At 40.3% G+C, this 70,337-nt stretch overlaps 6 protein-coding genes across 11 annotated transcripts in view; 4 read left to right on the forward strand and 2 right to left on the reverse strand.

Annotated features, from left to right (window-relative positions):
* The window catches only part of grhl1 (grainyhead-like transcription factor 1), a 14,203-nt gene extending 3,460 nt beyond the window's left edge, over positions 1-10,743 (forward strand). For 2 of the 4 annotated variants that reach the window (XM_034858278.1, XM_034858280.1), the window contains exons 4-16: positions 341-474; positions 564-799; positions 1,330-1,415; positions 1,739-1,892; positions 1,996-2,107; positions 2,548-2,642; positions 5,085-5,328; positions 5,952-6,079; positions 7,330-7,358; positions 7,577-7,659; positions 9,189-9,274; positions 9,651-9,715; positions 10,403-10,743. In XM_034858278.1, the coding sequence (XP_034714169.1) occupies positions 341-474; positions 564-799; positions 1,330-1,415; positions 1,739-1,892; positions 1,996-2,107; positions 2,548-2,642; positions 5,085-5,328; positions 5,952-6,079; positions 7,330-7,358; positions 7,577-7,659; positions 9,189-9,274; positions 9,651-9,715; positions 10,403-10,517 (1,567 nt within the window). In that variant the 3' untranslated portion in view covers positions 10,518-10,743. The remainder of the gene's footprint in view (positions 1-340; positions 475-563; positions 800-1,329; positions 1,416-1,738; positions 1,893-1,995; positions 2,108-2,547; positions 2,643-5,084; positions 5,329-5,951; positions 6,080-7,329; positions 7,359-7,576; positions 7,660-9,188; positions 9,275-9,650; positions 9,716-10,402) is intronic. The other 2 variants (XM_034858279.1, XM_034858281.1) reach the window with 2 other exon arrangements.
* An 11,640-nt stretch (positions 10,744-22,383) lies between these two features.
* On the forward strand, positions 22,384-26,010 carry klf11b (Kruppel-like factor 11b). The gene is made up of 4 exons (XM_034858282.1): positions 22,384-22,600; positions 23,415-23,693; positions 24,234-25,197; positions 25,441-26,010. Exons 1-4 carry the CDS (start codon positions 22,562-22,564, stop codon positions 25,740-25,742), a joined length of 1,584 nt encoding a protein of 527 aa, XP_034714173.1. The 5' UTR covers positions 22,384-22,561; the 3' UTR covers positions 25,743-26,010.
* Positions 26,011-27,869: 1,859 nt separating this feature from the next.
* On the forward strand, positions 27,870-30,569 carry dnaaf2 (dynein axonemal assembly factor 2). Its single transcript, XM_034858549.1, has 2 exons — positions 27,870-29,825; positions 29,909-30,569. Exons 1-2 carry the CDS (start codon positions 28,128-28,130, stop codon positions 30,314-30,316), a joined length of 2,106 nt encoding a protein of 701 aa, XP_034714440.1. The 5' UTR covers positions 27,870-28,127; the 3' UTR covers positions 30,317-30,569.
* A 73-nt stretch (positions 30,570-30,642) lies between these two features.
* lrr1 (leucine rich repeat protein 1) lies at positions 30,643-34,749 on the reverse strand. The gene is made up of 5 exons (XM_034858550.1): positions 34,124-34,749; positions 33,032-33,130; positions 32,071-32,323; positions 31,223-31,688; positions 30,643-31,133 (listed from the first exon to the last, which is right to left on the reverse strand). Exons 1-5 carry the CDS (start codon positions 34,304-34,306, stop codon positions 30,878-30,880), a joined length of 1,257 nt encoding a protein of 418 aa, XP_034714441.1. The 5' UTR covers positions 34,307-34,749; the 3' UTR covers positions 30,643-30,877.
* A 1,978-nt stretch (positions 34,750-36,727) lies between these two features.
* LOC117936044 (transmembrane protein 151B) lies at positions 36,728-41,872 on the reverse strand. The gene is made up of 2 exons (XM_034858815.1): positions 41,373-41,872; positions 36,728-39,255 (listed from the first exon to the last, which is right to left on the reverse strand). Exons 1-2 carry the CDS (start codon positions 41,490-41,492, stop codon positions 37,624-37,626), a joined length of 1,752 nt encoding a protein of 583 aa, XP_034714706.1. The 5' UTR covers positions 41,493-41,872; the 3' UTR covers positions 36,728-37,623.
* A 9-nt stretch (positions 41,873-41,881) lies between these two features.
* On the forward strand, positions 41,882-58,381 carry rpap1 (RNA polymerase II associated protein 1). 3 transcript variants are annotated; one of them, XM_034858737.1, is made up of 27 exons: positions 41,882-42,118; positions 42,702-42,889; positions 43,085-43,233; positions 44,540-44,632; positions 44,840-45,026; positions 45,154-45,318; positions 45,818-46,048; positions 47,951-48,066; positions 48,167-48,265; positions 48,840-48,941; positions 49,023-49,190; positions 49,449-49,628; positions 49,753-49,887; positions 50,000-50,170; positions 50,643-50,800; positions 50,998-51,168; positions 51,263-51,458; positions 52,385-52,494; positions 52,597-52,792; positions 53,018-53,164; positions 53,355-53,497; positions 53,755-54,187; positions 54,420-54,538; positions 54,631-54,862; positions 55,041-55,217; positions 55,808-55,864; positions 57,554-58,380. In XM_034858737.1, the coding sequence occupies exons 2-27, from the start codon at positions 42,706-42,708 to the stop codon at positions 57,701-57,703; spliced, it is 4,269 nt and encodes a 1,422-aa protein (XP_034714628.1). In that variant the 5' UTR covers positions 41,882-42,118; positions 42,702-42,705; the 3' UTR covers positions 57,704-58,380. The 3 variants fall into 3 exon arrangements, with proteins under 3 accessions (XP_034714628.1, XP_034714630.1, XP_034714631.1); XM_034858739.1 differs by having other exon boundaries at positions 42,086-42,169; XM_034858740.1 differs by lacking the exon at positions 41,882-42,118 and adding an exon at positions 42,377-42,395 and having other exon boundaries at positions 57,554-58,381.
* Positions 58,382-70,337: the final 11,956 nt, after the last annotated feature.

A 70,337-nucleotide genomic window follows, 5' to 3' on the forward strand; every position in this document is an offset into this window, starting at 1 on the left:
AATTACTTTTAAATAGTTGTCTAAGGGTAATCAATCAATCAATTTATTAACTAATTGGTTGCACAGCTGTAAAAACCAAACAAAATAAAACATAAAAACATAAACACTAATCACATGAACACAATTACAAAACAGAAAAAAGCACCAAGAACAGGTTAAAATATGTTTAAAAAACACATAATTTTGATGGTATGTAGTTAATATAGGTGTTGAAAGGATATGAGCGCTCATGTCAGGGTATATGAAAGAGTTAATGTTAGTTTTGGTTAATGGGATTCACAACATGCTGGATAACATTTTAAATCCTCTAGTACATGTGCGCTGTTTTGATTTGATGCAGACACCAGCTCCAGTCTGGACACACCATGGCCCCTCATCAGGACGGTGGGATGGAGAGCAGGATCCAGGTCCTTAAGGGACCCTTTAATTTTCTTCAGCTGTCCCAGGACAAGAGGTCCCAGTTTCCCTCCCCAGGTCTGTTCACATTCTTTTAAAATAAAAACACACAAGCAGCTTAAAAACAGAAATCTTGATCGTCAGTTTGTCGATTTCCTTCTACTTAGACACGACCGTCACTGTGTCCATTGCTGCCATGCCAAACTACCCGTCCGTCAAGACAGAGATGCCCACACACGGCTTCTCAGTGACCGTGCCAAACAACTGTGCCGAAACTGATGGCCATGTGAGTGTCTTTGAACGCCAGCTGACCCACAACTCGGTCCAGTTCAGCCCCAACACCCAGTCACGCACGCCCCCCGACTCCACCTTCTCTGAGAGTTACAAGGATGGTTCCCAGGAGGTGTGTGTTTCGATCCCCCTTTCTTAACCCTACTAATGCTCACCCTCTTCTCTTTGCTCCCCTCTCCACTCTCAGATCTCTCCCATCACACAATAGGATATTCACCTGATCCCATGGAGCCAGCGGTGGGCTCAGCCTTCCCTGGTTTTATTTGAACATGCCCAAATAGCGGCCCAGTGTGTTATTATGCCATTGTCTCACCAACACAATAAAGTGCTGTACTTTTCTCCTACAATAGCCAAAGCCCTTTCTCTCTCCTCTTTTTCCATTTAACCTGGAGGGGAACTACCTTAGAAAAACCCAACAAAACCCCTGTAAAGGAGGGGATGAGGGTGGGTTAGCAGCAAGACAGAACTAAAATAAATGGGAATGAAGAGGAAGAACAGATTTATAAGAACTAAATTAAAGTATTCTTCTGGTGAATTATAAGAAGAGGATTCTAAAATAAATCATTTCAGCAAAGTAGCTGTTTAATATTCTTTTTAGCTGAGCCTTACTTTACACTCTTTATCTGTTTTCTTTGTGCGCAGCAGGTGTTTTCCTTCCCAGGGGATCTTCAGTTACGTATGGCCTCAATGTCGCCTCGGGACTACAATCACTTTAACACCGTGCAGGGGTAAGTTGTGCTGCCGCCGGCCCACCGTCCGACTTCCACCGCCATTCAGCTTTTTGACACAAGACAGCAGAATGACCTCATTCATCACAGTCACAGGGGAGACACCAGACTCCCCTGCGTGTAAAATACAAGAGTCTGCACACACAGGCTTTATCTGGCCCAACACACATACTTTGTGTTTTACCAGCAGCGGCTTAAAGAAGCGTGCACCATGCTGAATGCTATTCATTCTTTTTCTCCAGTTTTACAAAAACTAAATGCCCTTTCTCCATATGTTATTCTTGATGGTTACTTAATTCTGCTGCTTTTTCACTGTATTTTAGGAACAACTTTGAGTACACTCTTGAGGCGTCCAAGTCTCTACGTCAGAAGACAGGTGACGGGACAATGACGTACCTCAACAAGGGCCAGTTTTACCCGATCACCCTCAGAGAGGTTGACAACAAAGGCATGCAGCAGCCCATCACCAAAGTCAGGGTAAGAAAGAACGGAAACAATTAACAACATAGGATTTCTGACATTAATCACATACTAAATTCTCATTATAACATAGTAAGTTGTCATTGTGTATGCGTTGCAGAGTGTAGTGATGGTGGTGTTTGGAGAGGAGAAGTGCAGAGATGATCAACTGAAGCACTGGAAGTACTGGCACTCTAGACAGCACACTGCCAAACAGAGGTGTCTGGACATTGGTAAGAGACACTTTTTTTATGTAAGGTGTTAATCACAAATAGAAAAATATGTACTCTATGGTAGAACAAGAGTGCTGCAACAAAGGCTCAAATTAAAAAGAGTCAAATAAAGTCAAGTGTAACGTCTGAAACACTGCTGGTGCACAGATGGTAGTGATTTTAATGATCCAATCATTCATTCCTGGTTTTCATTGAGCAGGCTGATTAATCCTCCTGTGTCTGGACACATGTTAAGTGTCTGGTTGAAAGAGCAGCTTAGCAGTAGCTGACAGAAAAAGGCGTGTTGCTAGGGATTTATTCTGCCGTCTTTTAAAACCTCAGTGTATATTACCGTAACTTAGTGAACAAAGTTTTTAATACACTTTTACACTAGCCTGGTTGGTTCAACTGTATATCTCAATCTGCTACTTAATTAGTAAACGCTTGTTTTATTGTCACAGCTGACTACAAGGAGAGCTTCAACACCATTGGCAACATTGAGGAGATTTCCTATAATGCCATTTCCTTCACCTGGGATACCAATGAGGAGGCCAAAGTAAGACAATAAATCTGACATACGCACACTGCTTCACAGATATACAACTGAGTGACACCATCTTCCAATCCTCAGGCTGCTTCTGAAGAAGGACAGGTTTGGTTTAAGGGGTTTCCACATACGTCATTGTCTTGAACTCTTAATATGAATCTTGAACCTTTGACAACAACACAACCTTAAGCCAAATAGACAACTCTTCCTTTTTTAAGTTTTTTTTAAGAACCGGTATTAAGGTTTGAGGTGTTGTCACCCTTTGTTGGTGATAGTCAGCGGCTTTGTACATGTGATCCTCCAAAACAGTTGTTAAAAGATAATTTGGGCCCCAAATAGAAGAGTGAAGATGCTTTCATGTGTTTTCACTCCTCTCATGTATTAAGTCTTGTTGCGTAGAGACATGGAGGTGTGTAGTGTGAGTTTTCTTGACTGGTCCAACCTGCTTGTCACCCCTATTGTGATGCTGTGTGTTAAGGTATTTCTGCACACCAGACAGAAGTAACAAAGAGTGCAGGAATGAGGAAACTCAGCAGGGGAGGTTGAGGAGCAATCAGACAGTTAACAAATAAAATCCTTTTCAACGAGTGGGAGAGGTGACAGAAAGGAGGAGCTCCTGTCCTCTCTTCCACTCTTGGATTGTGTGGTTTGTTGTTGACCATCCTGTCAAACTGCTCTGCCACTGATCCACTGCCAGTCTGAGATGGAGGACATATGACAAGCTAACAGACGAAAAAGACAACGTGGCGCCATGGCTGATCTCCAGCGTCTTGCTCTCTGTAGGCTACACTTATCCTAAAAAAATACACATGCACAAACCATTCTGTCACGCAAGCAAGCATGCGCGCACACACACACACACACACACACACACACACACACACACCAGGATGTGGGTCTAACTGCCATATGACTCGAGGCCTGTGTCCATAGGATGTTCTTCGTGTGTGTATTCTGTGTGTGAGAGCCCGGGTGTGTATGTGTGGCTTGCCCCTGAGGTGATTGCTCTGCAGTATATATATATTACTTGTTATGTGGTGTATTTGCAAAAGGCAGCTTCTCTCTTATGTTTACCTGCTCTGGGGGCAGTTTGCTGATGTTACCACAAAAAAAACATATTTTAATGACAATCATTTCTTTTATGCTCTAACAAAGTATAATTTAAGTTGCCAGAAACAACCAATACAAGACAAAGTAACACAGGTGCTTCAAAAAATGTACAAATCATTATTGATAATCACTCCTAATATTATCATAGAACACTTCAAGGGTATAGAAAATAATGTTATACTATTTTTACAGACAAATACAGCAGATACATGTAAGAAATAAAACTACAATACAGTATGTGATTTTAATCCAACTCGAAAGTCATGAATTAGATCATGACATCAGACCTTTCAACTGGTTTCCTCAGCTTGTCTCTACACAATATATACATAGAGGTAAGTTACTATACATAAACATGTTAGTGTATTCACTGATAAATAGACTGACTCCCAAGGATTTTACTTTCTTAAAGGTCCAATGGTATGAATATTTCACTATATGAGTTTTTTTTTTCCATTAATGTGCGTTCAACCAGCCTGCCTATGGTCCCCCAGTGGCTAGAAATGGCGATAGGTGTAAACCAAGCCCTGGGTATCCTGCTCTGCCTTTGTGAAAATGAAAGCTCAGATGGGCCGATCTGGAATCTTGCCCATTATGATGTCATAAGGGGAAGGTTACCTCCCCTTTCTCTGCTTTGCCCACCCAGAGAATTTGGCCCGCCCATGAGAAAGAGACATCACGACTTTCAAATGAGTAAAGTGGCAGTTGGTCAAGGCCACCCCCCACGGCCTCCACAGAAATGGTATTAGGGGACCACTAAGGTCTATATAAAAACATCCAAAGAGTACCACGTCATGGGACCTTTAATTCAATGCTCAAATACCTTCACAAAAAATCCCTTTTAATAATATACACTGTGTGTGTGTATGTATATATATATATATATATATATATATATATATATATATATATATATATATATATATCTATATATATATATATATATATCTGTGTTATCTGCTGCTTACCCCTTGGTTCTTCTTTGTCAGGTGCTGCCAAACCCTATTTTTTGATAGTGTGTTTTGTTGACACAGTGATAACCTGTTTTCAATACAAGCACTAGCAGGAGGACAAGGGAAAAGAAAGAAAAAAATATGAGCCTGTTATTACAAGAGTCAACCAAAAGAGGGCAACACAGAACATTGAATGTAGTCTGAGGACCTAACTGCAGAAAGGCCTTCAGTATTTCACACATGAAATGGAATGATAATAATTGTAATGATAAAATAATTAAAGTAGAAACCTTCTTTATGATGATGCTTGCTGGATGTTTTTAAGTTTAATTTCTCCAACTTTGCATTTCTCACAAAACACACATGTTCCTCTTTCCTCCCTCCACAGATCTTCATCTCCGTCAACTGTCTGAGCACCGACTTTTCTTCCCAGAAGGGCGTGAAGGGTCTTCCTCTGAACTTGCAGATCGACACCTACAGCTACAACAACCGCAGCAACAAGCCCATCCACCGCGCCTACTGCCAGATCAAAGTCTTCTGTGACAAGGGAGCCGAGAGGAAGATCCGAGACGAGGAAAGGAAGCAGTCCCGCCGGAAAGGGAAGGTCGCCGAGCTCAACCCCAGCCTGGCCTGTAAGTCACTCAGTAGTACTCTACCTTGCAAAAGCGGGGGACTGAAACCGCTGTTATTTGATCTACATTCTTTTCCTACCTAATCCCAGAGTTTAAGTGTATTCATGTCTAGTATAGTTGTACAATCTTTTACATTTCTTAACAGATGAAAACATCCACACACTGCCTCTTTCTTACCTCAAATCACCTATTTCAAAGTTATAAGATGATCTTTCTTTGTATTTAAGCTGCGCCAATCCAAATTTTTACGTGAACAATGGGTCAATGAACCCAAGGGACAGGCCTATAACACAACTCTGCAGTTCTTCTCAGCTCCAGAGAGCTTGTTTCAGCTCATTGTTTTGGTTTCACTGGCTGCAGCTTACTGGAATGTTGAACCAGAAACACAACTCTAAATAAATGCCAATGTTGCTTTGTGTTATCTGGATGTGTAAATGGACATTTCCTTTGCGTACACATTGTAAAAACCTCATAAGGTATCAGCTTGTTGTTTGGCACACCAAGCGGCCATAACAATATAATATTGCAGGTTTAAAGCCTTTGAAGATGTCCTTCTGCATTAATAGAGCGATTGATGCCTAATGATAACCTAAATTGCTCCCTGTTGTGTATTTTCCTCTCAGTTGTGGATGCCAAAATTCCTGTCCTTCAGAAACGCAACGATGTGACCATCTTCAAAATGATGACCGACCACGAGACCCAGCCTGTCCTTTTCATACCTGACATTCACTTCTCTACCTTCCAGCGCCATGTAAGTGCCAGGCACAGACACCTAGCATGGATTAACATGTAATTTCTTTGACATCAACATTTGGTTTTGCTGCATTTATGTAAGATTTATTGCATCTTAGATTGTCCATGAAGAGTTTGTTTTTATGCTTCTACCCACTCATAAGCCAGCAGGTTGAGGTGACCTGCTTGCTAGTTGGCAAGAACAGTGAGTTCTGGTTTAGAGCTCTGATAGGAGTCCTAAATACCAGTGGCTGTATTTCAAACTGCTTACACACAGGATGAATCATTTACCAGTGATTCAAAACAAACCGGGAGTTTCAGAAGATACTACCTGTACTGCCAACTTAATGTGTTTGGATGCTCAGAGGAAATGGTGATGGAGAGAGGACTGCGGTTTGGTGAATGATGTGTAGATGCTATATGTGGCACTCTTTAAGCATGTGTGCAGTTGTCAGGTTTTTATCTTTTCAGTGACTGGACTTTGTACTTTGCTTCTTCTTCTTCTTCTCGAACATGTCACATGACACTTAAAGTGAGGTGTGGGAATGTACACCCGGCCAGAACACATTTATTTTTTGGCTCAGTTCCTGCCCTTTTCATGTTATGTTTTTTTACAATGAGCTGCTTTATTTAAAGTGAAATAAATTGGAATACTTTTGGCCTATGAGTGCCCACTGCTGGTCAGATCATGAGCAACCCCAGCTAAGTAAAGGTTAAAAAAGTAATCCCACTGTCCCTTTATCTCACTCTCACTAAGTTTACATTGCTACCAGCAAAGCTGAGGGAGGGACAGGAAGTTGTTGTTGTTTTTGTTGTTGTTGTTGCCAATGACATTTAACCTGACTGAACTGCTATCAGTTTCTGATAAACTCAGGGTTTACTGGGTTCCCTCTCAGAATAGAATTCTATAAACAGTAAAGCCTTCAATCAATACAGCCAGAGAGCTAACAAAACAGCAGTTTCTAAGATTTAAAAAAAGAAAACAACACATTTTGATTTACCTTATCCAATAAAATTGTAATAAAATTTGTAATGCAGCACATACAAAGTAGGACATTTTAAACATGCATTGCAGACTATATATTCAAATTATGTTTAACTTAATCTTAATGTCTTTTATTGCCATGAATATTGGATACCTTATTCTCAGACCTTATCATCTATAGCTGATAGTATTAGCAAATTAAAGAATGCTCTGATAGATTTTGGGGACCTTTTTTTTGTTATCTTCCATATGAGTTTATTTCTCTTTTTCTGTTTCCTCTGCAGCCTTACCAGACAGAAGAGGGAGAAGAGAGGTGAGTTCACTGAGGCCCTAATTTCATACTTTCTTTTTTTCACACTTGCTTTTTAAGTTGTTTTGTACCCAGACAACCTTTGGCAACCTCCCAGTAAAAGGCATACAGAGACACATGTGTTGTGCCCTGGGCTTTGTGTGCATACATATGAGTTTATTAGCCTGTTAGCGGGTTGTTAAGGGAATTTAAGCACTGATTTGTGTGTGTTTCCACTGCAGCTCGGGCATGAAGCGGTTACCCTTCAGCGAGGATGAGTTCGGTTCACCCCCAAACAAAATGGCAAGAGAAGAACCAAAGAAAGGTTGTGTGTGTGTGTGTGTGTGTGTGTATGTGTGTGTGTGTGTGCGTGTGTGTGTGTTTGTGTGTTTGTGTTTGTGTGTGCTTTGCTGTAGTGTAATGATCAAGGTGTTCATGCTCTTCTCAGGAGCAAATCATTGTGTTAAAGTGTATGTGGTGTTTGCTGGGGTTGGTCTGCCCCAACACCACCACCACCACACACAAACATACAAACACACACACATACACTCTGGGCCATATGATGATTTTCTTTTTTAATTTGCACACGTGTCTGATGCTTGCACTGGCCAAACAAAATACCACTGATAACTATTTTCTGAACTATTGTCAAACTATAAGTCTATGCCCTTTACAATATATCTAAGGCATAGAGCAAGCATTTTTTCAATACTAAAACATTTAAATAAAGGCTTTGGGATTTTTTATATCTATAAGAGGAAGGTTTTGGGCTTCACCTTGATCATTTAAAACCTGTTTCACACAGACTTTGCCTGAATACACCTGCATATATTAAAGCTTCCCTAAGGCCGACTAGATCTTCCAAAATACATTTTTGCTTCAGGATTTAAGTCTGGAAACGTAAACCATCAACAGAGAACTAATTGAGCTGATCAGATGTAAACCAAACCAATCAATAACTACAGTGAGGTTTCAAGGGCTCACCAGATGCTCCTGTTGCACTAAATAATGTATTTTTTCTCCCCTGTTTTTTTTGTGAAATACTGCATCATGCCAGTAAATGTTCTTCAAATGAACAATCTCCAAACCCTTATTCACTCTTTGGAGGTCTTTAAACTGCTCACAACTCATGTCACACTATACCAGCCATTAACATGTTATAAGAGGGGACAAGTAGACTTTTGAAGTAATTGTTGATGATTGAGCGAAAAGCATGTTCCGTGTCACCTTAAATTGATTTTAAATCAAATTAAATTCAGTCAATGGTTTAGGTGAAGTTTTTATAATGTTTCCACGACAGCCGTTATGTTTTTGTTTTTACAGTTGTTAAATTGGCAGTGGTGCGATGGTTTAAAAGGGAGTGTGCTGCCAATCTATGTTAAAAATCTCTTTCTCGAACAAAGTTATTCATGGCAGCTCCAGACCACAATGAACTGTGGTCATGTAGCATTTATGAAACAGCACCATATAGTCACTCACCCAACGCTTTCAGGCCCAGTGCCACTTCTTTATTTATATGGATGAGGGCCCATGTAGTCTTGCAGGGGGGTATTTACTTCAAATGGCCTGCAAAGTTATACAGTACATCTTAAAATGTACTAATGGATTAATGATACTGTATTTGTGCATGTGCTTTAGCTTTGATACTACAAATTGTAGACAGGGATGCAGTAATGCCACAAATCCTCAAACCCACATAAATTAACCAAACCAGCAGTCAAACTGTTCAGACTGACGCAGTGATTTTTGTTTAAAGCCAGATTTGGGGTTTGTTTTTGAATCCAAACTATGAACATACAGTATGTGCATTGCTTTGACGCCTTCTTGTGTCTTCTTTCTCTTTTCACCACACAGTACTGCTGTACGTGCGCAGGGAGACGGAAGAGGTATTTGATGCCCTCATGCTGAAGAATCCCACGCTGAAAGGCCTGGTGGAAGCTGTAAGTTGCCCTCAGTTCATTATACTGGTGCTGACTCGTATTCCATTTTCATGTACTTTTGTTTCCTATTGGTGGGCTCTGGCCATGCACTTGAAACCCAGGAGAGAGGAAGGTTAAATAAGCTGTGACAGGACACCCACACAGGAATAATGTTGGGAAGAAAAAATACATGGAGTGGATTGATAAAAGCGAGAGAGAGAGATCGAGGCAGTTAAAAATATGTACAGTAATTATGGCAAACCAACAGTAGAGTTGATTAACAGGTAAACCAGGTATCTGTGATGGATTAGACAATTTTTTTGCATATATGATCTTTGTTTAAGCTTTTACGGTTCTTGCAATATTTTAACATGGATTTGTGTTTGTTTTCAACCAGATTTCAGAAAAGTATGAATTACCTTTGGATAAGGTTGAAAAGGTCTATAAGAAGTGCAAGAAAGGGTGAGTATGAGTCTACAACACTGCACTACACTACGTATGAAACTTTATGTAGGACCAAATCTGACATTAATGAATAACCATATAAATACATTCATACATGCTTTTCCAAGGGGCTCTGTGATATTTGTCTATTTATGTCACATCCCTGTTGCAGGGAGGACAAACACAAAAGACCTCACTTACACTAAACAAAATTGACATCTGCCTAATATATTATTTTAAATGTGTTCCTAATTGAAATTTATTAGGTAAATTTGTGAGTACAGGAACATATCCTTACAGGCTTGACTAACATCCCCATAATTGGGATGTTGAAGGTAAATGTTGAAGGTGATAAGCAAACCTTTAGCTGTAGCCAGCAGCGGGTTGACTTAGCTTAGCACAAAAACTGGAAACAGGCTCTGTTCAAAGGTAACTACCGGCTGCTGGCTGTAGCTACCCAAAATGTCAAAACATTGCTTTAAAAATAGAAGATAAATTAGTAATTGTACAAGTATTTTACACACACCTATATGTATACAGTAGATTGTCAGCTTCTTCTTCTGTGCATTCATTAATTTATTATTACCAAATAAGTCAGGATATTAGTCTTTGATTTGATTTTGGATATATGTGTATATAGACACACACACACACACACACATGCACGCGAATAAGTCACTAACACCCATATCCGTCCTATAATAGGATCCTAGTCCACATGGATGACAACATCATCAAACATTACTCCAACGAAGACACCTTCCAGATCACCATGGAGGAGATGGGTGGCATGTTCAAACTCACCCTCACTGAAATCTGATTGGACAGGATGAGGTGACCAGAGAGATGGAGGACAAATGAAATGGAGCCGTCAGTAGAAGTGGTTTACACATCTAGCTATGCCGTGATTATGGACTTCATCTGAAACTTTAATCATGTTGTCTCTGAGCTATATTAATGTCAAGCAGATTTAAAAAGTCCCACAAGAGGTATTTAAAAAACAAAAAGCCTTAGCTCTTAATAGACCTCGATGTTGATTAGATATGTAAGTTATACATTTTTGATTCATTAATTAACATATTACACCTTTTTATGCATACAAATCAACAAGTGACAACATTTGATTGATTTGACACTTTCTTTTTGTATTCAGTAAGTTGCAGCTCAGATAATAGTGCCTACTTTTGAACATGATTGTGCAGAGCATTTGTGGTGCTGCTATACCTCATGCTATGCAAGCAGCAGTGTTTCTTTTAATGTAGAGAAACCGCTCATCTTTTTCTTCCTAAAGCCATAGCACTGATGATTACAGTCTGTAAAGTTGGGTAGTTAGCAGACAAAGACAGACAGCAAATTGTTGATGGAGCCCCAGTGGTTCAGTGTATTAATACTAAACAACATGGCAGTATTTAGTGTGTAAAACTATCTTTAACCATCATACAATTAGGGTAGAATATTGTAAATGTGTGTGTTTTTAACATAGGATACATGTTGTTTTTAAATGAATGACTTTATGTCAGATCAATTTAAATAATGGCCTCTTTGAAAGTATTAATTAGTCACTAAATATATTGATAATAATGCTAAAAAACAGCTACCCTTTCCCTGTACAGTAGTTTTCTGAATGTTGATGACAAAGTTCAATGAATGTCTACTAGTCTACGCAGGCTGTTCTGGAAGTGCAATAAGATATTTAGGCTTAGAAAAATTCAGAAAATTAATTTCCTCTATTGCCATAACTACAGTATATAATACATATTAACTGTTAAACCAGCTTTTTTTTTTATGGAAATATTGTTGTATATATCCACTGAAAAAAATGGATCTTTATGATCCCTCATGTTGTATTTCAGTACTTATTGTGTATATATTTATTAAGAGCTGGATGTGGGTCATTGTTGTTGTTTTTTTTGCATATATATCCAAATTTCTATTATTCCTATTAATATAATGTTTTTTTTTCCTTTTTATATGAAGTTATTCTAAAATAACATGTCAAGGGAAGACAACATGTTTTTAATTGTTGTTTTTTATGTAAAGGATTTGATGTACAAAGTGCCCAATAAAGGCTATCCAGTGGCTTCAGTTTTTGTATTCTGAGAATTTTTTTTTCTCTTATTGTGTTTGACTTATTATTTTCCTTTGCAAACATGGCCTGCATAATACAAACTGCCCATCTTACAACAGATTTGTAATCTATGGAAATGGAATGGTTTAATTAATGAATTAATCAATTAATAGTAGGTCTGTGGCTGATGTGATATTAACTGTGCCTGTGCGAGTGTTTTCTGTCTGTCCATAGGAACAGATGTCTGTGCTCAGGAAACAGGCATGACAGGACAGCCTGGTTCAAAAAAGCTGCTCTGTCGGAAACTTGGCCACAAATTCTTGCATAAAGTAGGTTATTATTTCATATTTTAGCCACACCAGTGGTACGGCAACTTGGGGCAGTCAGCCAGTCCACCAGACTGAAATATTTCCAATATATTAGGATGAATCCCAATGTGTCTGGTGATCCCCTGACTTTTCCTCTAGCTCCACCATAAGCTTGATATTTGCGGTTTGAGTGAAGTGTCCTGACAACTATTGGATGGTTGGTCACGAAATTTGAAACAGACTTTAATGTTCCACTTGTTATTGTCAATCCCTTAAAGGCAGGGTTGGTGTTGCTGTAAAGCTAGCAAGATTTGAAAGAAACCTCTCCTCTGGGCTCCATCTAACCCCTCCCCCTGATCTCAGGGCTCCAACCTACACACACGTGTGCAAGCACCGCTGCGTTACTGATTCAGAGCACAGCAGAGAAAGGACCACAATTTTACTTCATGTCTCTTTCACCAGTAAGCAAACACCTAATAACATACAGAATGTTTAAATCAAAGATGAATACTGCTAGGAAGGCTGGGTCAATGCGCATTAAGCTCAGGCTCGCACACAGTAGGAGTAGACTACGCGCAGCGGGTCAAGGAGGCATTTCATTGGTTCTTTCCAGGCAGACCGCAAGGCAGTGATTGGTGGGCGTTTTTTTACAGGATTACAGCAGCTAGAGATGGTGGATCTTTTTCAGAGCCCATGAGTTATTTATTGCTGTCAAGTGAAGACCATTCCAAACAATATATTAAAAAGTGCCTATTGGAAACCGTTATAAACTTATTTAACTTTTCATTTCTGTGTCTCAGATTCTCCTTTTTTTCTTGCATGATTTCCTTTTTAAGGCATTTTAATAATCACTCTTAGAGGGAGCCGGACATCTAAGATTTTTGTCGCCAACAACTGCTTCTATGTATTTCTTATCTATATGACAACTTGAAACATGTAACATGGTAAACTATCATGGTAACGAATATATTTCATATAATTGTCAGATCATGGACTTATCATGCTATCTATGTAGCACATGACACTCTTTGAAGGTTCAGGTGTGCAGTTACAAAATGGCCTAAAGACTCATGAGTTAAAATTTAACCAACCATCCGCCAACATACTGCCCCATTCCCCTTTTGTGCAAGGTCATGTGCATTGTAAACCCAGATTTAGTTGTAAGCGAACTTTTCATTGGGCACTACTCATTCTTTCATGTTTTCTTAAAAATCGTATTCACCACTAAATCACATTAGTTGTTTGTTCTAATCAGCCAAAGCATGCAGTGCACGCATCATGTAAAGCAGAGATAACGAAGGATGTTAAGTGTATGGGAGGGGCGCGGCCATTTGAACTGTTATGCTCTGAAGTGATGCAAGTCTTTTGAACGGTTTCTGTCCTAGTTAAAGTCTGGTTTAATAATGTGCTGTTAATGTTTTGGGTGTGAATTTATGTTACCTGGGTTTTAGTTTTATATGGTTGACTTAGTGTTAGAAACTTGAAACGGCATGTGTATACAGTTTATATTCTGTTATGAAACTAATGTATCAAATACACGTAGCCTAATTTCACATATGTTGAACATTGTGTTATTACAACTTGACCTGTTGTGTTTCACCTTAAAAACCTTCTAATAAATGTCCAGTAAAGTCAATTAATTCGGGATCACAGTGTGGTCTGTTTCTCTTTTACTGTCCCTCTCACTCTCTACTAAGATATCCTCATTTTAACTCACAGTTAGTGTCAGGATGCAGCTCCTGTCCTCTGTATAGATGACTCTGAGCAAGGTCAGGAAATTGGCCGGGCTCACAACTAGGAAATATGATATGACATGATCTCTTTGTTTGCCTTGTGCCTTGAGTGTTGGTATCAAACGCAGAGGGCTGTGTGTTTCTTCATATAATATCCAATTTCCTCAATTTTTGTTTTCCCTGCATGCCATAAGACTACAAAACCCTTGAGTGTGTCAGGGTTGCACAAATGCTTTGCACTTGGGCTAAGGAATGGAATAACTATTAACAGAAGCAGTATTTTATTCAGTTTGCCTTGTATCTCTAAGAGAATTTATGAAATCTGAAAGCATGTATGTGATTAATACTTGCGTAAGATTTGATTCTATTATGTACATGTTTATGATAGTTTTGGAAATACATGAATTACTTTTCAAACTGCATTTCTATCTTGCTACCTATTTGAAAAGGTAACCATGTAACAATTTCTGTCTATATTTTAGAACCAACTAGCAAGACTCCATTGAGTCTCAATATGTTTTTGGGCAACCTCTTTTACAATAAAATAATATAATCTGATGTTATAACACTGCGCTTTGAGATTTTTTTTTTGTTATTTGGTGATACATTTGCATTTCTGTGGGTGGAGCTATTTCCTTTTACAGTTGATGTCTTAATTTTTCTGCAGGAAAAAAACAATACTATTATAATTCATCTTTTTTATACTATGTGATTAACTGTTGTCTGATGTCACATAGCTGGAGTTGAGATGCAAAGTATAAATGTACACACATCCAAACACACAGCATAATTGCCATGGAATATCACTTAGAGTCAGACAAAGTTGTCATTCAAATGTTGTTTTCATGAGTATAGGTGTTTTTGCACTCCTGATGGTGTTACATAATATCCAGGCTTACTCTGACTAACCACAGATGGTAACTGAGCCACAGTATATTCAGTCAAAACGGACTTTCCTAAAGTGGGATGCTCCACCATTTTGGGTTCTGCCCTCATGAATTACACTCTTTAATGACAGTATATTGTACTTTGGCAGACCAGACCACAAGTGACCTACTTTGATGCTGTTCAAACAACCCAAGTAAAGCTATAGCCACAGGTCTTATTTTGCACAGAGAAAAGCAAACATAGTCCTTCTTCAGCACTATAATCCCAATAAAGTGACCTTTGAGCTTTGTCCTGTTCCATATTTGGTATCAGCCTGGAGTCTTGATAAACGTGATTAAAGCTCCTTCCATGTTCATATTGAAACACCAGCTTCTTTTACCGAACTAAGCCTATACTCAAACAAGATATTAACCCCCCAAAAATATGGTTTAATGTTGACAGGAGGTTTGGAGAATTAAGAATCTTACACTTTCTCATGGAATCATCTTCTCTATTGATTTTATTTCCAATTACACCAATAGCCAGTTCAAATATTATATACCTGGGGGAAATATATTTATATCTGCATTGTCCCCGCTGTTTTAATCATTATGCACCCATGTTTCTTGTGTTTTTTGATAGAACCACTCTTCACATTAAAAAATCCCTCCTGCTGTAGAGTTATTTAATCGCCATCTGTGGACTTGGTGATGTAACAGGAAATGTATTTTCATTGTGCCTACTGAAAATAGCTATGATCATTTCAAACTAGCACTTAAAATAGAGACACACCTACCCACACACACTGTTAAACCATGACCTTTTGTTTGTTCTTCCAGGGCACTTGCACTATTTTGAATATAGTGAAAAGTTAAATGAATGGAGCAGAGACCATTTATTATCTAATCAGTTTATGCATTATATTGAACTGAGCAATTGTGAAAACACAGAACAAGAGGTTCAGAAAATAGCTTAATTTCTCATGTTATTCAACCTCTTGCCATCAGCAGCTCCACACACACATGCACGCACGTGTGTGCACGCACACATGCACACATACAGGTGGTATGCTGTTGAATCCTACAAAGTCCATTTGCAGTACCACATCGACAAATGAGAGAAACTATAATAGTTCTCTGTGTGAATGCTCTGTGTGGGTTTAAATACTGCATGTCATTTTAATATTATTCTTGGGGAAAGACTGTAATCTCTATAATCAATGCTTCTTTATCTTAGTATATGAGAAGGCTTTAAATGTCCTTTAAATCAAGCACCAAACCTATCCAAACCATTACTGTACTAATCCTTTCCATCTCAATAGAGCAAAATGTACAGTACTGGATGTGGCAGACCTGGAAACCTAATCTCAAATCTCCCCCTTTTCCACTGCCCCTGCTTCTTTAAACACAGTGAAGCATGTTTTATTCACCTTGAAAGAAACAATTTAATAGATTCCCCATCACACCTTCCATCTCACATGACTTGATGTAGGTCAGATGAGGTGATGAGGTCACCCGTTCCAAATGGGTACACTTTCCTAACGGCCACCCACTCTGACAATGGCAGCAATGAAGGGCACCAATCTTAGCCTGTTCCGAACAGGCATGCCCAGAAAAGGCACTGCACTACAGACAGTTATACATGAATATAAACACAGACGGAGATTCCTTCCTTTGATAGTTAGATGACCCACTAAGTGCGAAGTAGATTGGGTGAACGGTTCTCGAGATATTCAAATGAAAGACAGCCAGACGGACATACTCACAGAAAGAGATTCCTTCTTCCATAGATATAGATTATTGTCTTTTTATGTATACAGAGTAGGATGTGTGGTTCCCTGTATGAGATTGGTTCCATTGTTGAGGCCATCCCACCTGCGAGCGAGGGCCCTTCAGGGAGTGTTTGAACTATACCATGGCTTTTGACTCTTGTTGCAAAGAAACATTCATAACTGCAAGCATGTAACCTACCTTCATTATATCAGCACATCTGATATAAAAGAATCAGTTAATGACCACATAACATTTCTACACAGGTATTAAAACCAAACATCACAGAATGATACAAAACGGCCAGCTAACTTGTACCATATACTCTACAGAGAAAGTGAGGTTTTTTGAAATTGCACCACGGCTATCTTTTATTTAAGTGAATTAGTGGTGACTAGTGAATCCCCCTCATGCATAAATCATACAATGATAATAGCCTAATTATACGCATGATCCATGAAAATGAAGATACAGGAAAAATAGATGAGAATTGTGGCAAAAATGCCCCCCCCAAAATCCCTCATAATGTTTTTAAGGGAACATACGTCTCATTAAGCTGGCTTTCCCATAGTTTGCTTCCTGTCTTTAGTAGCAGCTCCGAACAGCACCCAAATGCCCTTTTTTGTAGTTTGCCTCTTTATTTGAGGTTTTAAATTCTTTGTGCATAAATAACTTTCAATCATGTTTTAAGTTGCTTCCACTTCCACTAGTGAGTTGAGGCTTAACACAGCTCAAAAAAACAAAATAAGCTTTACAACACATTATGTGATCTTTTTTCTGATAGAATTAACTAGAAGAAGTGAAGAGCATTTGTCACGGCTGAACCAAAAGCTCAGGCTTCCAGTCTCCATATGTGCATAAGAGCAATGTATTGTCTTGTGAAATAAAGGTAGAAAAGTATTCATATTAAATCACTAAAAAGGCCTGAGTCCTTTGCAGTCTTAAATGGACAACAGTTCAATATAATACTGTAGGTCACTGAAAAGAGATGATGAATAGTACAGTGTGTGCTTTTTTCACAGCATTGTATGGCGCGCCATCACAGAAAAATAACATTTTCCCCACAGCCAGACAACCAGACAGACAATTATTCAAAGTGTATTATTTAATAATATCCAAGCCTCCATCATTAGGCACCACACATGCTCAGACAGTCTCCAGGGGAGCTCTTCCAGGGAGCCCTCAACCCTGCCTGCTGTTCCTCATGTTGCCAGGACAACAGAAAGCGAGCTAGCAGCATATGAGCCAGTGTCTCATAGCAACAGATTGGTTTAGAATTGCATTCCGACCAATCAGGAGCCAGGTGTTTGCAGAGGAATCCCTGTTGTTGTTCCATTTTTATGTGTAGGAGGAGGGAAGGTGGGGCCACATGTGTAGTGTGGTACACAAAGCATCTTTCAATGCACACACACACACACACACACACACACGCACGCATGCACACACACACACACACACACACACACACACACATGTACAAATGCACAGCAACAACTGATCATGACATATTTTTAAATCAATTTCACACATCTAGTACTAAGTTCACTGTGTACATAAAATTTGATTAGAAACAGGAAATGAAAGCGTTTATCACACCTCTGCCAGACATTTTAGAGTTAGACACTGACATTGTGGGCTTTTTGTTGGGCTTCAAAGTTTCATTTTTAAGTACTATCAAAGTAGTGAGACAGAATTTCAACCAGATTCACATAAACAACGAAAAACCGGGGACGGAAACTACGCCAACGTTGTTTATGTAAACCTATACTAACTACCAGAGGCCATCAAATTTACACATTGAAGTAATTAAAATTGGGTAATTAAAAGGGGCGGCTGTGGCTCAGTGGTAGAGCGGTTGCCTGCCAATCGGAAGGTTGGTAGTTCGATCCCCGCCCCTGCAGCCATTGTTGAAGTGTCCTTGGGCAAGACACTGAACCCCGAGTTGCCCCCGTTGCTGCGCATCGGAGTGTGAATGTGTGTGAATGTTTATCTGATGAGCAGGTGGCACCTTGTACGGCAGCCCCGGCCACAGTGTGTGAATGGTGAATGTTTCCTGTAGATGTAAAAGCGCTTTGAGCAGTTGTTAAGACTGGAAAAGCGCTATATAAATACAGCACATTTACATTTAATTAAAGATGGAATTTTCATTTAAGTATTCTTTCAAAATGCACCATGCACTTTACTCCTGCAGTCATGAGTTCCTCACAAACAGAATCCATTATTTGACTGCATAAATAAAACATTGAATGCCAAATTGCATTCTGACATACAGAAATCAGTAAAGTAAACATCATTCCATCTATTCATGAAGAGCACTTGCTTGAGTTGATGAACACATACACTCAACATGCTTTGGCTTGTCATTTAGTACATCTTTTGCATAACATGTATTTTTTTGTTATGTGCTTTTCCATCACATTTTTCATTCATGGTAGAGTAAGAGTTTTCTTATTCTTTTCCAGTAGTGCCAAGTAATTGCATTCACCTAAAATTCAAAAAAGTGGGCCTAAATAAAGATAAGAAAGGATGATCCTTTCTAGAGGGTTCCTACACTGCCGGCTGTGTCCTTTCACCTAGATGCCAGCTTGGAGTGATGGTGGGGAGGAGCAGTTGACTGGCAAGTGTTTTCCAAGTTCAACTGAGCTCACAAATGTTATGCATAAGCTCAAAAAGCATGTGTATAACATTGGCATTCGCTTCTGTGACTTAAATACAGACATCCAACCTTGTAAATGTATACCAAAAAGTGCAATTCAGAGGCATAAGAGCCAAATACTACTTCAAAATAATAATAAATAAACAAACAAGAATGACAAGAGAGCAGTGAACGGATTTCACAACTCAAAAGTATTACTCTTTTTGTAGCACTAAGGTATTCCTTTGGTTCTCTCCTGTTTTCTGTCCTAACAAAACAATTAAATAATAAATCTGACAATGCAATAAATACAAGCTTTCAGTGAAATCATGTATTCCAGTGAATATAAGAGATGATTTTGGGTCATTTAACCATAGGGAATAATCATATAAGTTAGTTTTGTGATCTTTTTGCAATACTGAAAAAAAGAAATTGTAGAGTGTAGCTTTAAGTATTAGTAATATGCAACATTAAAACAGAGATAAACAGTCCCAGCAATGTATTTCCACCTTGAGAGCTCTCTTATTGCTTAACATTATAAAAACACAGGCATTTGCAGTCCTTAATGTGAGTTTAAATTATTCACAATTATTGGGAAATTGTGTGGTCTTCCATGAATTGTTATTGAAGTGAAAACTTTTCTTTTTTTAAATCTGAATTTTTGAACTCAAGGCCCAATATTTTTCCACTCAGCAATCTGAAGGACATTTTCAAAATAATACCACTTTGTAATTAACAACATTATAATACGTCATGTGTTTATTATCGTCAAACATGTAATGGAAGTCTATCAAATATGACAACATTTTACATTTAGAGTGGATGTACTTCATGTGGAAGTACGATCTTGTCTTGCCTGTCAGAGCTGAGGGGCTGTTAGTGATATATAGCCCCTGGGTGATATATTTAACCCTGCTGGGGCAACTCCCCCCTTTTGGAGCTCGCTCCTGGAGTTTCTGAGTTGGGAGAGTTGGCAGGACAGGGGAGGTGTGCATGTGGAGGCCCAGATAGTAACCTTTCCTCCAGATTCCCTGACTAAGTTGAAACCGTTTGGCCCACTTATATCACAAACAGGCTGCTGTGCTGAGGCCGGGCTGCCTGTAATACGGGCGTGCTAACTTGTTTTCTTTGAAACTCCTCCCTCTTTCCCTCTCTTCTCTGCTGGCACTGCAGCTACACTGCCACAGCTCCAAGCCCTCACTGCCCCCTGGGTTCATGCCTATGTGAGTCACTGAGGCCCGGCCAGGCGCTGCTAAGGCCAGGGCAACCCACCTGCTGCACCCTCTTCTGCTGCAGGCAAGCTGCAAACAAACACCAACAACAATCACAAAAAGTCTGAAAGTGTTGTCATATTTTTTTATATATACATAAGCAGAAAAGATCAGGGTCTTGTTCTCATGACATTGACACTGGCCCTACTATTGTTCTTACAAAGCATCTTGGTTATGTTAAATTAGTAATATTTCCAAATTCTCATTGGAGCCTTCATGGCTTCCAGAAGCTCACTAGGACTTCTGACACATTTTTTCTTTGTCTATATGCAGTTGGTGATATAACAGCATATGTAGGTCAAGACCGATTTGAATTCTCTTAAGTGTACTTGTGGGATTGATCTCATAGATATTGTCAGAGAACAGGCCAAAGGAAAAACAGCCCAAGATTTGTTTTAAGTTTTAAGAATATATAGTATCAGGAGAACAAAGAACAATGTACTTTTCTCTGCACCCAGAAAAAAAAAGGTTATCAGTGTAGCGCATCTGTAGACTTGAAAGCCTATGAAAATGAATTAGTCTGCAAATTTAACAATAGTAATATAAATACTTATGTGTTTATAATGGGGCATTGAGGTCAGCTCCACCCCAAAATTCCTAAGCTTAAATGCACCAACAGACAAAAAAGTGTCAATGCCATGACCAAGAGAGGGCTACACCGTTACATTGTTGCCTAATGTATGTATCATTTATTAAGTTTAATTAGTGGCTTATCTTGGGTCATCTGGTTTACTCTGAAACCACAACAATATTGATACAGCTAACTTTGAAGGCATAATGATAAATTATTACACTGTTACCACGTGGTTAAGGTCTACATCAATAATATAGATAACACAAAGCATTTAATTTACTTTGTAGCTTAGTGACTATGTGTCGTGATATGAAATGTTAAGGTGATGACAATTAAGCACTTGATTATCTTTTTTTTCTGTGAGGAAGCTGCACTAACAGCTCCAAAAAACAAGACAGAAACCCGCGTTTCATCTGGACACTGGTGTTGCATTCATGTGTTGTGAGAAAAGTGGTACAAATGCCTTTCTCCTGGGCCCTTCGGTTTCAAGAGTTGAAAAATTAAGGTTTCTTTGGATCGACCTTTTCCATTGACAACAAGAATTTAGATCATGTCAACGGGAATATGGTAATTTCTAATAGCCTAAAACATAGTAGGCGTAAGTGTTTATAACCTGTATCAACATAGCCTGATTAATGCTTCCTGCAAAGTCGTTTTGCAAGGTTAAACTCTAAACTCTAAACTCACATCTTCAAAAGCTGTTTAGAATTATTAATGTATTGAAGTCAAAGGGCAAAACTTTGTCCTTTGACTTCAGCTAGACGTGAACCTTAAATATTCTTTCTTTTATTTAAAAAAATTAAGAAAAAAAAATGCAGTGCAACCATTAGGCTACACACTTACATATAAATCCATATAAGCAGACCACCTATGTAAAACTAAGCAACTTTTAAGTAAATTATTTTCACTTAATTCCCTTAGTTTTTATAGAACATTCTATGCAAACATACAGTGACAATACAGTAAATCATTTTGTGATTTTGCCATATGAATAGAAAAAGACATTTGGTTGAGATTATTTGTCACTTGTGATGATGTGTACTAGTCCTGGCACTTTAGCTTTAATTGCAATTTATCTTTATGAAAATATATTAATTATATCCCTACAATAAATAAGTATGTATATAAAAATAATTTTCTATTTCGGATGATTCATTATAGGATGTTGCATCGAGCCGTCGGGTCGTTTCCAGCAGGTTATTCCCATATCCCTTGAACGCAGCATAGACTCGATCGACCTTTTCCCTACTTAAGCGGATGGCAGTTCATCGGGTTTACACTGACACTGCTGACTCTTAAGGCCACGCCCACCAACGGCCACGCACCCCATTTCCTCCAACCGTCCAGCTAGCACGCACTGTTCACGCGCTCTCTGCTCTTCCATTGGCTGACGCTCCGCACACACTCAATTGTGATTGGCCAAGTGTTGCCACCCGCCAGTGCGTGTTGAGAGTTTTGTTTTTCTTTTTTTCTCCTTCCCATGTTTTACACACACAGCTGAGAGAAAAGGGGAGCCAGTCAGAGAAAAAGACGACCTCAACCCAACCCCAGTACAGGCAGCAGCACTGGCAACCGCCGTCTCTTTGTTCTGTACTGGCTTTGACAACAAAAAAGTGATATTAAGACATTTTATTCCTCAATGCCAGCGCGAAAATTTACAGAGATGGACTCAAACGGGGTAAGTTAAGGCATTTTTTAAACTCTAACTTTAGCTTAGGCGCGACATTTATTTTGCTGTCCAGTAACATTCACTTATTTACGTAAACTAAAGCTAAGTCATCAGCTAAATTCCACATTTCTGTACAATTTTGTTAATTATATATTGTCACGTCCAAGTGGTACCAAATTAACCATGTTAAATTACAACGTAAACATCTGTTTTCATCACACATTAATTTAGCAATTTTGATTGTCATTCTTTAAAGACTAATAACCTACTGTACGTAATCTAAAATGGGATTTAAATAATTACGGAAGCCTGCCAGTGTTGACAAATTGTTTAATCTAGTTGAGTTTTGTGGAGGATCAGTAATATGTTGTTGTTGTTTTTTGTTTTTACTGTAAAAATGTATAGGTAGGCTATAACGTAATAAGCCTACTTCCTGATGCAAACCGCTTTATGGGGATTTCGCAGGGCTCATGTCGGCAGCACGTCACTGTTTGGTCTAGCCTATATTCGGCGATGGGAGGTGTCCTGGTTCTTAGCCAAAGGCAGTGCGTGCTGGGCAGGAGTGTAGTCCCCAAGACCCCTCCCAGTTTGGCTAGGAATTTAGATTGGGGAACAGTGATGAGCAGATAACTGGAAATAGATTGTTTTTTCTAACATTCTGTTCAATAGAATAGAAACCTTCCCTTTGTTTACATGTATGCCATGATCAGATCAGTATCAAAGTGGAATCAACAAAGCAAACTATGCAGGTTAAAGAACCCAGAGGGCCCAATGATGTGTCAATACTATTTTTATCTGAAGATTTATTTATTATTCCTTTCAGACGGAGTATATGGACCATTGTGCGTCCAATTCAAAGAGAAGGAGGCATGACAGTGAACAGTCTTACCCAAGGGGAACCTGTGGCCTGGAGTACACCGACCTGGAGGCAGCTGAAGCACTGGTGTGTATGAGTTCTTGGGGCCAGGGCCACTTCCTCGGCACCAGCCGGCCAAACCCCTGCAAGCCCAGACCCCTCACCCCCGCTTCGGATTCCTGTGACTCCCTCATGCCATCGGAACTTCAAGAGCCCCCAAAGGACTTTGTGTCCCTCTCCTCCCTGGTAAGTGACTTATCCTGCTGTACTGGTGTCAACCAAATGGCTAATATGTAAGTCAGTTTAGCAACTTCAGGGTCTACCCCCTCTTAATAAAAGCTGGCACTGAAATTACACAGAGCTGTGTGAACCCACAGCTTACTTAATTTGATTAGATGGACTTAATAGATCACTGATGTTTAATTAGTAAACATTCCTGATAGTCAAGGTTGGCATTAAATCCCATGACCTTTTTGATGTGAATGTGTAAAGATAACTGTGGGACCATGGTTTATGACATGAGAGTAGGGCAGGTGACAGGTGCTACAGGGAGAAAAGTCATGATACTGGTAGGTGGTTTAACCTTCAGACACAGTTGCTCCTCGTAGAGGCAGGGTCATAAAAATCCCAGTTTATAGCTCTTAATAGCTCAGAGTGAGTCATGTGTGTACCTGCTTGACACCTGTGTGGCATATCTGTGAAAACACTTTTTTCTGTACAACCAGAGAAACACACACTTATTACAATAGCATTGGGGTTAATTCTTCTCTCCCCTTCTCTTTCCAGTGTATGACTCCCCCTCACAGCCCCAGCTTTGTTGAGGCATTCAGCACTGCACTCCAGTCAAGCTCTAGTCTGGCTGTGTCCTCACAACACTGTGGGTCCTGGCTCCATCAACCTGTCCTGGCACCCATTGCTGAAAAGACCACCTCCCTCCCCCCTCCGCCACAGCCCTGCAGAGCCATGGCGACCAGCGTCATCCGACACACCGCAGACAACACCCCCTGCCAACACCGCATTCCAGTGGCCCCCAATCCAAAGAATACTAGAGACACAGTAACGGCTGCAACGGTCTGCCAGCAGCAGCAATGCATTACAAAGACTGAGCAGATAACCACACCCCCATCTCCTCCCGCTCCTCTCACACCCACATTATCTGCCTCTAGAACCGAGCAGAATGCCAGTCCCTCAAATTCATGTTTGAACAGTGTCTCCACCCCCACTCCTGTCAATATTCAACTGCAAAACAGCCCAGCCACTCCCTCTGCCCCTGCAACCCTGTCCCCACACTCAATCCCCAGCCCTCAAATCATTTGCCAGATGTTCCCTGTCAGCAGCCAATCTGGTATAATCTCAGCCTTCATCCCTGGTGCGGTTCAGACATCCAGTAATGGGATTCGGACCACCACCACGCCCATACTCTCCCAGCCCGCCTCAGCTAATGGCACCCCTCTCCAGCAGTCCCTCATCGTGGGCTCAGCGATGCCCCAGGGCACGGTGATGCTGGTTCTCCCCCAATCCTCTGTCTCTCAGGCCCCTCACTGCCCTCAGACTGTCATGACCCTAGGCAACACCAAGCTACTACCTCTTGCCCCAGCCCCTGTGTATGTGCCAGCGGGACCCACTGGCGGTACAACAATAACAAAGATGGACTTTTCCCGCAGGAGAAACTATGTCTGCAACTTCCCGGGCTGCAGGAAGACATATTTTAAGAGCTCACACCTCAAGGCTCACCTAAGAACACACACCGGTGAGGGTTTACTGCTTTTTTTTTAGTGTGTGATTTGGTTGATACTGGTGAGGATGTGGAATAAAATGGGACCACAGATAAGTGTTGCATCCTGTTTGTAAAACATTCCTTTCTTGGCCTTGTTATTGTAGATGGGAAGAGAGTGAGCTCATTGTTGTTTCTCAGACAGTGCTATGTGTGTAGTTTGGGTGACTATACTGTGATTCACTTGCTGACTCCCTACTCCCTGTTTCCCTCTCTTAGGTGAGAAGCCTTTCAGCTGCAGCTGGGACGGCTGTGATAAGAGGTTTGCCCGCTCTGACGAGCTCTCCCGTCACCGGCGAACACACACCGGTGAGAAAAAATTTGTGTGTCCTGTGTGCGACCGGCGATTTATGCGCAGTGATCATCTCACCAAACACGCCCGCCGCCATATGTCCACAAAGAAAATTCCCTCGTGGCAGGCTGATGTCAGGAGCCTGAACAAAATGGCTGCTGGCAAAACAATTCCCTCAAAACCTGGCCTCGCCACACTAAGCATGCTGGTACCTGCCAGCTCAAAGTAGACAATAAACACTGCCATCCTCCCCACTCCCAAGATACCACAGGGACACAGGAAGCAGCCAAGCACACAAGGCTGCTGCTATTTTACTCATGGGAATGAAAGAACAAACATGCACTGGACTTTTTTTCCTTTTTACTGCTCATTTGTACATTTTCTTTAAGGGATTATTTTTGTTTACTTCGATATAATTGATAATATTAATGCACTGTTGCCAAAGCTTTTGTAGGAAGTTTGTCTTATACATTTCACCTTCTCTACCCTTCCTACAACCCTTTCTCTATGTTCGTGTTGATACTGATATATACACATACACATACATATACATATACACATATATATGTATTGTTTGTTGTACTATGAAATTCATTTATTTGTCATATTAGGGAAAACATGAAAAATAATGTAAATAAGAATATTAAGCATCAATACTATGATTATACCTCAATTATATCTCCCTGTCTAACTTTTCATATTATTTAATACATATTTGTAATAAAAAAGATTACGTCATTAAGTCATTCTTTGTGCATTTTGTGACCTTTCCGATATCTAATCCGGGGGAAAAAGAAGTGTAGGATCTTGGTATAGTCAGCAATCAATCCCAGTTGTCTCATGTTGAAATGTAGTGAGTGGTGCGTGGCCACATCCTGTGTGTGTGTGTGTGTCACCCCCCCCCCACCGGCCTCTTTTGGTCCACTAGCGGAATGAATTTTGGTGTTATAAAAGCACTTTTGGTGATACCATCTGGGGACATTGTGTCCTGTTTGTAAGCTCAGAGCGTGAGTGTTGATGAGTCAGCAGAGAAGACAGACAGAGATTTGTTTGTCTTTTTTTTGTTGAGTTTATTAACTATTTATTTGAGCCCATTCGGCACTGTCACATGAACACACATGAAGGCAAGGGGCTGTGTGACTCTTGCATAATGCACTACTGAGTTTTACTTACTCAAAAATCTGTTTAGTCTGTTATCATTTAGCAAACACCAGTTGTTACGAGTTCTTAGTATTTTCATATGCACAACATTCACATTTAAGTAGTCATTGGCAATGAAATGCTTGGTTCTTATGCTCCCTACAACATTACATACAAATATGTATAAAAAAGAAAATCAGGTCAGTAAAATCTAATTACAATTTAATAAAGAAACTAAATAGTACAGCAGTTATATAAATGTAATATGACAAAGGCCTATACTAAAATACCATGGTAGACAGGTGTACAGTAATAGGAAAATGTGTATACTTTAATACAAACAGGTTGTGTAGTAATGTAAATGAAAAAAGTTAAATATAATATGATAATGAATAGAAGAAAAAAATATATCGTTCTTTAAGATTTTAGCCATAAAAATCAATATGGGGTGAACGACATTTTCAGCTAGAGAAATTTGGAGGATACAAGTGGAAATAAAAATTAATTATCGTCTCTCTCTCTCTCAAATGTGTTGTCCCATACCTAGTAACAGCAACACCTCTTCCAATCAGACAGTGAGAAATATGAACTGTTGGGGGTGCGACCAATCACTTCTCTTCGCTGCTCACCCGCCCCTTTGCCTTACTGACCGACTTACTGACTGGCTGTGTGCCACCTCAGCGGGGATCTACAGCAACATCTGGTGGCAGATTCATGTCATGTTATCGTTTACAGTGCTGAGCAACATCCTGTTGGATTGACATGTTAGAGAAGTAAAACAGTATAACAGTAGAGTTGATCATAGTACAATTCACAATTGGCACTCATTGCCCAAAATGGTACTTTTGCCAATGGTAGGCTACCTTCTTTTTATTAAGAAACTCAAAGGGAATTTTGTTTGCTGCACTGAAAATACTCTTTTATCAGAATTGAGGAGGGATTTTTTTAATTATTGAACGTGAGTTAAAAGGCATTTAAACTAAAAAGCTAAATCAAATTACAGTTTGATGTTTTGTTAAAATGCAGTTACATCAAGTTAGAGTTAATATCTTGTTTAAGTCATGTTTTTTGTTGAATAAAAGTAAAGGATTTTTCAATAAGTAATTTTTATTTGGTTAATCTTATTTAAACGTAACTGCATTTTTAATTCTTACAAAACGTTACATCTATTAAGTAAACTTTTTTCATTAAATCAATCTCTGTCTGATAAATAGCAACACAAACGTTTCTCGGGGAAGTGTTTTCTTGATGCACCAACGGCTTGCGTTGCTAGGTTACGTCACCACAACTAGGACGGGAGTTGGAGGGTCTAACACGAGTTTGAACCCATGGAAGTGAACATAAAACGAGACTAAGTTCTGCATTTCTTCAGAAAGGACAGCTTGTAACACTTTTTATTTTTTATTTAGCGTACTTCGCTTCTGACTTATACATTGTGTGGTCGCTAATTTCCCTATTTCTCGTCATAATCAGCATGGAGGCCGCAGGTAAACTGAAAGAACTAAACATGACAGTGGATGAAGTCGACAGACTGACACAAGCTTTCAAAGACGAAAAATTCAGGGAAATGTTTTGCGAATATGCCAATGAAATATCAGACCCTGAGAACAAGAAAAAGTATGAAGAGGAGATCAAACTTTTGGAGCAGGAGAGAGGAAACACGATTGAATTTATCCACCCGGAACCATTTAGGGCTCTCAGGACGAGTGTAAACGGCAAGCAGGAGTGTTTTATCAACATCTGCGCCAATGAAAAAGTTGGAAAGCCTGAATGTAAATGGCGTATGTCGGAGGATGGCCGCAGAGGACAGTCCTGGTCCTTGCCTCACAGTCTGCACCCAGGGAGACAAAACACAGGTCCAAAAGGGAACAAGGAAACGATCTATGATGTTATTTTCCACCCGGACACTCTCCACATTGCAAGCAAGAACAAGAGATTTATGGATATAGTAGACAGCACAGCCATTCAGGGGATCCAGACTGCTTTTAAAGTGACTCTGGATAAAAACAACGTGAGGGAGATTAAGGAAAAATACAAAGGCCTCCCGCAGCCCTGCGTCATCCGAAAACCCATACCTGGATATAAAGCCAAGGAGCCCTCAGAGGAGCCTGACCCTCTTGCGTTCCCATACCCAGATGAAAAAGGACCTACCACACCCCAGGAAACCAAGCCCACAGAATCACCTGCAACAAAAAACCGCAGAGATGCGAAACCTAAAAGCTCCCAGATCCAGCCCCAGAAAGCCAAAGAGCCCACCAAGCCAAACTACACTGTAAGCTATAGATCTTTTATTGATCTACAGGACTTCAGATATTCTAGAGACTCTGCCCAAAGCCCCAGGCCCAAAGAAATAGTGGTTACCATCGACATGCCACTTCTGAAGGCGGCCACAGACGCCAGCCTTGAGGTAAAAGAGAGACTGTTGTTGCTGGAGTCCAAGAAACCGGCCTACAGACTGGAGCTGCCCTTAGCCTACCCTGTGGATGAAGATAAAGGAGAGGCAAAGTTCAACAAACAGAGAGGACAGCTTACAGTCACACTACCCGTTCTTCCTTCTAACGAAGCTTTCGATTTTGCTCTAGGGTCTGCTCACACCAGTGTTAGTCATGATGAGAGACAGGAGGAGAAAAGTGAGGTGGAAGAGGAGGAGAACTGGAAGGAGAAGGAAAAAGAGAGCCAGAAAACTGAGGAGGAGCCAATAGGTGTTGAAAAGGATTTGAGGCAGCAGACAAGGTTTGAGAAAAATGAAGAAGAGGGAGAAAAGGATCAGGATAAAGGAGAGGAGCAGATTAGGGATGGTCGGGAAGGGGGAGAGGGAAGTGGAGTGGAGGAGGAGAAATCTAAAGAGCAGGAGCAGGGAAATGAAAGCGAAGTTGGAATCTTGAACCTACAGAAGACCCCGCAACACAAGCATAAAAATGATTTCAGTCTGACAAGTCTTCAGTGTGATGTCGTTGATGTTTCTGCTGAAAAATCATTGCCTGTTGATAACAGGCTTGTGGCCTCACCTGAGACAGAAAACCAGCCTGCTTTAATCACTGCTAAATATTCAAGCTGCAGGGGAAAAGGAGAAGAAAATCTGAACTCATGTTTAGAATCAACTCTCAAATTGAAGACATCAGACACGAAGGAGGAGACTGCAAAGACAAGAGAGAGTGTACATGGAAACGAGGTGAGACAAATCCTAACAATTGTGCTGACAAAAAGGTATAAGTGTCTGATCAAACTAAGCCGCTCATATTTTGTTTGTTTTAGGTGGAAACAGATGCTGCATTTCTACGTCTCGGATCCACTGAGGAATCCCAAAGTTCCGTAGCAGCTAATACTTCTAGTCGGAACAGCATGAAGGATTGCTGCCCTTCCAAGGAGTCCGGTAAGATGCCTGCAACAGACGAAGCAAACAATTCGAGCAGAGGACGTTCAGGCAACATGGCGACTTTCTCCTCCGAGGAACGTGCCATAGGCTCCGAGAAGAGGGAGGAGAAGGTGAGCGTAGACGACCTGCCGACAGAGCAAATCTCCCACAACCCAGGGCACGGCCACAAGCCACCACCTGTGTTATTGAGGGAAATTGATAAAGATGGAAATGAAAAGATCATAAGTGATCATTCCACATCTGCTGGGTTCATCTTCCAAAACACCCTGATGTATGAGCTGGACTGAGGACTGTGTGCAGAGGAAGGCTCAGGGCAAGTTGTAAAGATTTTTTTTTTTTCTTCCTAAATCACATCAGGTTTGAATGCAAGTTATATTCAATTAAAAACATCTGCAGTGTCCAACAAAATCCAATCTTCCAAAATGATTAATACTTTTATTTTATTGATTTTTTTCACATGTATATAAAAATAGTGGGTCATTAACACAGTCAAAACCCACTCCATTAGCCAACACTCAGAGCCTGAGCCACTGTGTTCAGCAACACAACTTGGAATGATCTAATTTCTCTATACCCATGCCTAGTAGAAGTAGGTCAGTAGAGGTACCTGCAGTTAAGAGGCAGGAAGAACAGGAAAGAAGATGTGTGACAGTGAAAGTGTCAAAGAGGTCGCTTGAAGTACTTTTAATACCAAAGTTCAACAGAGTCAATATTGTCCTTTCATTTATAGGCATGACTAGAAAACTGTAGCCTCCGACAGTCTCTCATAGCTAGCGACCTATTTCAAAATCCACAGCCATATCCAGGTGTTAGTGTGTTTCCTGTCAAACAGAAGAGTTTGTTCTGCCTCATCGGATTCCTCTCTGGAGGGAGTTGTCTAAAAACTTAGAGTAGCAGAAGAGGGAGCAGAAGTGCTGATGCACGGGAGCGTCTGTGCCACCCATGTCGTCCACCAGGACCACTGTGTGAGAGACTTGGTGCAGGTTCATGCTGACCGCCGTCTCGATGTAGAAATTGATGCATACACGGCCGCAGTCGCAGGTCTTAGCTACTTCGAGGTCCCGACACAAGTGGGCAGGGATGAGGTGAGGTCCGTATGGTAACCTGCGAGGTCAGTCAGAAAGATACAATTAGGAACCACAGTACCAGTGTAAGATTCGGTATGATATAAAGGGAGCGTGTTTAACTCTAACCTGAGGTTGGCCACAGCTCTGGAAGCCATTTCTTGAAGTGGAAGGGGTATTGCAATTTTCATTGTGTGGTTAAATGGGTTAAAAGGATTCCCAAACAGGTCCAGGTTCTCCAGACTCAGCTTCCGGAAGTCACTGGGCAACACAGCTAGCTGGTTATGCGCCGCCGACAGGAACCTCAACTTTGAGAGTCGGCCGATGTGGAACGGCAAGCGGACAAGCTCATTGTCATCCAGCTTGAGGTGCACTAGTTCTTTGAGCAGGCAGAAGTGAGCGGGGAGGGACTGCAGTCGATTCTGGCTGAGGTCCAGGAGCTGGAGGGTCCGCTGCAGTGTGGACAGGCAGAGGGCCTCGCTGAAGGCTTCCAGCTGGTTGTTGTGGAGGATGAGCTCAGACAGGCAGCTGAGGTCCCCGATGGTGGCGGGGAGTCTTTTGATGTGGTTATTACTAAGGTCTAGCTTGCGGAGAGCTACAAAACAAAAGACAAATACCATTACTTAAAAGGGGTAACCCAGCTGTTTAGTACTGCACTTCCATACATTTAAGGTAAAGAATGATTAAAACCCAAGCAGCAGACGTAGAGATATCCTAACGTTTTGTCCCAAGTTCATAAAACACTGGATCCTACATTTTCCATCATGCTACTCATCAAGGTTATTTTCTCAAGTTACTGTCAGAGTCACAGAAGACAAGATAAGATTATTTTCACATTTAATAGGACTCCTCCTTATCAATGCTCTGTAATCTTCTCTATAAAAAGAAGAAGGGAGTAAAGTGCAGAAACCGAATGTAAAAGCACCACTCTGTAGGCCAAAATGTAAGTAGTTAACAACCCCAGCGACTCACTCTACCTTTAAGGGACAGCATCCGCATGTCCACTCGGGACAGTTTGCAGTAGGAGACCTGCAGCTGCTCCAGAGAGTAGGGGAAGTTGGAGGTGAGGGGGTAGTCCTTCCTGGAGACGATGCTGAGCTTCTTCTTGGGTTGTTCTACGTCTCTGGCGCGAACAGGAGTGAGCGTGGAGAGAGGAAGGCTGCCCGCGTCACTTCCTCTGTCTGCCAAACGAGCAGCTGAGAGGAAGTTCTTTAAGCTGTTTGCATCGGCCTACGAATAAATAAAGAAAGAATAAATTAAGTTACAGGTTTTAATAGGTGAGCCAAAAAGCGGACTCGCAATGTCTTCTCAGGTCATGTCATGTATGACCTAATTCCTTGAAATATCTAACCTAAATCCACTAGCCTGGAATATCTCGACACTTCTTTTGAATGCACAGGATGAACTTTTTGCTGCTGGGAATAAAAATGTGAGTTATTCTGAATGTAATGTACAGGGATTAGACACAATATGTTCAATATTATCCACATAAAAACACACAAAGACACATTGGTGTTAAAAAATTAAATGTACAGTCAATTTGTTCATGATTATAAAAATGTGGCCCTCTAATTTATTGAAGTTTGGTTTACACATTTACCAAAATTTAGGACCTTTGGTTTCTTCTGTTTACCTCCCTAACGTGGCATCAGTCTGTGTGTGGGTGTGTGCGAGTGCATTTCTTTCAACGTGACAGGATGAGCCATGTTAGAATCTAGGTGAAAGGTCACCACTGCTCTCAAAACAGCCAACAGAGATTTACAGCAACTGGAAGGAGGCCACTATGGGGACTGTCCCAGCATCAGCTGCAGTCAAAACAACCATGTGTCTGTCTAGTTGTGACACATTTTTCAATGAAAGAATATTGAACCTGAAAATCTTGATCTGGACAAACCACCAAAAACTCAGACTGTAAATGCGCAATGTTGGATGTCGTACCTTGCTTAAACAAATGTCAACAGCCGGTTCCTTTAATCTCACAGTGGCCTTGCCTTCTGCCACAAACCAAGTGAAGAACTTCTCTATGTTGTCCTTCAGCTGTGAAAGAGAAAGTTGGCAAACGTCAGTGATGGAAAAAAATCAACAGGGCCGGTACGCAATGTGATTCAACCAAGAGTGACTCACTGTCTCAACAAGTGTAGACAGGAATACTGGAAGCATTTGAACCTTTTTGTCAACATACAGGTTTATATCTTTACAGAGCTAATATCTTTTTAAATCAGAAGCTTCTGAGGAGCACCTGAAGGCAGCATTTTGAGACCATGAAAACAATACTTATTAGGTTTCCAATCTAGGTCTTTCTGGGAAAATGAAAAACTGGAAAAGTAAATTTATTAGGTCACAGGATTGAGTTAATTGGAAACCAAAAATACAGTCAAAGGAGCTGGAATGTATATTCCAAACAATATTTGATACTGCCCATTTAAAAAATAAACAAGCACAAGATCTGACAAATAATGACAACAATAACAATGACATGATAAACGGATTTACTGTTGACATATGAAAGCATCAAACATGCATTTTAGATGAATGAGATGAGAGTATATCCAGTTGTTCCTTGTCCCTGTTGGTTCCCTGCCGTTAAATTGTATGTAGGCTACGGGACGCAGTTTTCTACCCGGAAGCTTTTGTAAACACACACTGTGATTGGGTCTACGTATTCAGAAACAATGCCTTTAAAAGAGCCGTCAGGACTTTTGCAAGTTATGATGTCACAACTATGCTATATGCAGGTAAGAAGTGCCGCTGCTGTCCTGTTACTGGCATTCCCCGGCTGCAAAGACGGGCAGACACCGAGAGTGCAACGCGGAAGACCCAGATCATTCAGAGCAGACTCGGCTTTTTAGGGGGGTCTTTAAGAGACAGGCGCTAAAAGACAGACTTTTCAGACAGAGTAGGTTAGATTCCAACATACACTATGAAAAAATGTGTTTTTTGAACAGCATGTAGGCTACACATATTCTAGTAGAAATCTAAATACAAGTATAAACCTGAAGATTAGCATAATGTGGGACAACAGACACCTACCTTGTACTTTGAGCCTGCTCTGTCTTTGGCTGTGCAGATCATCATGTAAATGTTGTTGCGTTGACTCGTCTTGTCCAAATGCTTCCCGATGGACAGCACAGCTCTCGCACCCTTCCCTCGACTTTTCATCCCAAACGTGGGAAGCATCCGATTCACCACCTCGACATCACACTGCAGCTTCATCGCAACCGAATACTAAAAAACTAACACTTGAAATCCGAGTCGGAATGAAACTAAAGGTTTAAATACCAGAGAAAAATCAAGACCCTTCCTCTATAAAAATAACGATAGCTAGTAAATTACCGGTTTAGATATATATTTGTTTATATCTAGCTATAAATTACTGGAACTACTGACACAACAACAGACACAGCTACGTCCTCGTCATGGATGACAACCAGACCAGCCCTCTGTTCCGAGCTGCAGCTGCATCTGAACGCCTGTCGAAGACACTGCATACAGCAGGGAGACTATAAGCCTTTAGTGGGCGGCTGCGGTGAGCTTGACAGTGTTAATTAATTGTTAAAGGATAAGTTTTCGGTTGTCGGTTGGTTAGCTGCTGTTAGCATAATCTCGCGCGCGTAGGAAGTGACGTCATGGAAGCGCTCGGTTGTTGTTTTTTTAGCCCAGCCGCGCCACCGCGTCAAGCAGGGAGAGGGACGGACCACTTTATGTCTTCATATGAGTTTTATAGAACAATATACTGTATATTATACGTGGTGGGAGGTAAAAAAAAAGTACATTTACTAATACTCGTAATTGTACTAATTTATTCATCAATAATATTATACAGGCCTACATTATTCTGAAATGGGCCATCCTGCATAATCAGTAGCCTACTTTGACTTTATGCTATGGGAGAAACACCCTCAGCTAGGCTGGATGTCATAGGGTCCTCTCACAAATTTCATATCTACTACAGGAACAAAAAAGGTTATGCAAGTAACATATGTGCTATGATTTAAATAAACGTATGTAGGTACTATATTAATTATCTAAATAACCAAATGATGTTGTAACTGTAGGGAGTAGGCTACCTTTGATTGATATGGTGGTGTTTGTTGCTCACTTATGAAATGTACTTGTTTTTGATTAAAACTCTGGGAACCTAGCTTGCAGCTTTTATCAGCAAGGACAAAGGACAGAACACTAGGACTCAGTCATTCTTGCTTGTTTTATTAAAAAGATTAAATAAATTTTGAATGCAGGACTTTAACTTGTTACAAAGTATTTCCAAAAGTGTCACTGAGCTACTCCTGAGATCTAAGTACTTCTTCCACCACTGTTATTTGTTGGTTTGTCTGACAATAATATAAATGTAAAGAAGGACTCTATAATAATCTCCGATGCATACACACTATTGAAGTTTGACAATATTGTATCTCGAGGTCCACTTACTAGCTTTTTTTCAGCTTTTAACTGTTCACGGTCCTCCCTATTTAATGTTGCTCAGTGCACTGTTATCTCCATGACAACTGAGCAAAAACTCCATCTGCTGAGGAAAACTGTGAGAGTAAATTAATGCTTTTCTTTCTTTCTTGTCAAAGTCAACATTTTAATTATATATACTAATTTGAGTTTATATAAATAGAAATGCAGTCTTTAGCAATTGTGGCATCTAGTGGTCAGCAGGAGGAAAGACTTTACTATACCAGTAACTATACCAGGGAGAGACACTTTTTACTTCAATACACTTATTTGACTGCTGTAGTTCCTTTTCAGACACACATTCAGATTTTCCATACAAATAAAATTTCATTTTATAAACATAATGCATTGTTATAAACTGAACTATTCAGTATTTTAAAAAGTCCAGATTAACCAACAACGGCGTTACATTGCTGCTTACTCACTAATGCATCTGTAATAATAATCCAGAAAAGTAATATACTGTATAATATAATATTCTACAATTATGTTATTGGTCTGATAATATTTCTGTACCTTTACTTAAGTTTAGGGGGCAAGACTAATGTAGTATTTTTGGAATATTGCTTTTACCTAAATACTATTTTGATGATGAAAGAAGTTTATTTATTTTTCCTCACAACATCTTCTTAACTCCAGTTCTTGTGTTCATAGTCTCAAAAGTAGACATAAAGTTTAAAATGAAGGTTAATGGCCTAAAAAAAAAAACCATGTCAAACTTGCACTTCTGGGTTTGTCTACATATGTCAATAGTTACGTTTACAGTATATGCATTTTGAAAACTTACACAAGAAAATCTGTCGGATCCCAGAATTACATGACAAACTGCGTTACGTTGATGATCACAGAATAAGAGGAATTTAACGGTACAAAACGTTTCAAAAACATTGTATTATTGTTATTCATTAAAAAAAAGTCATACAAGTTTTACTTGACCCTGAATTTAAACTTTTGCTGGCATAAATGGTTTATTTGGACCAACTGCCCTATAGCAACCACAGTGGAGAGTTGTTGGTTGCAATCACTGAATCTCAGCGTAGTCGTTGCAGTGTTTCTTCCCCTGCAGCTGTACCCGAGGACAGCGGAGGAACCAGTGAGCTGTGTGAGAGTGTCTGACATCGTCACCTCAGATCATCATGATCACAGGAGAAGATTAACTCTTACCTCTCTGCTTTCTCATCTTCTAGATCAACACACACGAGAGGGGCTGTACATTTGTTTGCAACCTTACATAAAAAGAAAATAGCAATTTGCCACAGTGATATAACCCCATCCTGTAAGAAGACTCCTTTAATGTAATTTCCACTTTGAAAGTTTTCCCGTCAGTCTGACTGGTTACGAGTGAATTGATTTCATAAACTGTTATGCAAATATAATCGTTCATCACTTCTTTATTGTTTACATTTTGACACTGAATTTATGTTCCCACTCATCATATCCCTCATTGTTAAAAAGCTATTTGGTGTTTTCCTTGATACCGTGTGGTTTCACTATCAAGGAAAAGACAATCTGGTAATAACATGCAACTTTTCTTATTTCTTGTATTATTTTATCAATGCCCCTAAGTGGCACAATCCTCACACATGTAATAACACATATAAGGTCAATGTAAGAACTGGTGAAGCATCCTGTGGGTTTTTAAAAATATAAGTGATGAAAACAGTAGGATGCTGAGGCCGTGCAGTTTTGATGTCTCAGTATTAGTATGCACCATTTAGTTAGTTATTATTGTCATTATACACAGTGTAAAGGTTGCTGCAACAAGTAGGGTATGACAATGCAGAGGTAATGCATTTAGACATACTGCAAACATTTTGTCACACACCCGCGGACACAATTTAACTGCAATTATATGGACATGTGCAATTCATTACAGGGAGGGACTATTTGACCTTTTGGGGACTGTGTGAGAAAATGTTTCTTTTATTTCATATTTACAGTGGTATTTCGTGAAAAAACTCCATAAATCTTCATTAATGTCATTTGGTCTAGGAAGCAAACAGTGACCAACACCCATCCAACATTAGGGATTTGAATCCATCTTGACTCATCAATCGGTGTCTTTATGTCCTTCACAGAGCTGTCTCCACACAGGATGACCCTCTCCGTATGTAATATCGCCTCACTTCTCTCCCATCCTCCCTGCCACAGCCCTCAGACCGATGCACGATGAGAACTGGGAAGAACCGGGCGTCCCTATAAGTCGGTGGACTATCGCTGAGTGCCAGCTGGCTGGAGTCGGACCTGCAGCACTGCTCGTCCACGCAGCAGGGGTCAGTCAAGTTGCTGCTGCGGCTCCTCCACAGAGCCACGGTGCGATGGGAACCGTACATGCGGCACAGAGAGAAACGAGACGTGTCTGAGGATAGTTGCGAGTGGAGCAGCGCTCCCCGGGAGGAGAAGATGGAGGAACAGCTGGAGCTGGTGATGGGCCTCCTCCTGCCTCCTCTATCAACTCGTCCATTGGGCTCCCTGCGATGCTCGCAGTCCTCCTGGCTTTGCAGAGCGCCGTAACTCTGAGCAGTCTGGCTGCTGTCCAGAAGGAAGCAGTTTGAGGACGAGGTGCATTCAGTGTCCAGTAATGAGTTAGAGTCTGCTGTGCTCATGTTTATCAGCATTGCTTCTGAGTAGCTAGGAACCACCTGACGGTTACAGCGTATGTGCCACTCCATTTCAGTGCTGTCCAGTGTGTCTACTCTGGGAATGACACACCCAGTATTATTCCCCAAAGGCCTGTCTTCATCCAGAGGAGAGGGGCTGCTGTGGATGTACTCTGACCCAAAGAGTTTCTCTATGCGGTAGTGCACATAAGCAGTGCGGTACTCTGTCAGCACTCTCAGAGGCCAGGACAACATCAGCAGAGCTGCTGGCCAGAAAGCAACCTGGGAAGTGTACCAAGGCATCCTATCTGGGTCTACATAGGCTAGCAGGTTTTCTCTGAAGTCCACATTCTTCAAGTGCATCCCCTCCCTGGCCTCCATGTACTCATCCAAACCCTCAATTTCAGAGAAGAACCTGGCTCTCTGGTTGAGGTAATCATTTTCTGGGCCGGCCTCTGTGAAGCTGAAACATTTGGTGAAGTGCAGGCGAGTTGCTGGATGTCCCTCCAAGCCTCTGAGTTCACGTGATACATCTTTCATCCCACAGTGGCTGTAGTCAAACTCTCCCTCAGCAACATGGGTGTTCACTCTCTCATGGTACACCTGCATGGTGGTGTAGGCATCCCCGTTACGGTATCGAGTAACTTGCCGAGTTCGTCGGACAAAGTGGTAGCTGATAGCCTTCCACCATATGCAAGGGTGTGCCTGTCTCATCCGCAGCACGCGCTCATACACACTGTACACGTCTGCTTTGCTCTGCAGCTCACTCCTGGCTCTGCACTGCCAGCACTCCACCATGTATAAGACATAGAGCATGAACAGGAAGGCCAGAGGGATGCAGATGTAGCCGTCAGAGCAGGGGCTGTCGTGGTAGATCATTGAGCGTCCTCCCATGCCCATCCCAGAGGCCCCTCGCACGGAGGAGGTGGAGGAAGCCTTGAAAGACAAGGTGTGGTTGGAGTTGAAGCTGATTTTGGTGACTAGGGTCAGCTGACACCAGGCCAACACACCCAAGCAGCTGTACATGAGCAGAGAGAGCAGCAGGCAGCGCCAATGGGACTCCCGGCAAACACAAGCACCAAGGGACTGCTTCACTGGATGCTGCTGCAGAGAGAGAAAGTAATAAGAAAAAGGCACTTAGAGAAATTAAGCCCTGAAACCTAGAGGCGACATGCAGTAGAAATGCAAATGAACTTGGCTGCATGAAAGACTGCCAAGTTTTCCCATACCTAAGCATAAAGTAAATCAAACTAAAGAAAGCTCAGTGGAATTAAATCAGTTTCCCTGAGGCTGCGAGGCAAAGCAGGTAACATAGATAAATATTAACCGAAGTGTTTTCACACATCTATCTCTAAAATTAATTTAATATATATTACAAGAAGGCAGATGTACTAGCCAGTAAAGTTGTCACATTAATTTCTCAGGGTAACACTTGTGTACTGTGTATGTAGACAACATCTTTAAAACCTTGGAGATCAAAAATCCATGTTCACAACTGACACATTGTTCTGTACATTAATTTATGTTACTTGCTTAGATAATCTTTAAATAGCCTCATATGCACTTTTAACAGAAGTAATACATGGTTAATCGTTTTACTTAAGCCAAGAAAAACGTTAATATCTTTGGTTCCAGTTTCTCAAATGTAAGGATTTACGCTGTTGGTCAAAAACAACTAACAATTTGAAGATGTCCCCTTGGGCTCTAGTTACATTCACTACTTTGTGATATTTTATAGATTAATAAGTAGTGAAAAAATATAGATTCTAATTGATAATGCAAATTATTGTTAGTATTGTTAGTTTGTGGGAGGACACTTTAAATATTGCTGATAGCAGCTTTTAAGCGCTCACTGTCTCTGCTCTACATTAATCTGCTGAGTATTGGGTGGTTGGCTCAGGGCAGACAAACAGAAAACAGAAATGCTCACATTTGCATTACTGACCAGAAGTCCAGTTGTTCCAGTCATCAAAAACACACTGGCCTTAAGCTATTTAATCAGTAGCACTAACAGTAAAAGGAGCTACAGCATAACCCTTTTACTGCAACATTTTATTTTTGAATCTGCAAAGGAGGGTAGTTTGGGAGATTCACACATTCAAAATGTGATCCCATATTGTCAGTCACATTTATTATGACTTCTAAATGACTTTATGGTAGTTTCTAATATCTTTGTCTGGTTCGTGTGGTGACAATTTTCCCCATGAGATCCTGTGTTCTTGTAGACTACCTCTGGTGTATTATGGAGTGAAGCGATTTATGCTGACAACCAGCCAATCCATTACTGCACTGACACAGGCGTGGGGGTGTAACTTTGCTGGTTCCATCTCAGTTATATTTGGAACTGAGATTTAATTCTTGTTTACCAGAGAAGACTGACTTTCCAGTAGTCCAGGCCTCCTGACTGTAGACATTACAGACTATAGATTGTACTTATTTAACGACAAAAAAAACTATGGAATGATTTTTTAGTCAATTAAAGGTTATACTTATCAAAACTATATAAGCCTTAACTTACTAAACATGTTGGCTAAAGACAAATAGGACATTTGTAAAAAAAGACACAAGATGATTGTAACAAAATTGTACTTTAGTTTACTTAGCAGTATAAAGTAGAACTTAGCAGTAACATGGACAGTGAGGTAAGGCAACTCGTGCTCTCTTACTGCACACAACACCTCAGATGGAATCACAGTAATTACACTATGACAGTGAAGACAGAAGGCATGGAGCAAACACAGACACATTCACCTATCAACGCTTTTATGGTCTGGCTTTGTGAGAGAAAAAAAATGTTACTTAACATTCTGAATAAAATGCATGTGTTTGATAAGATGAGAGTATCTTTACACATCACTGGCTTTTACTACCACTATGTGAAACAAATGGACTGTTCTGTAGGCTGCAGGTGGAAGGTGGTGATGGCTCAGAAGACGATGGCAATACACAGAACAGAACTCAAAATGCATGTGTTTGAAATCGAGACCAGCTCTTTATATTTTCAAAAGAATTTAATAAGCTAAGGTTAATGAACTTGCACCTATAATGTATTGCACAACAAGCATGTTTATGGTTAAGGATTGCTGTTATTTCCTGTATATGTATTCTAAAAGTAATCAATTGATCAGAACTATTCACAGCTGATGTTTCTTAATGTTTCCAAGGTTTTGTTTAAAAATAAAATAATGAATGCCTGGCATGTAGCCTACATCTACACTTACCTCCTCCAGGACATCGCTCTCAGCCGGTGAGTCCTCTTCCTCCTGCTCCTCTCCCTCCTCAGCATCATTGAGAGCGTTGGCCGCCGTGTCCTCCGCCGAGTCCAGATCGGAGGAGAGCATGCTGCGCTTTTTGCATGTCAGAGACAGATTATGAACTCACTCCTTCTTATTCACTTTCTGTGGCCCCTTCAGCCTCACACCGTCTGGGCCGGAGCCAGCAGGCTGCTGCTGCTGCACGGAGCGGGGATCCCGCTGGGGTGCCGACTGGCCGGACGGAGGGGGGCGGGGTTGAGGGATTTCACCGCAGCAAAGGCAGCAGAGATTGACCATGATGCAGTCAGCGATGTTTTTTGTCAATGTCCAATTCCAATTACATTAAAAAACAACAACAATAACAACCGCAACAGTACCCGCAATATCCATCCCTACGGTTCATCCAGATACCAGTGCACTACCCAGTGTCACGGAGGAGGGAGGAAGGATACCGCGAGATGTAGCTTAGGTATCTGGTAAACCCTGCGAGTTTACACGACATAAATCAGTTAAGATGCGTTCAAATATTCGCCTCAACTCAGATATATAGTGTATGTCACTAAAGTGTATTATTTAGGAGAAAGAGGGGGATGTAACGGGGAAAGTCGCTCCTTTGTTTATTCTGTCTGAGCTTTTATCTTGAAGGTTGAGTTTGGTGTCACATTAATATTCTTCCGTGTTGTGTAGTAAATTGCGTATCACGGACCCAGCAGGTTAGCTAACTTAACTGTGAATTATTTGACAACAACAAAGATATTAACATTGTAATTAAACTGTGTGTTATTTTGTTGGATAGTTGCTATCAGTTTTATCTAAATGAGCATTAAGCTAACGTCAGCTAACTGTCCGTTAACGTTACATTCCTCCTCGTGTCGGATGTAACGTTAAACTTAACTAGCTAGCTAGCTGACGTTACACGTGAAAACGAAAAAGCAATAAACAGCTAACGTTAGTTAGTAGGTATATATGGGTAATTTATTAGGTTAATTAGTGAGTCGCTTTCTCACCTTTCTTGCACTCCTAGATAACGCTTGTAAACCTTAAGATTGGCCACGCTAACCAAAGTTAAGCAGATGAGAGATAATGTTAGTTAAATTGACAGTATTTTCTTAAATTACGATGGTTTCCAATCTGCCAAACCAGAGTTCTGTTAAAATGTTGTTCTCTATTTGTCAACAGGGGCATTACGAAGTTATTTTTGTGGGCACTCAAATTGTATATAGAGAGACACGAACAAATAGTAAAATTAGTCACAGAAGTGGACATGTATTTAGTATTATCTTTTGTGTCCTTCAGAAGGATGTTGCGGCGTCCAAAGCCAACTGACTCCGAGGCAGACCTTCTAAGAGAGCAGGAGAGGTTTCTGATCTCTGGTGCCCCGTCTGCTGCCAATGTGGTCCGCCGACCTGACAAGAGGAGAGGCGAGGCTGGCGGAGAAGAAGGGGAGAATGAAGGAAGACAGAAAGATGTTGTCACCATAGATGGTAAGAGACGTGTCTGGTCTTTTTATTATCAAAAAAAACCTCACTGACACTTGACCTTTTGTGGATTTTCTTGTGAGGCTTCACATGAGGCTAAAATGGTACTTAACATTCCTGGGTTACATACATATATATGTCTAACAATGGTCAATTTATGCATTAGATTATGATATACCTAAACTTGTATGTTTCCTCTAGATCTTCCAGACCAACTACCGCCTCTGACACCAGCCCCTCCCAAGAAGTCTCGCTTTAAAGCTAGTCGTGTTACTTTCGAGCATGAGGATGCTGGGGATATACTGGACCGCCATGACACTCACGTCAGTGCTGTTCTCTCCAGGATTGTTGTGAGTAACTAGCTATATTCATCAATATAAGAATAGAAATGGGAAGTGTGAATCGGTGACTGTGTGTTCAAGTGCTCATATTATGATAATTTTTAAGTTCATAATTGTATTTAGAGGTTGTACCAGAATAGGTTTAAGTGGTTTAATTAAAAAATATATACATACACACATATATATATATATATATATATATATATATATATATATATATATATATATATATATATTGTTGTACTGCACATTGCTGCCGCTCTTCTTTTCACTCTGTGTGTTGAGCTCTCTGTTTAGGCTACTGAGTTAGGCATTGCACTTCTGTTCCATCTTTGTTGGGAGTCTCACATGCACAATACCAAAGCCCATCTACGGAAAGCCTGTTCTCTCCCTATTTAGCCCCATTGTACCGAATTTGATTGCAGTTCCACCAGAGTTCCCAATTTGTCTCTTCTGTCTGATTGCCGTTGAGAAATCTCAGATTTTAAAGTAGTTTTTGCAAGTTCAACATGGATTATAGGTCGAAAGTTGAATGAACGAGTACTTATGTCCTTTTGATTTCTTACAGGTTGAGTTGTTTTTGCCCATAACACGCTACCATTCTGCTAATGAATGCTGATTGGTCAGTGAAGGACTGATTATGACCAGAGATCCTGCTTGATGGCATCCAAAGTGAAATCAGAATGTCAGTGAATATTTCGGCGTGGTCTTTAAAACATTAGTGAACCTTTTTATAGAGTGTGTATTGACAGGGAGAGCCTAACCTGTCACCTGTGTTTTCGATTCCTCAAGAGAACAAAGGAAGTGACTCCGAGCTTGTCGTAAAACTGTATCTCTTGCCCCCAGATGTGAATGAGGGCATTTACATTTTAAAAGGATTTTTAGAACAAAAAAGCGACATTAAAAAAAATCCAACTCCCAGCAATGTGTATTTTCTTAGCCTCCCCTTTTGAATGAAACGATCAAATTACTAGACAAAAAAAAAAAAGTATATCCTGAGAAAAGTGGATTTTGAGGGGTATAGCTCCATAGAGTCCCATTCATACTGCACTGGCCTATGAGCACCCCCTAAATGGAACTCTGGTGGAACTGCAACCAGATCACAAGCCGGAAGTAACGAGAGAGTGGAACTTCTTCCCTTATTATAAATTCTTTGGAAGTGCCTAAGTAAGCACTGCTAACCAGTCAGTTACAGATTATGAGGGCTGATTTTTTCAGTTATCCAAGTTTGCTGATATCATGTTTAACTTCAGACAATTCCGTTTTTTTGTTTTTTTTTCACCAATGAATCCGTAACATTATTTTTTGTTTTAAGGAAAGAGATACCAGCTCTACGCCGATATCTCTTCCAGCACTTACTGGAATGGCTTTCCCCAAAGTATTGCACCGGTCTGAAACCAGCAGTCAGGTAGAAAGACATTAATGCCAATTTTTGCGTGTCTTAAAGTGTGTAAATATAAAAATGGCAGAATCACATTTCACTTTAAAAAACATATACAAAACCTATGAAGATTTATTACTCCAATCTGTTTTTCTGTACACACACACATTGATTGTTTTTACAATATTTGCCTTTAACTTGTTTTTTAAAAGTTATTTTTGTTCTTACGACCAGGTGCCACTGTCTTCCGCTGGTGGAAAGAAGAGTATCTTTGCACGTCAGATTGCAGCTCAGAGACTTAAGGAAGGAAACCCACCTTCACATTGTGTACCTAAAGCTGCCCACACACCTGAACACAGAGAGCAGAACCTGCGTCCTGAAAACAGCATGGATACAGATCAGTGTGGTGCTGCAGTTGATCGTAAGTTAATGGAATTCATATCTGTCAGCGCATATGTCAGAATTCTTAAAGAATAATTTCATTGGTCTGTGATGAAAGATATTTAACCCCTTCTTCACATTTTTTTTATCTCCTCTCTACTCACCAGAGATAACTGCAGACTTAAGTCCCGGTCTGCTGTCTGGTCAGGGTCTTGGGGGCCCGGATAGCTCAGGAGAGACCATGAGGATCCACAGGGAGAACCAGGTTAAGCTCCAGGCCATGTCTCAGTCTGAGATTTTGCAGGAGCAGAGGAAACTCTTATCTCAGCTCGGTAGGCAAAGATGTTGTCCAAACGATGGTGGGAAAGTGGGATGTAATCAACAACAAAATAATGCCATGTGGCCCCCCAAAAAATAAATAAATAAAAAAAAATCAAGTTTTGTATCGAATTGTGGGTCAAAAATTGTGACCAAATCGGACCAAAGTTGGGTGTTTCGTTACAGCCCTTAAAATAGTGTGTGTGTGTGTGTGTGTGTGTGTGTGTGTGTGTGTGTGTGTGTGTGTGTGTGTGTGTGTGTGTGTGTGTGTGTGTGTGTGTGTGTGTGTGTGTGTGTGTGTGTGTGTGTGTGTGTGTGTGTGTGTGTGTGTGTGTGTGTGTGTGTGTGTGTGTGTGTGTGTGTGTGTGTGCGCGCGCGCGCTAATGTCCAGTATGGATGTATATTGAGATGAAGACATAGTATGTGTTGAGTTTGTATCTTAACTAGCAAAGTACATCATTTTTTCATTGTGTTGGTACCACTGTATGTAACACGATTATTTCTGCTTCCCAGATCCTAGACTGGTGGACTTTGTTAGATCTCGCAAAGCCCAGAGCATCCCGTCCTCTGCCTCCATAGCCAAACAACCCCAGGGCAAAAGCAGCAAGGACAATTTTCCTCTTGAAAATGTGAGCAGAGAGTCAGACTCCTCTGCTGCTGCGGCTGCGCTGTTTCAGAAACCCCAGGAAGTAGAAATGGAAGGAGAGGAGGAACTGCCACCACAACCCCCGGCTGCTGTGACAGGTATGATGGATTCAAAAGCAACCTCTTCTTCATGTCTACATTGTCAGTTGTCCCTGGTCTCTGCTGCTGCTTGGAAATATAAATAAATCAAATATAAATAAATAAATATGTGGATGACTATTCTATATAATATTTTACATTACGTCACATTATTTTCTTGCTTGTTAGGCCTGTTTAAATTGTAGTGGTGGAATGTTACAAAGTAAAATTACTCAAGAACTTTACTGATTACTTATTTTAGGTTCTTTATATTACTTTACTCTGTTTTATTTCAATTTTATGCAACTTTATACTCATATTCCACTTTTCAGAGGGTAATATTGTTAGGTGGCAGTAGCTCAGTATGAAGGGAGTTGGGTTGGGAACCGGAGGGTCATCGGTTCAAGTCCCTGTACGGAGTGTGGATCGGTAGCTGGAGAGGTGCCACTTCACCTCCTGGGCACTAGCCCCCCAACTGCTCAGGGTGCTGGTCTAGCTGGCAGCCCACTCACTCTGACATATCTCCATTTGTGCATGATTAGGTCTTGAGCATGTGTGAATTTCAGGCCTGTGTGTAGGGATTACTCACAAACGGAGTGTAAATGTAATTTCCCCACTGGGGATCAATAAAAGTATAAATTATTATTAAATTACATTTTACCTCTATCAGATTTGTCGGACAGCTATATTTACTTTTTAGATTTCAATTTACACACCCTTTCTGTATTTGTTGGTTTTAATCCAAATGTTTCTGAAGTAAGAAATGATCATTTATGGCTTCAGAAAATTATCTTACTTCCTAAACTGTTTTAAAGCTCCTCTTGGATAAGCTCGAAAATGCATTGCATTGCATTGCATCAGATACATGGTTCTCACAGGACATTGCTGCAACAAAACGATATAATAGAATATGATGCATTGCTGTAGATTAAAGACCAAAAAATATCTAAAGTAGTTGCAACATGCACATGGATGCAGCAGTAATATTAATCCAGACACATCATATTAAAACACTGACAGGGACCATTTTTCTGCACAATTATGACTTTTACTTTCAGTACTTTAAGTACATTAAGCTGATAATACTTGCATACTTTAACTTAAGCATGGTGGTTTTGAATGCAGGGCTTACTTGTAGTGGAGTATTTTCACAATGTGGTATTAGTACATTCACTTAAGTGAAGGAGCTGAACACTTCTTCCACCACTGTTAAATTGCAACCTTGTTGCCAAGACTGTCAAATTGTATGACCAGTGGTGTATTTTCAAGGAGAAGCCCTAAATCTACTACTGTGAAGAAGACCATGACCATTGCCATTCCTGGCTTCACTTCCCTCCTGATGTATCTCACTCACCCAATTCTCTTTCCTTCTCTCTCTCTGCTCCCCCTCTTCCAAGCATCTATTCTTTGACTAATGCGATGCTTCTGCTGCATGGCTAAAAACTCAACATGAAGCTGATTATTGACTTCACTTTGTGTGATTAGCAGAAAGGCTAGTGTGAGCCAACAGTAGCCACTCACTGCAATTAAGTAACTGCAGATCATTCAAAGAATTTACCGTCTTGATGGAAGTGTTGCTAATGGATCGTATGAAGACAGATCCTGCACATCATTTATACCATCAATGTTTTTCAAAAAACATAATAAGCAGAGCTTCTGTTATTTTGCCCAAATATTCTGTAATGTAACTACCTTCTTTTTTAGAGAAGACATGTATACTTGTTTTATATTGGTTATAAATAGCTAAACGTTGCCTCAGCTTCTTACATAGAATCTTTAACCTTAGCTGAGGGAAGACTGGGTGCTGGGGGTAGTGAGTGTAGCAGTAGTATGTTTAAAGTGGTGGCACATGTTGGAGTTGATTTGTGTTGATAACAGTCATACCAATTAATACAAGTCTTTCTTCTGCCCTTCTGTGGGAAGAGGAGGATTTGCTGCTGAAGCCTCAGAAGGAATGGGTCCACATGGATAAGCTGGAGCCAGAGAAGCTGGAGTGGATGAGAGACTTGCCTTCACCCAGAAGGAAAGGAACCAAGAAGGTAAGGAGACATTTCTTACAGTACCAATAGAGGCCCGTCAACAATCTTGGGTTTTGAAAATGTGTTTGGCAAAACCTTCTGTGGTTCTGTGTCCTGATAGGCCATGCAGGCGCGGTTTGACTTTGCGGGGAGGTTGATCCCACCCACTGAGGATCTGCCCACCCATTTAGGCCTGCACCACCATGGAGAAGAGCCTGAGGTCAGTAACAAAAACGTCTTCTTTTATTGATATTAGATCTTTTTTCTTTTTTTTTCTTTAATGTTTAAAGTATTGATTAATTGTGTAACGCCTTTCAGGTCTATTTTTTATGATTTTCTTTTGCATTCAAAAGTTGGGGTGGGCTCACAAAGCACAACAGCAGTACTGGATAACTGCAAAATTAGATTCTGATTAGTTCTGAACTTGAGTTTTAACGGTAATTTTGACTCATTATGATGGCTCATTGCGGCCAGTACAGTACAGTCCTTTTAATTTCCTGTCTTATTTCTTTAAATGTGTCTGTTTTTGTAAATAGAACTTTGAAGTCGTGTAGAAGCATTGGCTCTCCAGAGAGCACATTTGTGAAGAGGTTGGACCTTATAGCCTTACACATAACCTGCTGTTATATATAATTTCCACTTTATCTTTGAAAGAGTGTCATGCCACTTTTTTATGAGACTTGTAAAAAAAGTGAAACATCATTGTGAGACTGAAAAGGTATTTTTTTTAGACAAGGCTCCAGATCTTTTACTTTGTAATGATTTTATTTTTGACATTGAGGCTTTCTCTCCAGCGGGCAGGTTACTCCCTGCAGGAACTCTTCCTGCTGTCTCGGAGTCAGCTCATCCAGCAGAGGAGTCTGGCCCTCGGCACTCTAGCCAACATCCTCTCAAAGGTACACAAACAAACAGACCCAGTGTTGTTGCTGAGGCACATGTCTGTAGTCACTCATATGGCTGCATTTTTTACTGTGTAGGCACGTTCCGGGGAGTACCTGTCAGTTCTGCAAGGCAGCATGGTGTCCACTCTGCTCGACGCTGGCCTGCTCTTCCTGCTCCGCTTTGCGTTGGACGACGGTGTGGAGGGAGTGATCGCTGCAGCTGTACATGCACTTAAAGCACTCCTTGTTTGTCCGGAGGATGAAGTAAGACAACTTGAAGCATTACGTGTCAATAAAACCTTCCGTATTTTTCATATCATTGTGTCATTTTACCTGCAAAGATTCCCTAAGGTATGGTCATAATAAAGTTAATCAATTAATCACAAAATATGTCAAAAACCCAAAAGCAAAAACTTGCTTTGTAAAAGAGAGAGAGTACGCTTTGGTTGTCGTAGTTCTTCTATAAGACGATCCCAATCCAATACCTAGTTCCTCTTACTCATATCTAATTTGCTCTCGCAGGAGTGTTTGGACTGCACCTTCTCCTGGTTTCGCGGCCTGGCCTCTTTCCCTCTTCTGCCGTCTGCTCATGAAGAGGAAGAAGAGGAGGAGGAAGGGCTGCCCGAATGTATGAAGGAGACGGCTAAGGAGAAGGAAGAGAGGAAGAGCGATCATGATGTGGCCAGGCAGGATGTTGTCAAGGTAAACATGTTAACATTTTTACATGTTTTCCTTGGCTTTTTCATATTTATAATATTTTGTAAAAGTACAGAAAGGAGTTCTGTAGATAAAGGTGAAATGATAATTCTTCCTGTCTGCATTTCAGGGTCTGTTAAAGATGAAACTACTCCCCAGGCTGCGTTATATTCTTGAGGTAGTCCGACCTTCTCCTCGAGTAGTCCAGAATGTCCTGCAGATTCTGACTCGTATCGCTAGGCACTCCTCCTCATCAGCCACACAGGTAGCTACGCTCACTTAATCAACTGTTTGTCTACCATGCTTGTAGTACGATTAATTATCATTGTCTATATTTTTCTTCTGGCCAAATTCAGTAAAATTGATTTCACTCTCAGGTGCTTGACTGTCCTCGCTTGATGGAGATGTTGGTGTCAGAGTTCCTTCCCACTTCCTGGACAGCACAATCTTCTCCCCTTCCTCAGTCGGTTTATGGACTCCCACTGGCCAATGCCATGAAGCTGTTGAGAGTTTTGGCTACCTCTGGCAGACATGCTTGTGCTAGACTGGTAAGTGCTGCTGTGGAATCTGTGAGGGCCAGTGCTAGCAACAGTTTTTAATTTTATATTAGAATAACAGTTTACTTTAGAGAGGTCTTTACTGACTAAATGAACTGTGTCTATACTGATGCCGCCTAGGATATGAATGAAAATATCCAGTGGTGTGTGAAGTGTGCAGACACCTTTCTTTATTGATCATGTTCAAGTCATTTGTTTTGCATAGTACAGTATGTGCATGGGTCTGAAATCCAACTTCTGGTATTACTTATCGTCTGTAAAATAAACAATTGATAAAATACGAACAGAGTCAAGTGGAAAATAAAATACTTTACTGATCCTGATTTATTTGCGTGTTTGTAACCTGTAACCTGCTCACAATAAGTAGCATATACCAGTAATTATTATCCAATTTGTATCTGATATATTCCCTCAATCCCACATGTTAGCATTGATAGCTTACCTTTTCCTTTCCTCTCCCCAGTTTAACTCTCTTAGAGTGAGGGAGCGTTTGCCTTGTCTGCTGAGTGCTGAGCCCAGTGAGCTGCTGCTGGAACCGGCCGAGGCCCTCAGGATCACCACTGAGGCCTACAGGCTGTGGGCTGTGGCAGCCGGCTATGGACAGGCCTGCAAATTATTCATGTAGGTTAACACATTGAAGCTGGCCTCCAGGTGCGGGAAGTAATTTAAATCCAGTGCCTGATTAGTAACAGCAAATCTGTATAGCACAGTCTTATAATTAAAGGACTTACAGTAGCTTGACACTGTCTAATCCTCTCTTCTGCTTTTCTCTCGCCGTGCTTGTCTTTAATTGCTATACTGTCATTTTGTTCCCATAGAGACCTGTATCCAGGCTTGGCGAAGGCTTTACAGTCAGTTCACAGAGTCCTGGTCCCCTTAGATCCTCTATTGCATCTGCAGCTCCAGCGGGTCCTGGCTCTGCTTTCTCTGCTCACACAGGTCACACACACTGCTGGTTGCCACCAGGAGCTACAGGCCGGCATGGTCAGGTACATATGAGTATTAAAGTGGATTTATGATGTCCTCACACAGCCAACTTGAATCCTTTTTACCTATATGTTACCCTCTGTTTTTTTACCACAGCTCTCAAGGAGAAGAGTGCCCTCCTCCTCCTCCAGTGTCTTGGGGTCATGTCTCAGGGTTGCAGGCATCCTTGTTGGGACATTTGAAGGGCTTTGTGAAGAGCCTTAATCATCCTGTTCAGAAAGACAGCAGCCTGGCTGTGATACCAGCTTACCTGGTCTACCTAGAAGCTTACTACCATCAGCTCTCCAGACAGGTACTGCTTCCTGCCATGTTAGGACATATCAAGTTTAGATCCCAATCGATACGGATACAAATATTTGGTTATTCAAAAATCCAATATTCCGATATATTGGCTGATATATATTTTAAAAAAAAAGAAAATCCAGAAATGCCTAAATATTTGTTGTTATTTGAGTTCTCACTAAAATAATATAATAATTTGTTTTATTATCACAACAGAACAGAGGAACGTGAATATATATATATATATATATATATATATATATATATATATATATATATATATATATATAAAAGTTCTGATAAATAAAATGTATAAAAAATACAAATTGAAGAGATGAAACTTAAAGTCCTTTGAACAAAAACACAATAATAAAAAAAAAAGATTATCAGTGTTGCCAACAGGGACGTTGTAGAGCACCTTGTGGTGGACAAACTATGCAACGCCAACACTCATAACATGGTTCACCATCCGTTTTTATTTTGTTTTTTAAATATTCATATATCAGAATCATTTATTTGTCATTATAAATGATTCTGATGAATGAGAATTAAAAGAAAATTTTTTTTTATCGGCCAATATAAATGCCAATACCAATAAATCGGAAAATACCTAATATCAGCCCACCGATATATCAGTCGGACTCTAATCAAGTTAAACTTTTTATTACACATATATTGTTATGTCTCAATTAGATGTCTGAACAACAGGACAAAAAAAAAAAAATCTGTCATGGAGTGAAATGTAATAAAAATCGGAGGAAACTACAGTATATGGTTAAACTATCCGTGCTTTACCAAGTTCATTAATCCATGAACTGCATAACAAATTAAACAAAGGTGGCCATTAGCTCAGGCTACATGTCAATCAAATGTAACTGTAAGAATGCAAAACAACTTGTTTAACTTTAACTACTGTAATTTGACTTTCTTCCTCAGAACTGTTTTAAACCAGTAGAGACCCTCCAAGAACTGGAGCAGCTGACCACTGAGGTTCTCCTCCCCCTACTATCTCATCATGTTGTTCAAGGCTTGATAAAGAACCTGAAGTATGTCGGTCGTTTTCATTTGTAATTCTACATTTCATTTGTTGACAAAACTTCATCTGTTGACAGCTTTCTCTAATATTGTTCAATTTTTTTTCATACCAGGCCTTCCTCAGTGGTCTGTAATGTCCAGTCCAGTTGTCAGGTCCCAGAAACTTCTTCCAGCCTCCCTGGTTTGGCCTGCCCAGGATGGAGGGACCGCCCGGGGCTCGTTGTTCCCAGCTCCCCCTTCCCTCTTCTCACAGGCCTGGGGCTCCTCCTGGAAACGATCACAGGCATCCACAAAGGGCTCAGCTGCAAGGTAAAGTTGAAATGCTTTAGGAAGTGTTTTATATAATGCAGGGATAGGGACAATAACGAGGTGAGGAATGCAGAGTCTGCAGGGTTTCAGTGAAATCGGTCACTGGGCCAGGAACACAACACAATATTTTGCTTCCATCTTGTGGTGACAAACAAAAAATCACATGTGTTTTTTCTTAACCCTCTTACCACCACCACCACAACCCACCCCTTTCCCCCTCTCTAGTTCACTGGTCTCCTACTGTCAGAACCTGTGATTGGTTACTTGCAAAGTTGCAGTCAGGCTACACCCACCATGTCTCACACCAGAGCCTGGCTTCTCCGTCATGAACACCACCTCCTCTACCTGCTGCTCCGGCTGGCACACAGACTGGTAAGCTCGGAACTGAAACATGCAGTTTAGGCTCTGTTTTAGTCAGCAACAATTTGTACTTGGTTGTTTGTAATTTGTTACAGATCAAACTTGAAGCACCCCTCCATAGTAATGCTCAAAAACACATCCTGATTTTCCCCAAACCAATTTCATTTTTACTCTTTTATTCTTTTTATTTTCTTTTTCTCAGGTTCCCATTGAGCCCAACGTAGCCAAGCATGCCTCACTGTACCACCAGGTGGCGCTTGTTCTGCTGCCATGGTTATTACCAGGCAGCGAATACCTAGGACATGAACTGTTGTCCTCCATTATCTTCAGCAAGGAGTTTATATCGTAAGTTTACATTTATTTTATTAAGTTCAATTTGGATTTGATTGCCAATCAAACTAAACAACCTTTCTTGGTTTGATTTGATTATAATATATTATCCTTTCTAAAGAATCATTTTGTGTTTGATAAACAGGGCAGATTATTATAGTCTAATTCTACAAATTATTTAACATTTAAAAATGCATCACCAAAAGTAATGTTCTTCATTCTTTGCTTCCTCATTATCCCAGTGTCACTCAATTTATTTGTTTGCTTTTCAGAGAGGGCCACAGCGGAGGACCTGAGGCCGTAGAGCTGGGAGAGCTGAAACTCCAAGAGGGAACACAACACTGCACCGCTCCCTCTCTGCACACTGTCGGAGCTCTGCTGAGAGAAGCCTGCGTCCAGCTGCCATCCATACGAGGCTGCTTCCTCACTCAACTGGCCCATCTGGAGCCATTGGTACTGATGTCCCGAGACGCTCTCCTCGGCCGCAACCCCTGGATCAGCTCCCATCTCCTCCCAGAGCTAACTGGTCCCACCGTGCCATCTGATTGGCCTTTCCTCCCACTCGTCAGCCTGTATGAGCGGACCGGCGTGTCCGATGGTGGAGGGTTAGCGGTGGAAGAACTCCCACAGGGGGCTCTGCAGGCGGTGACCCACTGTCTGCAGTGGCTGCTGCTGCTAGAGGTCTGGAGGGAGGAAGCACTCAAGGTACAGAAACATGTTAAGCCAGGTCAATTTTTTTATTTTAATTTTATAAAGGAAATGTTTAAAAAAAATAATTGTGAATTGATGCCCTAATAACTGTATATTTTTGCTATGTCATTAATACTGATCCCCTGGTGGCCAAGCTTCTCCTCTAGTGTGTTTCTGTCAAGCAGTAGTGCATTATATTTGTTATCATACATGTAACTAATCTCCAGAACATTTTGTCATGTTGCAGGTGATCCTTCCTGTCGCCAAGCTCGCCCGCCTATCCTGTGTATTCTTGTGTTCCAGTGACTTGTTCCTGGAGAGACCTGTTCAGAAACTGACCTGGGGTCTATTCAGACTGCTGACCAGGTCTAAAAAATGTTTAATAGCCTTGTTCTTGCAGTGAAAACCTGAATGGAGTACATTAGAACAAGGTTAAACTGGAACTTTTCCATCTACAGGAAATCCAGGTTGGACTCTTTGGACCTGAACGTTCCTCCTCCGGGTCTGGCCTCCTTCCAAGACTTGTACTTTGCTCTTTTGACCCAGTACGAAGCTGTGTCCTTTGGTGACCGACTCTTTGGCTGCTGGGTCCTCTTACCCCTGCAGAGGATGTACAGCGCCAGCATGAGGCTGGCCGTGTTTGGAGAACATGTGGGTATGTTGAGGTCACTGGGAGTCACTCTGGAACAGGTAAGAATGAGGATGTTACTGCTTTTTATTCTCATTAGTTTCCTTTTCATGTTTTAAGATGCCTTATAAAGTAATTTTTGCAATTGTTGTCTGACTCTTACTACTAACACAAATATTCTATTTTCATACAACACATGATTTGGATCAAGTTATTATCTCTCTGTCCCTTCATTTGAAGCTCTCCATTCCTATCGAGCGGTTCACTTCCCCCCCTGAAGACTCCCTCCCACTCCTTCGTCTCTACTTCCGCTCTTTGGTAACAGGGACCCTGAAACCCCGCTGGTGCCCTCTCCTATATGTGGTTGCTTTGTCTCACATCAACTCCTTCATCTTCTCTCAGGACGCTGCAGCACAGGTATAGCACTGCATGGCATCTAAGCCACACTTGAATTGTCTGATTATGTATTTACGTTAAGATTGTGTTTTGTGGTTTTTAGAATCAGCCACAGTGAAACAAGCCACATATGTAGTGATTTAGCAAATGCAGAAGGGGCTTCAGCTGCATTGAATAGGAGCTTATGAGAAGGGCTCAGTGGCTTTACAGGAAGTTATGCACATGTTATCTGCCAAATAGGATCTCAGTGAAAGCCAAATCTTGAAGCTTTTGCGTGTCTGTATGTTATTAATTGTCAATGGAGTAGCCTCTGGGTTGTTCTCACAAATTCATCTTGGCTCCTTTATCTTCCCAAATATCAAATAAAGTAATGGAATGTGACTTTTACTTAACTGTGAGGTTTGGGGGTAAACTCCATAAAATAAGAAACGCAGTCAGTGACTTATTTACATTCACAAGGACATTTTACAGATTTAGGGAACTTTTTTTAGAGCACTGCAGGCGAAAAAGCTTATGTATGCAGGTTTAGAGTTAACTGAGTAAAAACTGTGATGTAAAGTGCATTACATCACTAAGGCTTTTGATCTTTCATCTCCACGTCCTTTTTCCAGGAGGTTGAAGCAGCTCGACACAGTATGCTGAGGAAAATCTACTACCTGACTGATGAGGTGACTCTACTTTTTTGTCATCCATCGCTTTTTTCTCTCTCTCTCTCTCTCTCTCTCTCTCTCTCTCTCTCTCTCTCTCTGATGCATGTGGTTATCTTCTCATTTTTAAATGTCAATGTAATTAGTTTCACATCCCAGAGGCTGTTTTGTTTTGGGTATTTTATTTCACCTAGCTGCTGTCTAATTTCAAGCGTTTCTGTAATTTCAGTATCATTGAACACATTTGCAACATATACTCAGACCAGTTAAGGCATTCCATCTTTAACACTGCAAATCACACACCTTGTGTGGTTCTTTACCTAAAAAGAGTTGTTTAAACCAGTGCTTCCCAACCTTTTTTTGCCTGTTCCTCTGTCTATTCAAAGTACAGCTTTACTGACATCCTGACATGTTCCTACAGTAATATGTTAATTTCAATCATCCTAAAAGGAATGTTATTTAACATTGTTGATCATATAGCCTTGGATATTGTTGTAGTAGTTCTCAATATACAGCAGTTTTTGTGTATATATATATATATATATATATATATATATATGAGTATGTGTGTGTTTATATATACATGTAAGTACAGGCCAAAAGTTTGGAACCACCTTCACATTCAATGCGTTTTCTTTATTTTCAAACTATTTACATTGTAGATTCTCACTAAAGGCAAGTTAACGGCAGCTCAGATTAGAGACCAGATGAATACCACTGAGTTCTGGCAGCAGACACATCTCTAGAACAACTGTTAAGAGGAGACTGCACGAATCAGGGTTTCATGGTCAAATAGCAGCTAGGAAACCACTGCTAAGGAGAGGCAACAAGCAGAAGAGATTTGTTTGGGCCAAGAAGCACAAGGAATGGACATTAGACTAGTGGAAATCTGGGCTTTGGTCTGATGAGTCCAAGTTTGAGATCTTTGGTTCCAACCACTGTGGCTTTGGAGAGGAGGTGTGATGGTGTGGGGGTGCTTTGCTGATGACAATGTTGGGGATTTATTCAAAATTGAAGGCATACTGAACCAGCATGGCTACCACAGCCTGCAGCAACATGCCATCCCATCCGGTTTATGTTTAGTTGGACCATCATTTATTTTTCAACAGGACAATGACCCCAAACACACCTCCAGACTGTGTCAGGGCTATTTGACCAAGAAGGAAAGTGATGGAGTGCTGCGCCTCCACAGTCACCGGACACTGAATCCAGTCGAGATGGTTTAGGGTGAGCTGGACCGCAGAGTGAAGGCAAAAGGGCCAACAAGTGCTGAGCATCTCTGGGAACTCCTCAAGACTGTTGGGTCTTGAAGGAGGTGACTACCTCTTAAAGCTCATCAAGAGAATGCCAAGAGTGTGCAAAGCAGTAATCAGAGCAAAGGGTGGCTACTTTGAAGAAACTAGAATATAACACGTTTTCAGTTATTTCCCACGTTTTTGTTAAGTACATAATTCCATATGTGTTCATTCATAGTTTTGATGCCTTCAGTGCGAATCTACAATTTAAACAGTCATGAAAATAAAGAAAACACATTGAATGAGAAGGTGGTTCCAAACTTTTGGCCTGTACTGTATGTATGTGTGTATATATGTATTTCATACAAACATACACAAATTAGCTTTACTCAACAATATTTTTACTAACTCCTGGCCGCCACCATCACCTCTTTTGCACTTCTCACCTCCTTCTCACTCTCTGTCTCATTTCCAGGTGTTAAGGAACCACTTGCTGCTCTTCCGTCTGCCACAAAAGCACTCAGAGTTTGGCTTTGATACGTACAAACAGTTGCCTCCAATTAGGGAAAAACATTTGGAGAGCATCCTGAAAGGGCAGGACAGCAGCGATGACAAAGGAGACTGAAGGCAATAAGGAATGGAATAATAAAAAAGTACTGAGCCAAAAACCAGAGGAGGGGACAGTATGGAGCAAATGGAAGAGAGACTAGAACACAAGAAGAAGATGCTGAGAAAGAAAAGAGACCAAGTAAGACATTTATTTCAACTATTAAAGGTTTCACATTAAGATTGGCCTTGGAACCAGAGCCAACATGGTCACAAGAACATTTTCTGTTGCCTCTTTCCTTAAAGGAACCCTAACCTGAGGTATTTGGCCAGCCCTCAATGAAGTACCAATTGCAAATCCGTTTTTATCATTTATTTGAACCAGCTTCGAGCATAATACAGGTACATTTTTCAATATAAGATTATGTTTTACACACAGTCAGTGGAAATTTAAGTTTTGGTTTTCTGAGTTTACTTGAACCTGTCTGAACTGAAACACAACTAGTCAAATCAACCCAAAGGATACAAAAAAATGCTAACACTGAAATGCAGATGCAGCTGGACACAGGTCCCATTAACCTTTCCTGGAAGCAAACAGTCTTTCCACAGCAGTACTTTGCTAGTTGGTGTGTGTCTGATGAGCTTGAAATAGAGGCCGCGTTGATTTTCGGCATCTTGGAGGAAGACAAATGTACTACTTTAAAAGTGCCTGAAATTGTCTTTTTACTGTGAATAAAACATGATTTCAGGTTTGTGTTACTATGTTTTTATTATTTAGTCATTCTGATTCAGCATTGCAATCAAAGCCCATATAATATGAGTTTGTAAGGCCTTTTCTTTTTATTGACAGCCGCTCCACAAATGCAAGAGCTCACGGTTTTATTAAAATAGTCCTACAAAGATATTGTTTTTAGTGGGTTTAAACAAATTAAAATGATGCTAAAGACCCATAGACATCCAGACTGGGTGTCTTGGGACTATCGAGATATGCGTTGTTCCCTCTCAGCATAACTGATCGATTACACTCACTCTCAAGTCTTCACAGACAAAGACCCGATTTGGTTGCCATTTAAGCTTCTCCAACTGTTGATTTAATTACTTTGATTTAATATTATGAGCCAACTGCATCACAAACGCAACTACTTTCTTCTGTGAGTTTTAAACACACTGTGTAAAATAGGTTTTAAAGCGCGCCCGAGAGCTGCAATGCTCCCCCTTCTCTTCATTGAAGCCTCTAAGTTTACAGGCTTGTGGCGATGCTCAATGTGCTATAGGTGCCAAAATAAAATCTATTTTTGGTACTGCCAATTTGTTTGTTTTTGTCATGGTTCATGTGTACAATAAACATTACACTTATTGAGAGAAAAATTGTGGCGGAGAATCAAGATATTAATTCAAATCTAAAAAATAGTTATTCATATTTTTCCCAGAATCATGGAGGCCAAGGAGACAGTGTTTAAATCAGATTTGGAAAATGCCCATAGGCAACTTATCACACATTTATGTTAAGTTAAACTTCTTACGTAACTAATATATACAGTATACTCATCCTGTTTATAGTTTTTGTATATACAAAAACTATAATCAGGATTATATCTAATGTATCTTAATAATGTGTAAAATAATATTCCACTTGGGTTTGCATTTTTTAAATACAACTTGAATAGGTGAATATAGTTTTTATATTACTTATGCACATAAATATTCTGATTAATAAAATACATGTTTACCAGAAAACCTTGTAAATCATGTATTTTTTTTTAGGTTATTTTAATCATTTATAAGCATGGAGATTCAGTTTAGGGATTACAAACTCCTCTGTGGGTAAAGAAAAAGAAACTGTAAACCCACCCTCTAAGGTTTGCCCATATTAGAGAACCATAGTGGGTTGCTGCTGGGTAGGAGGTCTGTATTTTCTCTCACTAAGTGTTGCTATGTGTGTGCCAGTATGTTTCCATGTCCTGGCTGTGAAAACAAATATCCCTCTGGAAAAATACATCCCAATTGAATCTATTTAAAAGTTGTCACTGCTTCTAACATAGCACTAAGAAATACTCAAAATGTAGACCTTTAACTGCTTGATAGCAACACATCTCATTATGTTTTACTGCAGCTGTAAAAACTCTATCTCCACCTTCCCTGATTCATAGACATGTTTTTAAGTGAGATCAGTCTACCTCAGTAAACGGCTCACATAATTTTCACAACAGATTGTCTTCGTACAGGAATTTATGGTGTTTTTGATGTCCTGGGAAGCTCCTGTTGAAGCAGGTGGAGTCCAAACTTTGTCAAAATAAGCAGGATGTCGTTAATTAAATGCTAAACTCCGGCCTCCCCCAGGGATGTAACACATTCCTTCTTGCACTACGTATAAAATAAAAGTAATGTGATACTTGAAAGGCAAGAAACATTCAGGTTGTTGTCTCAGATACAGTTTTACTTGTCTTTACTTCTACAATGCAGTAATACAGTTGTTGAGATGAATGTCTGCTTTTGGTTAAACCAATTTGTTTCCTTTTTTTCAGTTTCACCGTTGACTTTCACTGAAATGAGGCAGCTTAATGTCATGTTTATTCACTCCTTTGGCTTTCTGTGTTAGACCGCACTGACGTGATTTTTGTTGAGACAACAGGTCTATTGAGTTATCGGCTAGTTTCTTGTTCCTCAGTGAAATTCCGTGGCATGTAATTAGCCGATAAATTAGACAATGGCATCTCCTGTGGGTAATAGTGGTCATACGGTTCACTCCACATCTGGTCTGTATATTTGGTCTCATTCATGGGGAAATGTGCAGGATTGTTCCGTGACAAAAGTAAGGAATCTGCAAACAGCCCCACTTAACTTAATCCTAAAACTGCTCAGTGTGATTCAAAAGTAAATCACCTTCAGGGAAACTACACTTTGACTGGAAATGAAAATGTCCGGCCTTCTTTTTTTTTCAATAGTATGGTTGCTATTTCTCTTTTTAACACCAATGATGTATTTTATATATTAAATATTTAATGAACATACATTTGTTCCTATATCATTACATAATATTTCTCCTTTGGATATAGTTAAAAGGTTTGATTTAAAAAAAAAAATAAGACTATATTAGAGAATGTTTTTCAGGCCATTTATGACTTTTCCCCTGTACAAAAAACACAATATCTGAACTTAGAAAAGACTTCTATTTATTTTGGATCTACAGTTACTGCAGCAACAGTGCAGCCCAGTGGGATATATATTCCCTCGGTTTGTGATTGGACGATTTATGAACATGAGCCTTGAACATAACAGGCCTGATTTGTGTGTTGACAGCAAGTTACTTAATTAACATTAACGGAGTTATTCCACATTCTGGGAGATAGTTTGTCCTGCTCATCAACCATGTCACTTCTTTTTTCCTTGAGGTTCAAATTCCTTTCTCTTTCCTTTCCACCTCCATGGAGGATCTTTCAGCCTGCCGATCTGACCTACAGAAGCCCTGGTTTAATAGCCAGCTTGGCAGAACCTTACACAGCTGGGTTTTTTCTCCAATCTTGACGTCCCACTGTCCTGCCAGCAGGACTTTGAGGACAGAATATTGGACACAGGGGAACCGTATTTTAAAACTCAAACATCCCACTGCGTGTTTTACTCAGCCGTTTAAACACAGGAAATTAAAAAGAATCAGGCGCCAATTAAATCAATGCTTCTGAGATTAAACCTTTAAATAAATGTTGATTAATTGTGGTTGCTTCGATTTTATTTTTGTTCATTTGCCGCAGATGTTTCAACACCCTGTTTAATTACTTCTGCAATAAATGCTTTTAAATTCTTCGGAAATTCCGAGCCAGTAAATGGACGATGGTTAACCAATGTTTTTCCACTAATTGACACACTATTTTAAAAACAGACTTCTGAAAGCACGTTGGTGGATATCTGCCAACATTACGTACAGTATAAATATCACATAATGCAAAAATGATACAATTTTATTTTCAAAACGACAGGTACAAAATACGCGAATAGAAAACTGGTCGCTTAGAGTCGGTCAGGATTTGTCTCTGCTTTGTGTCTCTGACAGTAAAGAGATAAGCGGCCAATGTAGGTTTATGACAAGTAGCAGTGAAGTTTGTTTTGAGTTTTGAGTTTTTTTTGTCAAATGTTCCAGATAGCCATCATTCGTTAATTTTAAAATTTGGTTTACTCTAATAAGAGGTGGGAAAGCAGAGCTTGGTCTGAAGTTGAACAGTAGTGGTTGTAATTTGATAACTAGGTCTTAGTCTCAGGACCAGCTGATAAAAAAGGCTCTTTTGGGGATGTAGTTCCTGGGTTTGTAGTTCCTGACATGTCAGACATGAGAGAAGTCAAATCATAAAAAATGAATACACCAGGAATGCTGTCAGCTTTTCACATCAAAAGAACTGAGCTTTGAAGATGATACTTACAAAATAGTTTGTTTTTGTTAGATTTTGTTAGACGGTCTCTTTTTGCCTCCTCTTTCCTTGGTTCAGATTTTTAACAACATTCCTCTACCTCCAAAGTTTGTGATTTGCATTTTGGACAAGTATAGGTTACATTTGTATAATGACAATATGGAGATTCCCTTAAACTCCTTGAAAATCCCCTTCAGACAGATAAATGTACTTTAAGATTTATATTGCTTCCAGATAAGTCCAAATAATAGATCCTCTTTAAAGATGTTTACAGCTTTGGAGTGAGATAATGCTCCTTCAGCAGTGTAATTCTCTTGTTTCACCAGGAAGAGATGCTGTTTAGGCAGCTGTCACTCTCAGCTCCAACTTTCCAAAGTCAGAGACATGCAGGGACTTAAGTGGACTGAATGAGTGTCACCCGGTCCTAATGCCATTAGGCGCTGTTGTAATTCAGTGAAACTGATTATATTAGAGGGGGGACATGATGCTCTCACGATGTCCCGCTGACAAAGCCTGCCTTCAGGCCACAGCTACTCTGTCAAAAACAAGAAGAAAGAATAAGAGGCAAAGAGGCTAGAAATGCAAATGTAACTTTACAAAGCAGCTGGTATGAAACTTTTTTGAAAGGGGTATGTGTGTAAATTAAAACCTCAGCGTACATCCATTTGACTTTGCTAATCCATGTTTATTTATATGTGTAAATGAACTACATTTATTTAAATACACTGAAAGATGTACTAATGGTATAGATTAATGCCTCCCCCACCAAGCCTTACTGATTTCAGCACTTGGAAAAGATCGCACTGAATACATTAATCTTAATGTTTAGGAGCTGTGTGTGTGTGTGTGTGTGTGTGTGTGTGTGTGTGTGTGTGTGTGTGTGTGTGTGTGTGTGTGTGTGTGTGTGTGTGTGTGTGTGTGTGTGTGTGTGTGTGTGTGTGTGTGTGTGTGTGTGTGTGTGTGTGTGTGTGTGTGTGTGTGTGTGTGTGGGGGAGTGATACACTTCAATGCCTTTTGCCATTCATTAAAAAGTATTGAACAAACCAGATAGAAAATGTTAATCGGTGTCTGCCTTCACGCATATAATGCTTTATGGTCCAAATAGTGTGCGCTAACACCCTCAAACACCTCTTCTGCTGCATACATATTCATAACACACCACAGACTCACTGCCACTTTGTGTTTGAGTCAGGTTCGCTGCTTGCATCTCTTTTTTCTTGTCCACTGTCTCCTTCTTTCTTTGTAGTTTGGTGAGTATTAAATATTTAATGTCCCGCTAACGAGGGGCTGTGCCTGCTTGACCGAGATATGTGAAGCTGAAGCATTCACCAGATAACTTTTTACAAAGATGTTTGTACGTCAGTGTTGTATTTACAACTTCTTGTGCTTCTCCCAAGTGGCCAAAAAAATCTTTAAATGTGCACTACAAGTTCCTGCATGTTCACTTCTGTTTTTGTTCACAGTACTGACAGAACTGTCACTAAACCCCACCCCAACCATCTTGTCAGTGATTTGCTGGAGTAGTTTGTTGTATTTTGGAGCACAGCCTGTGCCCATAGTGTTTGTTTGACATATATGTACAAAAAAGTACACTTTTAAAAGTTGTACTTGGTAGTCTGAGCTGTAAGGGGTTGTTTAAATGGACTGTTTGGGTTAAACTCCACTGTCACAGTCCCTCTCCATGAATACGATTAGTTAACCTGGAGGCAAATCTCCCTCCCACATGTGGGGGCTGTTTCACAAAAACTGAATTTATAAATCCAAGATAAGCGCTAAAGCGAGGCTTTACCTAGTCTAATCCATGCAGCCTGTTTTAGTGCATTTCACAAAGGCCAAGCCTGGCGGAGAAGAAGTGACTAGGTTGAGCCAGACTGAAGTAATTCAGATAGATGCACGTTAACGGCTTTCCTTAACAGACCACGGTATCAGTAACATATTTATTGATGTTAAATGGAGAATGTTATGCATTGTGGGGTTTTGGTTGTAGCTCACTAGTGTTGTAGCTTTTGTTTGTTTGTAGCTTTTGAATTAGTGTTGTAACTTTTGTGTTTGTGTGGTGGTTTTTGTGTTTGTGTTACGGCTTTTTTTATTTGGGTTGATCCTTCCCGGCCACCGTAGAGAAGATCCTTTCTAAGGCTCATTTTCATCATGGTAAAAAGGGTGCTTTTAGTCACAAGTGATGTGCCAAACCTCCTGACCCCCAAACTCTAAAATGAGGGCACCACAGACAACTCATCCCTGTTTATGCAAAAGCATAAAAACACATTAACATGCATGCAATTACAAAGGTGGAAATCTAAATTAAGCTTTTGCATTTCAGCCACTTACCTACAAACTGCAGTGCTGTGATTAATCAGAGTTCAGAGTGAGTGAGTCAGTAGGCTAAATAATTAGAGCTCGAGGTGTGTGTGTGTGTGTGTGTGTGTGTGTCTATATGTGTGTGTGGTCACATCACATTAAGGGTGTTTAAGAGATAATGATTAACACAAAGCTGTTTAAAGTGATCACTTCAGTATTGATGCTTTTAATGGGTTTACGTACGCACGCACGCACGCACGCACACACACACACACACACACACACACACACACTTTTAAACAAAGAGATATCGATTGTGTGAGTGTGTGCAGGATGTGTAGGGTGATCATACTTTAGGATTTAGTCGCCCCAATTAATGGAGTCATGGAGGCAGACTTTTGGGAACATCCAATAGACACAGTTGAACAAGTGAGGATGTTTGATTTTAAAAACAGATGCAACCCAACCTGCTACATTTAATGGGATGATTCAACCAAAATGAAAAACAAAAAACATACAATGGAAGGGAAATGTTTGTGGTAGTAGCGGAAAATTACATGAAACAATCTTCTAGAACAATCATAAGCTACGTAGGCTATACATAACTTAATTTTACTGAAGAAAAAAATCCTTATGAAAACCGTTGACAGCTTGATGTGTGGATTGTCCAGATCTTTCTTTCTCACAACACTTTCACTTGAGAAACTCAAGTGTGACTAATAACAAAAATAGCTGTTACACTTCATTATAATAATTGATGTAACAGAGGTGTTATTAATGTAATTAAGTCCATCTGTTTGTTACCTGCAGCAGAGGCCTACATTTGTATAGTATGGGTTGAACTCCCAAAACACTGAATCCTACAATATCAGTGATGCAAACAATAATACACTGCCAAAGCTGGTGAGATCCGCGTATATTGTAAGCAAGTATAAGAATAAAATGTCTATTGATTAGAATTAAATTGTCCACCAGGTAGTCGTTAACTTTGTCTGCAGTGATCTGCTGTTTGGTGCTTGGCAGGTATTGTACAGTTGGGTTTTAGAGCTTTGTATGCTGAAAACAGCTGCTGTTGAGCAATGAGAGGTAAGAGTAAACTAAAACAGTAAAGTTGCAGGCCAAAAAAACGGAAAAAGATGGTACAAAAAGCTATAAAACTGTAGCGCTAAGGCAAACTTCAGTCCATCTCGGTTCATTGCTACAAGTAATCCCATTCACATGCAAGTAGATGATAGATAGATAAAAATGTTCATAGCCGGTTTAACTCATAGCCTTAAATAATCATTTTTTGAATGTTGACCCTAAACAACATCCATATCTTAAACCGGCCCCATAAAGACATGTAGCCTATGTACCAACTAAAACCTACTCAGGTTTGCTTCATGTATCTGCCTCTTGAGCACATTTGGTTCGCATTTGCATAATGTCCCTGTTTCCTTGACGCACACTGTGCTGTGCACAGCTCATGCTGCGAGGAAATCTGGAATTGAATTTCCTTCCCCCCTGATCCAGCTGTCTAACTCGCACATGCTTTGATGCAATCCGTTATGTGTATTTCATTTGGTGTTAATTTTGTAAAGCTCTATAACCATTCAGGCTCAGATTATTAAGCAGTATTCTAGAAGTATTCTCCACTGCAAATTTGGCTTTCTCTCTTACATGTTAACATCTAGCTGGCAGGTTGAGCCACATTAGCTTTTGTGTGTGTGGGTGTGTGTGTCTGTGTGTCTGTGTGTTGCTTTGTTGACATTCCCTATGTGCAGACCTCCAAGACATTAATGGCTGTGTAAGGTCCATATTATTTCCATCCTATACAAAATCCGCACAGGACATCAGTCAGGATAAATAATTCTCGGAACAGATTTAAGTGTAATTTGGAGCTGCATGATTTTTTTCTGAACTGTGTATGTTGTGGATGGAAAATAGTGAATTGGATGGACATGTAAAAAGACTGGACATGTGGTAGGATTCTCAGGAAAATCTGCTGCTGCTCTGTTTCCTCTCACACTCACATATGAGCATTTATAGTCTAGCGTTGTAGTCTCTCATTGCCATACCTCTCTCCACAGAGCTGCGTCAGCGATGGAGTGAGGTCTGTGTATGCAGCTTCACTATTCTGGGATAGGGGAAAAAACATTCTGGCTTATTTGTACTTTGTATTTCAGTGGAGAAAGCGAGAATGAGGGACATTTCACGCAAAATATCAGGCTTTATCCAAGCTTTATCCGAGCCCTACCTTTCCTTTAGCGCCACGATGAGGTTTATATTTGTGTCTTTAAATGAAATATCTCTATAAGTCTTGGCATATATATATATATATATATATATACTGTATATGTATATGTATACATACACAGTGGGGATTGAAAGTTTGGGCACCCTAGGTAAAGATTTGTGTTAATGTGCATAAAGAAGCCAAGAAAAGATGGAAAAATCTCCAAAAGGCATCAAATGACAGATTAGACATTTGTATAATGTGTCACAAGAAGTTAGATTTTATTTCCATCATTCACACTTTAAAATTAACAGAAAACAAAAAAAATGTCATCTGCAAAAGTTTGGGCACCCTGCAGAGTTTATAGCATGCACCACCTTTGGAAAGCTGAGACAAAGCGTTTTCAGAAGCCAATATCCTCTGTTCGGAATGTAATTAAGAAATGGCAGTCATCAGGAACAGTGGAAGTTAAAGCAAGATCTGGAAGACCAAGAAAAATATCAGACAGAACAGCTCGCAGGATGGTGAGAAAAGCAAGTCCAAACCTACGTTTACTGTACAATCCATCCAGAAAGACCTGGCAGACACTGGAGTTGTCGTACACCATTCCACTATAAAGAGATACTTGTACAAATATGGTCTTCATTGAAGTGTCATCAGAAGAAAACCTCTTCTACGTACTCACCCAAAAAAATCAGCGTTTGAAGTTTGCAAATGAACATATAGACAAGCCTGATGCATTGTGGAAACAAGTTCTGTGGACCGATGAGGTTAAAATAGAACCTTTTGGCCGGAATGAGCAAAGGTACGTTTGGAGAAGAAAGGGCACCGGATGTAATGAAAAGAACGTCTGTCAACTGTTAAGCATGGGGGTGAATCAATCATGCTTTGGGGTTGATTTGCAGCCAGTGGCACAGGGAACATTTCACAAGTAGAAGGAAAAATGGAGTCAACAAAATTTCAGCAAATTTTGGACGCTAACTTGATGCCATCTGTGAAAAAGCTGAAGTTAAAGCAAGGATGGCTTCAACAATTAGATAATGATCTAACTGAAGGTTTTGCCATGGCCTTCACAATCTCCTGACCTCAACATAATTGAAAATCTATTGATAGACCTTAAAAGAGCAGTGGATGACAGACAGCTGAGAAATCTCAAAGAACTGGAAGACTGTTGTAAGGATGAATGGGCAAAGATACCTCAAACAAGAATTTAAAGACTCTTGGCTAACTACAAGAAGTGTTTACAAGCTGTGATACTTGCCAAAGGGGGCAGCACAAGCTATTAACTCTGCAGGGTGCCCAAACTTTTGCAGATGCTTTTTTATTGGCATTGAAAGTGTAAATAATGGAAATAAAATCTAACTTCTTGTGACACAGTATACTAATGTCTAATCTGTCATTTGATGCCTTTTGGAGATTTTTCCATCTTTTCTTGGCTTCTTTATGCACATTAATCAAAAAATGTACCTGGGGTGCCCAAACTTATGAGCCCCACTGTACTGTGTATATATACAGTATATATTGACATTTGTGTTCTTCTCAGGATGAATTAAAATAACTTTGATGATCCTCCAACTTTTCATGTAGGTTAAAATGTTTAAGTATTCTTTGGTTTATAACCAAGGCCTTGCAGAACTATAGACTGTTCAAAATTGTGCAGAACTAACGACCCACCCTCAGATGTCCTTTGTAATTAGTGCTATTAAGGAAATGCTCTCTTGCCAACATACTAAACTAAGATGGTGAACAGTGTTAACATTAGAGCTGATGAACATTAGCTTATTATCTTTGGAATTCTTAGCATGTTAGCTGGCTGATGTTAACATTTAGCTCAAACAGACGTACAGCCTCACAGAGCCACAAGCGTAGCCTTGTTTGATATCAGAATATGTTTACAATTTTCACAGTATGTCCTTACTTTTTTTCGTCCTAAGTTTTGCCTTGCCATTTCTTTTTAAGCATGGGTTCCTCGATATCAGCCTTCAAAAGGGATTTAATATCCGGCTATAGCTATAGCCATAAATAAGGTTAGAATCTGACCTGGGTTGTGGTTATATGTGCGCTGTAAATACTTGGCTATCAAGGCGCTCATATAGAACTAAATTTGACCAAACCTAAAGCGGATTAGAAATCCTAGTCATGTAAGGACGAGAGGACATAGTGATAAATGCATGTCCAAATATATTTGGCTTGAGTTCTTCTCAACAGTAATGTTGAGGTATTGCTTACACATCCTTCATTAGTGATTTTGCCAGATACACAGGGATCATAAATCCTCATTGAGCAAGTGATCTCCAGACACTGAGTGGAGTGATGGACCTGCAAAAGAATTACACAGTGCTTATTCATAACTGTAGGTCTCCCTCACCCTCAAATACACATTAGACTTCAAAATGCAGATATAAGAGAATTCATTAATAACACCAGCTACAGTTGTACTGGCTCGCCTATGTAAAAAATGCAGCCAAAGATGTTCTTTTGATAAATACCTGAGTACAGGTTCCTATTTTGGCGGAGCTGGGTGAGGTTCTTTGTTTCCTCTTGGACCGCAATCCTTTTTTCCTCCCCCCTACCTCCTGACATGAAGCTGACACAGAAAGAAACAGCTTCTCCATACCTGATCTTAGATAACCAGATACAGAGTAGACATAATGCATTTCCTGGGATTTCTTTCCTGTCCTGTGAAGTCCATAAGATGAGACATCTGTAAGAAAATGTGGTTCAGGCTGATCAAGACTTGCAGAATTTATTCCTAAAATCTGCTGCCTTTGGCTTCAGCTCAGAGAGTGAATTTGCTGTGGAATTTCCCCAGAAGTGTCCCACTTTTTTTAATCTAGCTGTGATAACTGAGTTTGTTGCTTGACCTGAATTATGATGGTGTCTAGTGGATGTGTATTTGTGGTATTTGTATGACCCATCAAGTGTGTTTCTAGTATTTCGTTGCAGTCATTTCCCATACCTTAGATACTCATGTCTTTTCTAGGGTGAAAAGATCGGCGATATAGCTGATTAAACAAACAAAAGACGGAGCTGGCCAATAACTAACAACAATACTTACAATTACAATTTCAAATAGAAATCCAATTATTACATTACCATTATTAGGCCCTATAACAAGCAACTACTTTGATATTTTGGTTGGCTTGGTCTCTGTCATACTTGGTGTTAGATGCAGGGTTAATAACACTTTTGTCTCTCCTTGACTCTCTCTCATAAACATATTTCCACACATAGGAAAACAGATGTTAGGGTAATATTTTAAATTTGTTTTAATCACAAAACTGCCTACACAAAAAACTTTTAAATTTAAAGTGTTCGATGACCGCGCCTAACCCATACCAGAACTTAATTTCTAAATATCTGTCAGAACCCTTGCCCGGCCCGGCCCGGACCGGCCCGGCGGGTCCCAACGGGCTTGGGTTGTGTATCCATCCTCTATCCTCTTTCCAGGAGGGGTCAGCAGACGCAGGAGGCGCTTGTTAGCTTCTACCAAAAGAAGTGGAATATGACTCCCTGTAATTTAGAAGTTGTCTTGTTTATTTTTTGTATGTATGCTAACATTAGCACCTTGTATAACTACATTTAAGAATCCTCTGGTGTCACTCCCAAAGCTTCACTATTAAGACAAGACTTCTGCAGTGCTGTGTGCAATACAGTGGCTAACCTTAACCTAGCTGTTGATACTTAAAATCAAAAAAATTTAAATTTTTAAATTTTTTGGGGGGAAATACCTCCAAATCTAGTTTGCTCAATCCATAATGTGTCTTTTTCTATATAGACGTGTGTAATACAGAAAATTT

Source organism: Etheostoma cragini, chromosome 20 (assembly GCF_013103735.1).
Source record: "Etheostoma cragini isolate CJK2018 chromosome 20, CSU_Ecrag_1.0, whole genome shotgun sequence".
Classification (NCBI taxonomy): Eukaryota; Metazoa; Chordata; class Actinopteri; order Perciformes; family Percidae; genus Etheostoma; species Etheostoma cragini.

Bases quoted from the DNA above. Each gene is read 5' to 3' on its own strand.
- klf11b (XM_034858282.1), top strand. From the start codon at position 22,562: ATGCCAGCGCGAAAATTTACAGAGATGGACTCAAACGGG. The intron at 22,601-23,414 runs GTAAGTTAAGGC...TATTCCTTTCAG, and splicing joins CAGAGATGGACTCAAACGGG to ACGGAGTATATGGACCATTG. The intron at 23,694-24,233 runs GTAAGTGACTTA...TTCTCTTTCCAG, and splicing joins TTGTGTCCCTCTCCTCCCTG to TGTATGACTCCCCCTCACAG.
- dnaaf2 (XM_034858549.1), top strand. From the start codon at position 28,128: ATGGAGGCCGCAGGTAAACTGAAAGAACTAAACATGACAGTGGATGAA. The intron at 29,826-29,908 runs GTGAGACAAATC...TGTTTGTTTTAG, and splicing joins AGAGTGTACATGGAAACGAG to GTGGAAACAGATGCTGCATT.
- lrr1 (XM_034858550.1), bottom strand. From the start codon at position 34,306: ATGAAGCTGCAGTGTGATGTCGAGGTGGTGAATCGGATGCTTCCCACG. The intron at 33,131-34,123 runs GTAGGTGTCTGT...TCTCTTTCACAG, and splicing joins GAGCAGGCTCAAAGTACAAG to CTGAAGGACAACATAGAGAA. The intron at 32,324-33,031 runs GTACGACATCCA...ATTTATTCGTAG, and splicing joins TTGACATTTGTTTAAGCAAG to GCCGATGCAAACAGCTTAAA.
- LOC117936044 (XM_034858815.1), bottom strand. From the start codon at position 41,492: ATGCTCTCCTCCGATCTGGACTCGGCGGAGGACACGGCGGCCAACGCT. The intron at 39,256-41,372 runs GTAAGTGTAGAT...CTCTCTCTGCAG, and splicing joins AGAGCGATGTCCTGGAGGAG to CAGCATCCAGTGAAGCAGTC.
- rpap1 (XM_034858737.1), top strand. From the start codon at position 42,706: ATGTTGCGGCGTCCAAAGCCAACTGACTCCGAGGCAGACCTTCTAAGA. The intron at 49,191-49,448 runs GTAAGACAACTT...TTGCTCTCGCAG, and splicing joins TTGTTTGTCCGGAGGATGAA to GAGTGTTTGGACTGCACCTT. The intron at 54,863-55,040 runs GTAAGAATGAGG...CTTCATTTGAAG, and splicing joins TGGGAGTCACTCTGGAACAG to CTCTCCATTCCTATCGAGCG.